The following is a 72,089-nucleotide window of genomic DNA, read 5'->3' as shown; positions in this document are numbered from 1 at the left end:
ATGCAGGTACATCAATTGTAAAAAATGTACCACTCTGGGGATGCATGGGTGGCTCAGTTGGTTAAGTGTTTGCCTTTAGCTCAGGTCATGATCTCAGGGTCCTGGGATATAGCCCTACATCAGGCTCGCTGCTCAGTGGGGAGCTTGCTTCCCCCTCCACCCCCTTCTGTGCTCTCTTTCTTTCTCTTGCTATCTCTCTCTCTCTCAAATAAATTTTAAAAATCTTAAAAAAAAAATGTACCACTCTGGAGCGGGTTGTTGATAATGGGGAAGGTTATGCACATATGGAGGCAGGAAGTATTTGGGAAACCTCTGTACCTTCCCCTCAATTTTGCTGTGTACTTTAAACTGCTCTAAAAAAACAAAGTCTTAATAATTTTTTTTTTGTAAAAACCCACGTTGCTTCATATTCTTGCTGCTGTCTGATTACAAAGATGATCACCACTCTTTGAATAGCACTAACAATATGATGGCCTAGTACAATATATGCAAGTCTTGGACTCCTGGGGTACTAAGGTGCAGACATGTGATTTAAGTTCTTCCAATCAGACCCACTTGATTTGGAAGTAAGAAAATGAGCAAGGATGCAATTTCTACTTGGCAGCCGAGGTTAGTGACAGAAGCATGTTTTTATGACAGGAAGTAGAAGCAGCAGCAGCAGAGGCCACTTTTGGATCGTGTCTGGGGCAGTGTGGTTCTGAGAGTGGCAACAGCCACAGCAGCTCCTTCAATAGGCCACTTCTGCAAGATATTTCTAGGAACTGCTCTGGAAATCAGCCTCGGTTTCCTCTACCCCTTCTAATGCCTTTGGGACTTAGAGAAAGCAGCCTGGGCTCCAGCCCCACCTCAACCACTGACTAATGGTGTGATCTCAGGCAAGTATCTAACTGTTTTATGCATCAGCTTCCTTGTCCAAAAAAATGGGGAAAAGAGGTCGCTATCCTACAGTGTTCCTGTGAGGTATAAAGGAATGAATATATGTAAAGCATGTAGAATACAGTCTGACACACGGCAAATACATTATTAGTCATTATATGATTGTAGTTTCTGCTGTTATGTATTGTCTTTCATTATAACTCTAACTACCTGGGGTGGATTCTTCTCCTCTACAACTAAGCACACTGACTAATACAGAGAGCATATGCTTTGTATGTACTTGATTTTTCAGGTAAAGAAGTAGTAGCATGTATATGGGTTTGTGCCAGAAAACCCAACAAACTCAGGATAAAAACGTGTAGGGAATTATCTATTTTGATAGGTCATACAGTTTCGAAAGAATAAAATTGAATGAAGGCAAATTTTAAAAAAATCATTAGGGGACCCAAGAGATCACAGGAAGAAATGAAGAATGTAAAACAAAACAAAACAAATCTAACTGTAATACAACTGCATTAATGAAGAAAGTGAGGGAAAGGTGAGGACTTGAGTAATTTTGGAAATAAGTAAAGATTATAAGACTAATGTCAGGGGAAACTGTATATGAAGAAGCACTTTATTGTGTTTGATAAGGTTCTTCCCACAAGAGTATGAGTTAACAATTCTGATACTATTCTACATGTGTACTGGAGTAAACATTCCTGTATGTTCCTACTGGAACAATTCAGTACACAAATGGCAGATGGTGGGAGCCATGTGCTTCACCATTGGAATGGGAGATGACAGATAAGAAGGGGAGAAGTCTAGAATGATCCATGTGGTAATGGGTTAGAGTTGGAGATATCAGTATGAAGTCCTGTTTACCTAATACAGATACAGAGAGTCAAATACGGAAATACTTAAAAATAAGTGTATGTATATTGCTTATTATATAAAAATATAATTCTCTGTTCTGTCAGCAGAGATGCACTAAAAGAAACACCACCACCCAATCAGTATACCTACTGCCCACATCTTGATTTCTGATATCATTCTGCAATAAATAGAATGAAGGTTCCTTGGGAAAATGTCTTATTCCAGGACTGGTGAGGGAAATATAGAAGATGAACCCGGAATATCTTGTAATGTCAGAGAGCAAGAGAGAGCTTTAAAAAACAAAACAAGGTGCACCCGGGTGACTCAGTCAGTTAACCATCTGCCTTCGCCTCAGGTCATGATCCCAGAGTCCTGGGATCGAGACCAGCATCAGGCTCCCTGCTCAGTGGAGAGCCTGCTTCTCCCTCTCTCTCTGCCTGCTGCTCTGCCCACTTGTACTCTCTATCTCTGTGTCAAATAAATTAAAATTTAAAAACCTTTAAAAAAAATAATAGGGGTTATGTCAATAGGACATAAGGGCCAACTTGAAGAGTTCCCAATGGCCAAAGCTGGAAAAATGTGAACCCCAGAATAAATAAAGTTGTGTTGATTTATAATCCAAAGTGTAAAATAAATATTCATGAGTTCATACTGACATAAATAAATGATTGAATAAATACATAATTGAGGGAGAAAGGACAAATCTGCCATATTGAAGAATTTCTAATCATTTCTGTACATACAAGTAACAAGTAACTCTCTATTCTTTAAGTGTGGATTGCATATAGTGACTTCCTTCCAAAGAGTAAAATATGGAAATAGGAAGGGGAAAAAGTAACTTTGTAGTGGAAACACCTGACAAATACCATCTCATCCAGGTGATCAAGGTCAACATCAATAGCAATAAATCAAATTGATAGTATGTACCCTGATGTGATGAGAATGTCTATTACCTCTGTGGTCTTCCTCCCCAAAACTCATAACTTCATTCTAATCATGAGAAAAACATCAAAGAAAACCAAATTGAGGGTATTCTACAAAATATCTGATCAGTACTCCTCAAAACTCTCATCAAAAATAAGGAAAGTCTGGGGGCGCCTGGGTGGCTCAGTGGGTTAAGCCTCTGCCTTTAGACCAGGTCATGATCTCGGGGTCCTGGGATCGAGCCCCGCGTCCGGCTTCCAGCTCGGCAGGGAGCCTGCTTCTCCCCTCTCTCTGCCTGCCTCTCTGCCTACTTGTGATCTCTCTCTCTATCAAATAAATAAATAAAATCTTTAAAAAAAAATAAGGAAAGTCTGAGAAACTAGTATAGTCTGTAGGAGCCCCAAGAGACATGACAACTAAATATAATATGGTATCTTGAATGGGGTTCTGGTTCAGAAAAAGAACACTGGCAAAAGACTAAAAGACAAAGAAATCTGAATAAAGTATGGACTTCAGTGAATTTTTCCAAAAAGTGAATAAAGAAATTTTGGAAGAGAGGATAGCCAATGACAAAAGCCTTACCAATAACAACATTTTAAAGACAAAGACTCAGCCACAGGAATGGACAACTCTTCCAGACAAAGAAGCTCTTTGGATTCTATACCAAATGTACAGAATTCTGTCTGGTGGTAGACTGTGTTCTAAGCACAGCTAAAAGTTGTGATTTGTAAAAAAAAAAAAAAAAAAAAAAAAAAAAAGTTGTGATTTGCAGTAAGACCTAAAAAAATTCTACATTAACCAAATCCTCCAGCACAAAAGTGGAGTTAAATCTGCTTTAAAGGAAACTTGGGATTTGGCAAGATACATTTCACAATGAAATAAGTAGATCTGTGGAAGGAGCCAAGATGTTCTTCAACAGATGAATGGATGAAGAAGATGTGGTTCATATATACAATGGAATATTATTCAGCCATCAGAAAGGATGGATGCCCACCATGAGAAAACAACAACATCATTGAGAAAACATTACATCAACATGGATGGACTGGAGGGTGTTATGCTAAGTGAAATAAGTCAATCAGGGAAAGACAATTATCATATAGTTTCACTCATATGTGGATTATAAGGAATAGTGCAGAGACAATAGGGAAAGGGAAGGAAAACTGAATGGGTAGAAATCAGAGAGGGAGACAGACCATGAGAGGACTCTTGGCTCTGGGAAACAAACTGAGGGTTGCAGATAGGGATGTGGGTGGGGGGGGGGGTTGGGGTAACTGGGTGATGGACATTAAAAAAGGCACATGATGGAGTGAGCACTGAGTGTTATATGCAACTGAAGAATCATTGAACTTCATATCAAAAACTAATGATGTACTATATGTTGGATAATTTAATTTAAATTAAAAAAAATCCTTTTAATGTACTGTTGAATCCTATTGGCTAATATTTTGGCGAGAATTTTTGCGTCTGTGTTCATCAAGGATATTGGTCTGTAGTTCTCTTTTTTGGTGGAATCCTTGTCTGGTTTTGGGATCAAGGTGATGCTGGCCTCATAAAATGAGTTTGGGATTTTTCCTTCCATTTCTATTTTTTGGAACAGTTTCAGGAGAATAGGAATTAGTTCTTCTTTAAATGTTTGGTAGAATTCCCATTAGTAGAACCCTGAAAAAGATGAGTAGCCCAGAAAATGTATCAACAATCACCTGGAGTACTTTGTTTAAGACTATTGTACTGCCCAATCCCAGCTGAGTAGGATAAGAAAAGTAAGAACAACTGAAAAACCAGAATGCTTTCTAAAATCACAGAAGGTGGGAGGGATGCCTGTGTGGCTCAGCTGGTTAAGCAACTACCTTCGGCTCAGCTCATGATCCTGGATTGAGTCTCTCACTGGGCTCCCTGCTCAACAGGGAGTCTGCTTCTCCCTTTGACCCACCCCTCTCTCATGCTCTGTCTCTGTCTCTCTCTCTCTCATTCTCTCTCTCCCAGATAAATAAATAAAATCTTTTTTAAAAGGTTTTAAAAATTACAGGAGGGTCAATTAGAAATGGATTAAAATATTAGCAGCATTTCTAATGGTATCATTTTTGTAAATACGAAACAGAGCTCAATTGAAACAACAATTTGGAAGGACATTAAAACTTCTGTGAGGCAGCTCCAGTCAAAATCTAAGACAAAGGATAATGTGACTAGGGGCATGCATATAACAATTATTCCAGAATATGCAATGGATGCTTTTAAAAATATATTATTATTTTTGCTTCTAAATCGTTGTTTTCTCATGCAAATTATAATTCATTTTGCTTAGTCTTCCAAAACAATTATACCTTGTAGAACTACCTCAAAGCATATAGAATATGTATTTATATAAATATGTGTGCATGCCTGTATATATACATACACTGTGTGAAGATTAATCAGATTTAAACTTCTGAGCATTAATCGGGTAATGTTTAATGATATTTTAAAACATAATAATATTTCATTTGATCTCCTAAGGAATTTTGTGATACAGTATTAGAATTCTCATTTTACAGCAGAACAGGCCCAGAGAGGTTAAGTGACTTGCTCAAGGTCACAGAGTTACTTCATTAGAAGAGCTTGCAGAAGTTAAGCTAATAAAACACATCCAAGCACATAAAACATCTTGAGAATAATTAGAAGCTTGTGATTCTCCGAATCAAATTCCCAAACTCAAAAGATGTCCTCCTAGGGCGCCTGGGTGGCTCAGTGGGTTAAGCTGCTGCCTTCGGCTCAGGTCATGATCTCAGGGTCCTGGGATCAAGTGCCGCATCGGGCTCTCTGCTCAGCAGGGAGCCTGCTTCCCTCTCTGTCTCTCTGCCCGCCTCTCCATCTGCTTGGGATCTCCCTCTGTCAAACAAATAAATAAAATCTTTAAAAAAAAAAAAAAAAAAGATGTCCTCCTCACTAAAAAGAGGTCCACGCAGACAAATCATCCTTGTCTGCCTAAGAAATACAGTTGGTTCTTTTCGAGGATGAAAAACAAACTTGCTTTCTTCAAGCTTGCAGATGAAGTAGAAATATTGGTGCAAGACTTTTACAGTTCATTAACTGTCATCCAGAGCAAGGAAGATTTGTGGCTTACTTAAGGGATCGTTAGGCAGGGGTATGACAAACATGCCAATAGGGTTAACTCTTGAGCAGCAGGGCCCTGTCAACAGACCGGAAGGCCACCAGTGCCCAAACAAAGGCAAAGAGGGTGTCAATCACCCTCAACTAGGAAATTTCTTTGAGTCTTCAAATTTCAAAAAAAAATTTTTTTCTAGAAAATTGTGTTTTTAGAATGGTTTTTATATGCTTTTTGGTGATTTCCACTTGAAAATCAATATTTATAAGCCACCTCTGGAAGACCTATGTTGTTAGTATTAGATGCAATAAATTGAGCCATCAGCTCCACGTTCCTAGTTCTTGAGATTTATAACCAGCGTTTCACATGGGCCAAAGTGAATGACAAAAGTTGAACTAAGACCTATGGCAGAAAACAATTACCATGTGTATTTGATGGCCAAGCAAGGTGTTCTTCAGGTTCAACAGAATTGCTTCGTATTCTGCCCATGACATGCTGTTTACTCCGAAATAAATTTCAAAAGCATTGATTAGGACCAAATTTGTGATCCTAAAGGGCATTTGGAAAAAAAGAAAGAAAGAAAGAAAAAAAGCCTGACATGTGATCTGAGGCTCAATCAGCCATCTCCAAAAGAAACCATGAGTCGGACTTCTCAAGTGAACTTATCTTCAAATGAGCTTGATCTTATTCATGGTCCTACTGGGTGAAGTTCTGGTTGACAGAACCAGTGGTTTAGATCTATCCTGTGTTCTTCTGTTGGTAACATTTGCTGCTTATTTGGGAGAAATAAAGTCTTCTGTGTCCATTTCAGTAATCGGTATTTGATGTTACGTGATACTGTGTTAGATTTATTCAAGAGTGAGTCAGGAGAGCTTGTATTTCATAGAAGGGATAAAGACAGTTAATATTTCTCCATGCTGAAAACTGCAACCAAGGCATAAGCTGTTACTTATGGTAAATAACTATCCATCACAATAGAACTAAAAACAGAAATCTGATTCATGAATATGCTCTCACATAGTCCTCCCTGCTGTGGACATAATTAGTCCTTTTCAGACCTGGGACATATTGAGAGAAAGAGTATTGTGTACGTGCACCTGAGTGAGTGGGTGTGTGTGTACACATGTGCATGTGTGTGTGTGTGAGTGCAGTCAATACAACGCAATTCCACTAGTGTTTTTAATAATAAATACCAAATAACAGCATCTAGTGTTTAGCAAATGAGGATGACAAATACTCTGAAAATTTTAATTGAGAGCAAAGATTATTAGTGATATATTCTTTTTAGATAAGATCACAAATATAATCTTTCAATGAAGGTTACACAAATTATTATGACAATCTTTTGAGACCCTAAGTACGTTGTCAATGATCAATTAGCAGGTAATTGCTCACTTTGATTCAAACTGGTATGCAGAATACTCGCGTTACTTTCTGTAATACAAGTATGTAGATTATACCATATGTCACTGATATTTACCCTGTATTTCAAAATTCTTTTAGATCTCTGATCTTACAACCAGTGGTAAAACCATCAACCAGGAGGCAATTGTAATGTAGCCGCCATTGAGTGCTCATTCATGGACTTAGTCATAAATGTTCTATTATTATTACTTCAATTAAATTGAATAATTTGTCAGGCCTGAAATGAAAAACATGGCATTAAAAGACCAAAAATGCCACACAGGACTTTTTAAAAACATTTTTATGTGGTCTAATTACCAAACTTTTTTTTGGTACTTCATGAGTATTGAATTATAATTAGAAAGATATTCCCCACACTAAGATTAAAAATGTTCTTACATTTTACTTTTTATTTTTATGGTTTTATTTCTTATTCTTAAATCTTTAATCTTTTTGGAGTTTATCTTAGTATTCTATCATTTCTCCCACTTACTATATCCTAAATTTGCTCATATTCATTTTAAGCCATTTTGGGACTTTCAACTAATTTCCTTTGGTCCATTCATCAATTCATGCACCGATATGCCACGATTTTAATCCCTCAGATTTAATAATAATATTTCATATGTGATAAAAATGTTTACACCTCATTTATCCTCTTTTTTCAGAGTTTTTCCAGCTACACTTATTTTTTAGTTTGGTATGAGGATTTTAAAACACTGTTTCAAAAAAAATTTGTAATATTGACTACCTTACATTTAAAAATTAATATGAGAGAATTGATATTTTAAAAGTGTTGAGTCTGCCTATACAAGGACTTGAGTGTTAAAGATGGTTAGCTGTTCACCAAAATAGTTCCAAAGCTGCTACTAAGAACTGGCAGCTTAGGGAGGGACTACATTTTCTGCCCGCCCTTACCTGCAGGTGGTCATGGGAAGGGGAGTAGAAAGAAGCTAAGAAAAAGCAGGTTTGTTATGTTACTTCTAGGTCAAGGTATTTATGAAGAGTATGTCTTTGCCATGCTCTCTTTCTCCCTGTACAAGCTGGAATCAGAAGACCAGGCAGTTCTAGCAGACAAGAAATCAACAAGGTGGAAGGAGCCTGGGTCTCTTAATCACTTGTGGATGGCCATTGCCTCAGACTGAGCAAGAAATCAGTTTCAAGTATACTTAACTTACTAGACATTTCAGGTTCAATTTTTTTATGACAGGTAACACAATAAAATTAATATACTATCATACCTCTTTCTGTTTGGTCATTTGTTCTTCTGTGTTTTCCAGGACTGTTTGAAGGTTTTTTTCCTATAGGTCAGTACATTTTTTATTAGCTTTACTCATGGACATTTTACCATTTTAGTTGTTCTTGTAAATGGGATTATTTCCTCCATTATGTTTTCTAACAGGCAATAGTTTATATATATATGAAAGCTGTAAAATTTCTGCACATGATTTCTTTTTACTCCACTACCTTAGTGAATTTTCATATTGTTTATTATAGATTTCTGTTAATTACATTAGATTACTCATCATATCAAATCCAAATTTTTATAGGCTTATTTTCCCTCACCTTTAGACTTCTAATATCTCATTTTATCCAATTTCATTGACTAACACCTGCCAGAGAATGTTAGAAAATACTCACAGTAAAAATCCAAGCCTAGTTTCTGATGTAAGTGGAAATATCTCATGTGTTTCCCTCATTAAGCCTACATCATGCTTAATGCTTAGCCCAAAGCTAAGCCACATATACATCATCAAGTTGGATACCATTGATTTATCATTTTGAGCAATAATAAATGTTAACTTTTATCAAATATTTTTGTGTCTATTTTTCCCTTTGGGTCAGTTATTACCAGAGGTTATGAGCATGTATTATAATACTGAAGACACTGCATTAATTGCATTACTAGAATTAAATCTATTTGCTCACATCTTTGAGTCTTTTAATGTGGTACCAAATCCTTAATAGTGATTTTTGGGGGGATATTTACATTAATCTTCATATGTGAGATTTATATAGAAAGTTATTTATAACTTTATTTTTTTACAATTTTGCTTATTTATTTGAGAGTATGTATGTGTGTGCACACAAAAGAGTGCACACATAAGTGGGGGAGGGGCAGAGGGATAAGTGGACGCCCCACTGAATGCAGAGCCTGACACAGGGCTTGATTCCAGAACCAGGAGATCATGACCTGAGCTTAAAGTCAGATGCTTAACTAACAAAGCCATCCAGGCACCCCTATAACTTTATTTTCTATACGATTGTTATCAGGCCTTGATGTCAATCACTTTCCTGTTTCATTAAAATTATGAGGATTTATTCCTTCTTATTCTTTATTCTTGAAGAGCTGAAATAGCATTCTTTAATAGTTTCATAGAACTCTTCTAAGTAAACAAAAAAAAACCTAGTAAGTTTATCTATTTCTTTTCAAATTAGCATGATAATACATGTTCTATTTCTTCTGGGTTCAGTTTTGATAAATTGTACTTTTCTAGAAAATGATGGATGTAAACCAAATTTTCAAAGTTTTCTCTATAAAGTTCGGTAAATAGTCAGATTTTGAACTTTCCTATCATTCTGTAGTAATTTCTTCTATCATTTTTTTATCTGTTTATCTGTTCTCCTAAAAAGATACTGTTCCCCTTTGAATTACGTACAATTTTATTTATTCAATATTTTGGTAATTTTATCCTATTTTTTGGTTATAGTTCTAGTCTGTTGCTTTTCAGTTTCCAACTCATTAATTTCTGATTTTATTTATAATAATTTATTTATTATGCTTTTCTTCAGTTTATAGCTCTTTTATTCACTTTTTGAATTGGATATCTAATTTTTTTTTTGCTTTTCTTCATTAATGGATAAAATTTTTATTTATTTATTTATTTATTTTCAGCATAACAGTATTCATTGTTTTTGCACCACACCCAGTGCTCCATACAATACTTGCCCTCCCTATTACCCACCACCTGGTTCCCCAGCCTCCCACCCCCTGCCCCTTCAAAACCCTCAGGTTGTTTTTCAGAGTCCATAGTCTCTCATGGTTCATTTCCCCTTCCAGTTTCCCTCAACTCCCTTCTCCTCTCCATCTCCCCATGTCCTCCATGTTCTTTGTTATGCTCCACAAGTAAGTGAAACCATATGATACTTGACTCTCTCTGCTTGACTTATTTCACTCAGCATAATCTCTTCCAGTCCCATCCATGTTGCTACAAAAGTTGGGTATTCATCCTTTCTGATGGAGGCATAATACTCCATCGTGTATATGGACCACATCCTCCTTATCCATTCATGTCCGTTGAAGGGCATCTTGGTTCTTTCCACAGTTTGGTGACTGTGGCCATTGCTGCTATAAACATTGGGGTACAGATGGCTCTTCTTTTCACTATAGAATTGGATATCTAATTTACTACATTATAATTTTTATTGATATATATATATATATATATATATATATATATATATTTAAAACTATGAGTTTTCCGGGGTGCTTGGGTGGCTCAGTGGGTTAAAGCCTCTGCCTTCGGCTCAGGTCATGATCCCAGGGTCCTGGGATTGAGCTCCACATCAGGCTCTCTGCTCAGCAGGGAGCCTGCTTCCTCCTCTCTCTGCCTGCCTCTCTGCCTACTTGTGATCTCTTTCTGTCTGTCAAACAAATAAATAAAAATAAATAAATAAATAAAATAAAACTATGAGTTTTCCTTTGGTCATTTCTCTATATTTTATATGTCAAGCAGTCTGAATCAGGGTGTTTTATTATTAAGAAATTATGCAATTTTGATTATATGTCATTATTTATCCTGAAGTTGTATGAGAGCTTTCATTTTTTTTTAAATTTTTCCAGTTGGAAGATACTTTGCCTTGTCTGACTTTCTTTTTCTTAAATTTTGTTCTTATTGCATTGTGAAAAATTAGTGTTTATAAATTTGGGAAAAAGAAATTTTCCTTCTGTGTGTCTCCTTTACTACTCATACTACCATCATGTTTATAGCAATTCTAACACTTCTCATTACCAAATATGTGGGGTTTGGGGCCCCACCAAACAATTCTCTGCAACACCAGTTGGGTGTCCTACAACTTAACTCCATTCTGACACTATCTACCTGGAAGTAGAGTCAGATCCCACAGGTTGAGGGTGCAGTTCTGTAAGACTATCCACCCCTCTTCAGACACCAATCAAATGTCCAGGTTGGCACCTATGGTTCTGACCAGTCAGCTATAAATCAGAGATTCCCACAACCCCTCCCTAGTTTTGATTAATTTGCTAGTGCAATTTGCAGAACTCAGGGAAACACTTCCGTATGCTTACTAGCTTCTTAAAGGATATAGATAAACATCCAGATGAAGAGATACATAGAACAAGGTATGGGAGGGTCCCAAGTGCAGGAGCTTCCGCCCCATGGAGAAGGAGTGCATCACCCTCCTGGTATATGAATGTGTTCCCCAGCTTGGAAGCTCTCTGAATGCTACTATTAGGATTTTTATGGAGGCTTTATCATGTAGGCAAGATGAATCATCAGCTCCATTTCCAACCCTTCTCCCTTCACAAGAGGATGGTGGGGGGGGAGCTGAAAATTCCAAGTTTCTAATCGAGTTTTGCTCTTTCTGGTGACCAGCTCCCACCCAAGAGTCCACCAAGACTCACCTCATTAGAACAAAAGACATGGCTATCATGCAGGAAATCACAAGGTTTCAGGAGTCCTCTGTGGATCAAAGACCAAACAAAAGAAGCTCCTTGTGTTCTTAATCATTTAAGAGGTTAAAATGACATATCAGATAAAGGGTTCCTATCCAAAATCTATAAAGAACTTATCAAACTCAATATCCAAAAAAACCAAAAAATCCAATCAAGAAATGGGCAGAAGACATGAACAGACATTGCTCCAAAGAAGACGTCCAAATGACCAACAAACACATGAAAAATTGCTCAATATCACTTGGCATCAGGGAAATGACAAATCAAAACCACAATGGGATGCCACCTCACACCAGTCAGAATGGCTAAAATAAACAACTCAGGAAACAACAGATGTTGGCAAGGATATAAAGAAAGAGGAAAGAGGCACATAAAAAAAGCTTATTCTTTCTTTTTAAGAAATAATGTTTGACATACATCCATCTCATCTACATGTGAATCAAATTATTTTGTTTTTCTCAATGTTTTTGATCCCTTGTACTATCAAAGATTGAAAGAGGTGAACTAAAGTTGCTTATTATTTATGTTTCTCCTTTTCTTTTTATTCCTTGTAATTTCTGCTTTATAAACTTGGATGCCATGTTATTGGATGTGTAGCTAAGCATAACTGTTAAATTGTTAACAACTCAGGAGTTGCACAGTATAGGATAAAATTGCCTTTATTTAACCCCTTGTTTTTGCCTGAATTCTACCATTTCTAATATTAAGAGCATGAGGCTTATTTAGTTCCGTTTTTGTTCCTTTATTTTGGGGGTCGCTCCTGTTTTAGAGTTGGGGAATTTTTTACCTATTTATTTATTTTTGGTTGGCTCTTTTTAGTTTGCGGCATTTTTTAAGGTGGGGAAGGGACAGAGGGAGAGGAAGTGAGAGAGAATCTTGAGCGGGCTCCATGCCCAGTGTGGAGCTGATGGAGGGCTCTATCTCACAACCTTGAGGTCATGACCTGAGCTGAAATCAAGAGTTGGACACTTATCCAACTGAGACACCCAGTGCCCCTGGCATTTCTTTAGTATACTTTTCTTCATCTCTTTTTTTCAACTTTACTGAATTATTTTGTTTTGGTATGATACCCATGCATCATATACCTTTGTTTGTTTTTCTTTTCCACTCTGAAATTCTTTTGGTAAGTAAAGTAAGCCTAGCCTATTTACATTAATATGAAAAGTATATTTATCTTAGATCTGCTATTTTAGATTCTCTCTCTCCTCTTTCTCTCTTTCATTTTAATTAGTGATATATTTTCTTTGCTTCAATTTTGGGGCATGTTTCTTCCGATATATAAAAATTTTATTTATAATTGTATAGGCCCCCCATTAGTACTTTGTTTCTTTAGACAGTATATATTAATTCCTTATTTGGAAGAACTACAAATCTGACACATTTCCTTTTCACTGATCACCTTTTTATAGTTAATATTATGTTTCTGTATGCTTACCTTTGTACACTTAATTATGTTGATTTTCTAATAGCTTGAAATAATAGTTATTGACTATTCTTCAGTGAGACAGTGAGCAAAGCTATTTCATTCCCCACTTTCTTTTAACCGTTTTCTAAACTTTTCTTATTATAGCATTTCTACATTGTCAGAACAAATAACACTTCTGTTATAGTTCATGCTCTCATCTCCAAATGTGGACTAGTGTTAATTTGGAGTGAAATATATTCAATGTTCCTTGCTTTTTGTTGTAATTTTCCTAGTCATCTGTTGGCTAACATAGGTTCATCCTCTAGAAGTTTCCTCAAAAAGGGTTCATGATAATTTTATATCCTTATTTTTTGCATGTTCATAACCTTTGTTGATAACCTTTATATTTGAAGGACAATTCTGACACATACAAAATTCTTGACTTACACTTTCTTCCCTTGAGGCTTTTTAAAGTACTACACCATGACTTGGTCATGGAATTTTGTCGTACTGAAGTTTGAAGCCTGCTTAATTTTTATTTCTTTAAGTAGGTTTGATCTTTTTGCTCCAATGCCTGGAGAATGTTTTAAAAATCTTTACCTCTAACAAATACACTTGACTCTGTCTCGACATTGATCATTCCAGGTCAATGTCTCTTATCTCATGGTATGAACTTTTGAAATAAGTAAAATTTCATTAAATTACATGTTTTAAATATTTTTTCTTTCCATTTTTTACTTTCATCTTAAGAGACTCCAGCTATGCAAATGTTGAGTCGCTTTTGCCATTTCTATCTAATTACAATAGTCTAGCTAAACCTGCACCTATTTCTCAGAGTTGCACTCATTTTTATGATATCTCTAATTTCTTCCTCTGTGTCTGTGATTGTTTTCCATGGGGTACATTCTCTATTGTGCTTCTTAAAAATTTGTCTTCATTTCTGTGATGGCTGTTTGTTTCATTTTCTACTTGTCTCCTGAGATCTGACTCCTTGTGTTTTGTCTTATTATCTGGTCATTTCTTTCCCAAGTTCTTATATTTTTCCATCGAATTCTTTATTTGTAGAGGTGATTGCTTTGTGTGGGTTTCTCTTTCTCTCTCTCTCTTTTTGATTTGTAGTGAAATATTGATCACATTTTTTTCTACTTTCTGGAAACATTTTTCTGGTAAATCTTCATGTGTTAGTAAGGTAGGTTTTTTTTTTTCCATTTTATTTTATTTTATTTCTTTTCAGTGTTTCAGCATTCATTGTTTATGCACCACACACACTGCTCCATGCAATATGTGCCCTCCTTAATACCCACCACCAGGCTCACCCAATCCCCCAATCCTCCTCACCTCCAAAACCCTCAGTTTGTTTCTCAGAGTCCACAGTTTCTCATGGTTTGTCTCCCCCTCTGATTTCCCCAACTCACTTCTCCTCTCCATCTCCCAGTGTCCTCATGTTATTCCTTATGCTCCACAAGTAAGTGAAACCATATGATAATTGACTCTCTCTGCTTGACTTATTTCATTCAGCATAATCTCCTCCAGTCCTGTACCTGTTGATACAAAAGTTGGGTATTCATCCTTTCTGATGAAGGCATAATACTCCATTGTATACGTGGGTCATATCTTCTTTTTTTGTTGTTAATTTATTTTTTTTAATTTTTTTATAAACATATAATGTATTTTTATCCCCAGGGGTACAGGTCTGTGAATCGCCAGGTTTACACACTTCACAGTACTCACCATAGCACATACCCTCCCCAGTGTCCATAACCCCAACCCCTCTCCCCATCCCCATCCCCCAACAACCCTCAGTTTGTTTTGTGAGATTAAGAGTCACTTATGTTTTGTCTCCCTCCCAATCCCATCTTGTTTCATTTATTCTTCTCTTACCCCTCTACATATCTTCTTTATCCATTCATCTGTTGAAGGGCATCTTGGTTCTTTCCACAGTTTGGCAACTGCAGCCATTGCTGCTATGAACATTGGGGGAAATGTGGCCCTTCTTTTCACTACATTTGTTATCTACCCAGTAGTGCAATTGCAGGGTCATAGGGAAGCTCTATTTTTAATTTCTTAAAGAATTTTAATTTCTTAAAGAATCTCCACACTGTTTTCCAAAGTGGCTGCACCAACTTACATTCCCACCAACAGTGTAAGAGGGTTCCCCTTTCTCCACATCTTCTCCAACACTTGTTGTTTCCTGCCTTGTTAATTTTGGCCATTCTAACTGGTGTAAGGTGGTATCTCAATGCGGTTTTGATTCGAATCTCCCTGATGACTAATGATGATGAACATTTTCTCATGTGTCTGTTAGCCATTTGTATTTCTTCTTTGGAAAAGTGTCTGTTCATGTCTTCTGCCCATTTTTTGATGTGATTATCTGTTTCGTGTGTGTTGAGTTTGAGGAGTTCTTTACAGATCCTGGATATCAGCCCTTTGTCTGTAGTGTCATTTGGGAATATCTTCTCCCATTCCGTGGGTTGCCTCTTTGTTTTGTTGACTGTTTCCTTTGATCTTGATGAAGTCCCAAAAGTTCATTTTGGCTTCTGTTTCCTTTGCCTTTGGAGACATATCTTGAACGAAGTTGCTGTGGCCAATGTCGAAGAGGTTACTGCCTATGTTCTCCTCTAGGATTTTGATAGATTTTTGCTTCACGTTGAGGTCTTTCATTCATTTCGGGTTTATCTTTGTGTACGGTATAAGAGAATGGTCCAGTTTCATTCTTCTACATGTAGCTGTCCAATCTTCCCAGCACCATTTATTGAGGAGACTGTCCTTTTTCCACTGTATATTTTTTCCTGCTTTATTGAAGATTATTTGACCATAGAGTTGAGGGTCCATATCTGGGCTCTCTACTCTGTTCCACTGGTCTATGTGTCTGTTTTTATGCGAGTACCATGCTGTCTTGGTGATCACAGCTTTGTAATAAAGCTTGAAATCAGGCAACATGATGCCCCCGGTTTTATTTTTGTTTTTCAACATTTCCTTAGCAATTCGGGTTAGTAAGTTTTGATGCCCTTTTGCTTCTTTTAAAGTACCTTTGCATTGAATTAGTACCTGCTCTTCTTTTTCTTGGTCCTCTTTGAATCCCTGGGCCAGCTTTTTGCAGAAATTCCCTTTATGTTAGGGGAAGGGGCAGGTTTGCATTGCAGACATTTGCAACATAAGCTATGCAAATGTGACATATTGGTACAGTTCTCTACGAAGCCCCCATCCTCTGATTCTCTCTGCCAAATCCATTTTTGTGACAGCTTCTGCTAACACCTCTGAATAACTCAGTTCCTACATCCACTATTGTAAACAAAAGATATAGTTTCTGCATTTGAGGGTGTATCCCTCCATTCAGAGATGCTGGTACATCTGAAATAGCTACCACCTACTCTTGTCCATGTCTTCTCTCTTCACTTCGTGCACCATTTCTCCTGGTTCTCAGCTACTTTTGGTGACCCTGGACACATATTTTAAGATCTGCGAATTTTACAGGTCTCCCAATTTCACCAAAGATCATTTCCAGGTCTTTGTTGCTCTAATTTTGCTTTTGGAATGTTGCTAGTTTCCAAAATGACAAGAATACATGCCAACTTACAAAGCCATATTCCTTCCAGAGCTGAAAGATAACCTTTTAACCAGAACTTCCCTCCATTCTCCTCCCTCTCCTGCCAGTCTGTCTTGTGTGTTGGTGCCAAGTGCTAATCTTTTTTTTTTTTTTAAAAGATCTATTTATCCATCTACTCAAAAGTATATAGCAGCTTCCTGCTGAACTAATACTCCTTAGCCTGCCATGCAAGGCTGAATACCATGTGGACCCAGCCTAAGCTTTGAACTTTCTTTCTCATTCAGGCTTTTCTCTTCAACCTCTTTGTTTTGTGTGTGCCATTTCTCCTTGCAAAAACCCCCCTCCCCCTTATCTTTATATGAACTTGTTCTACCATGAACGCCCAGCTAAAAATAATTGTTATCTTACTCTTAACTCCTATAATATTTTTCTGTACTTAACCTTTGAGACTTTGTCTGTCTCTCTGACATTATAATTTTTCACATTTCGTGCCTTCCCTCCTAGCATAAAGGCTCCAGAGAAAACAATCCTCTCTGATATATCTTGGTTTCCCACAAAACAGCCAGCATGATAAAAAATACCCCACAAATATGTGTTGAGTGAATGAGGTCACTCTCTGTACCTAATAAGAATAAAAATAAATATTACTTTAAAGATGAATAGTTTTTCTGAGCTTAAGAGATATCTTCTTTCCATGTGGTAGGAATGGGGAATTATCTGTGGTTTGGTACAATTACAATAAAATAGAATATGTCATAAAATAGAATTTTTAAAGGAACCATTTATCATTAAGGATGCCAACTAACTGAGCGCCGGCTATGTGTGGTTCACCAGCTCTCCACCTACGCCTCTCTCGTGAGATTCCTCACTTCCTTCCTGGGTCTGCCCTCTCTACCCAGAGTCCTATCAAGACCCACCTGAGGCCTCTCCTTCCCTGAAAGTTTGCCCAGCCCCCGTGACAGGCTTTCTTAAGAATTCTCAGAGCAAATATATTGAACATGAATCTCTTAGCAGAGATTATCTTAACCCAACAACTCTATCGTAGGAACTAAATTTCTTATCTTCCCAAATAGACTGTATTCTTCAAAGACAGGGACAATACTGTACATTTTTGTCTTGAATTCCAATAACTGGATCATGTCCAATAACCTTAGTTATGGGGCTTCCAAGAACCTGAGTCAGCTCAGCCCTACAGACAGCTTCTCCAGAGAGAATGGCCATGTAAAATCCAGTCACAGCATGTCAGACACAAACAGTTCTGATGTCCTCCATCAAAGCCAACTTTACCATCATCTTTTCCCCTCTGGCCCTTAAGACTCAGGGGTGGGCACTTCTTGAGGCTATAATTCAAGCCTTGGCCACTATGTGATGGACACGAATACTGAAAAGGTAATCCTGTGCTGGGTTCTAGTAAACCAAAGTGTGCCAGTTGGTCACACCATTCTAACCTTGGACAGGAAGGAACAGGGAAGAGGCAGGGAGGCAGGAGATAAGAAAAACTGGAGTAGAAAAAACATGACAGGATTTATCCCTAAAGTACCTGTGGAGTCTGTGTGTGTGTGTATCTGTAATGAAAAGGACCCTTTCTACTCAGGATGTAATGGCTCTTCACTTATAGTGTCCCTTACCAAGGTCCCCAAAGTAAAGAATGTGCTGTAATTGTACAGAAGACAATAGAACCCCAAACACGACAATACATGAAATCAGTACATGAATTAGAAAGTGTTAAGGCATGTGTTCCTTGACAGTGACAGTAGGGCAAAATTTTCTATCAAGAGAAATAGAAATAAAAAGCTTAACTGTGAGTGCCACCTGGTGGAGAGACCTGTCATTGCAGCAGTCTCCCCCAGTGTGACCCGCGGGGTAGAACCAGGGCTGGTCAAGGACCCCTGTGACCACCCCCATCTTCTCCAGAACATTATACCACCTCCCCAGCACCTGAGGACTAGGGGGTAGTTCCCTGAACCCCTGCCCTCTGAGGACTCTTGCTGTGAGGAACAGCTTACACAGAACAGTGACACAGGGCAGAGGGTCGGTGAGAGGGAAGGGGTGATGCCATGAGCTGGGACAGCAAAAACAACTTCTGATACTCTGGTATCTGTGCGCACGCGCACACACACACACACACACACACACACAGGCACACGCACAGACAATCCTAAGTGACCCTTCACCTTTTACCATCTCCTGCAGAGGGACTTTCCATTCTCCCCCCTTTCTGGCTCCATTTTCTGTCAGGATTTCCCTTTGTCCGTGAAGTCCATTATAAAGAACTCCGTAGACCCTGAGGTGGGGGACTGTCAAAACTATGGACGGGGAGTATCTGGGGGGATCAGGCCTGGACTGGCAACTCGGTAAGATTCTCCCTGGGTAAGTGGTGTTCCTCATTCATTTTAGTTTCCAGGCTAACCTGCGACAGAGACTTAAATTTGTAGCGCGAGTCTGAATTGCTCGGCAAGACAGTAGAGAGGCTGGAACTGGACTCCTGGGTTCAATCTTCAAAGCGTTTCAGTCTAGCAGCTGCCGTTTCGGACAAGCTCCTTGGTGAGGGATTCAATGAGGCAGCATTTATCTTCCTGACAGAACGGCCCCCAAAGAGGCTGCTTGTTGTTGAGCTGGCACTGCCGCTGAGGAAGACAGGACTTAGATCCCGGCCTCGCCTCTGTGACTTTGCAAAGGGACAGATTTTCCTCACCGTGTTGCCTAAACTGAGGCCACTCACAAGGCAGGAGCCCTGGGGTTATAGGTCCCGCGGCCAGACAGAGGTCCTCAGCAGAGGCCAGACTTGAGAGACACGCCTGCTGTTCAAGCCGGAGCCTTCATGGTGTGAGCTGCTGGCCTTGGCCGCCTTCCATCTGCCCTGCCAGAAGGAGCAGATGCCCGTGGCAAGGGCCCCGTCTGAGTCAGACAGGCCCGGTGGGATCCTGGCCCCGCCGCTTGCCAGCCCTGTAATCCTTGTTTGGTCTCTTAACCTCTCTGGGCCCCATAGTTTTTAATCTATAAAATGGGGGGTCATATTGTTTCCCTCAGGAGATTATTCGAAGAACTCATGAATGCAATAGAGTGTGGCACAAATAAATGAGGTAATCGTTATTTATGTTTGTGTAGATGTGTATCCCCAAACTTTGTGTCTGTGTGCGTGTGTACAGTGTAACAATGAAAATGTATGTCCTTGGCCATTAGAACATTTTTCAAACTACAATACAATAGTCGTTTTATTTTGGATTGTTTTAAAAAATTAGCATACAGTTGCAATATTTTCATGATTTTCTCTTTCATTATTTTAAAGACAAAATGTTGTCCCTATACAGTATAAATACAATTGGATAATTTGCAAACTGGGAAATATTTTTGCAACCAATCTTATGTTGTGCTTCGATAGTACTCCGTAAGTAAATTAATTTTTTGGCATTAATATATTCCTCATTTTCTACAAAGCAAGCTTTTCTTTTCTGTAGCAATAGAAATATTTATTAAACAGTTAAATGTGTTAGGCTGGTTCTGAGTTTTTCCCCCCAAATTACTTTTCAGCATACAAATGGTAGAATTCACTGTTTGGGGGGTACAGTTTCTATGACTTTTGTTGAATGCATGGAATCATGGGTTCACAGCCACTGCTGATACAGAGGAGATCCACACACCCCCAAATTCCTTCATGATGACCCTCTGAAGGGTCAACCCTTGACAAGCACTGGTCTATTCTCCATCCCTGTCATTTTGATTTTTCCAGAATATCATATAAATGGAACTATATTCCATGTATCCTTTTGGGTGGGTATGGCTTCTTTAACGTGAAGCATTCGAGCCGCATCAATGTTACTGTGTGTTTCCATAGTTCCTGCCTCCCCATTGCTAAGTAACCATCAGAACTACATGTCCGTCAGCCCTCCTGCACCGTTTCTCCTAGCCTCATATAGAGGCAAATGCAGACTGAATCCTAAAGTGTCTTATTAGCCGGTATGTGATACTCAGTGTTGTTAGCAGATGGAAACAAAAGAAATGGTCCTCGGCTTCAGGGAAGTTATCATCCCACTGCTGAGCTAGCACGAAACATGCTGCATCATTGAGCTAAGGGTCCCAGGCTGTTTCCCATGAGTGAGGAGTTGATCACAGTGGTCAAAAATAATAACAGGGTCTGAAAAAGAGGAAGATCGTGGGAGTGTCCTGGAGTCTTCATGAAGGAAGTGAGCCTGACTTGAGCTTGAAAGTAAGAGGGAAATTTGGCTCAGTAGAAAGGACCCAGGGGAGAGCAAAATGAGCCTTGATTGGAGCAAGGGACAGAGAACTCCTGCATTTGGAAACTATGGAAAAAAGGAAGCCAGTGTGGCTAGAACACAGTTAGTGAGGGGGAGACTGGTAGGGAATGTAATAAGCAAAAGAGCCAGAGACCAGATTAAGGGGCCACGAGGACTTTGGATTTACGGTGTGTGTGATGGGAACTGCTGGAGGGTTCTGAGCAGAGGATGGACACAAGACTGTCTTTCAGAGTAGTAGCATCACTGGCTGTTCTACTCAGAACATTCTGCAGGGGTCAGAGGTAACAGCACGGGACCCGGTAGCAACAGTTTTTTGTTTGTTTGTTTGTGTTTTGGTATTTGTTTGTTTGTTTGTTGTAACCCAGGTGACAAATCACTTGTGCTGGAGTGGTAGGGAACAGGTGAGCACAGGTAGCAGGAATCTGGACGTATGATGAAGGTAGAACCAACAGAAGTTGCTGAAATATCCCCCAGGAAGATGGAAGTGCTGTTACCTGAGTTGGGAAGACAGCGGGAAGGGCAAGTTTGGACTGTGAAATCAGCTGGGTTTGGCTGTCTTAGGGTGAAGATGTGTCACAGACAGCCCTTATGGAGATGTTGAGTAGAGTGGTGGGTGTATGAATCAGGGAGGAAGTCAGGGCCGGAAATATAAACGAGGGCATCCTCTGTGTATAGATGAGAGAGCAGGGGCACACAAAAGAGGTGTCAGAGAGGACAGGGCATGAAGGGGAGAAGGCCCATGAGGATGGCAATGGTCCAGGCACATGGGATGGGGGTGAAGGAGAAGGAAACGAAACAGATTGTTTAAAGGATGTCTCTCTGGCCTTGGGGGTGAAGACAACAGGTCTCCATTTAAATCGTGGAATGGCGACAGTACTGGGGTCACCTGACTAGGAATAATGATTCAAGGATCCTGTTTAAATTTTAGTCTAGAAACATGTTTCACAACTGACAAAAGCGCAAGCTTTATATTATCAAAAAGGAATTAGTCCATTTTTTTTTTTTAACCTCAGTAGAAAGAATGCAACACTTTGGGGATATTTTATCACTGAATGGTGATGTGTGCTCAACAGCAGTGTCTGAAAAGCTCCTACTCCTTCTATTTTCCTCAAAAACATCTTATCCTGAATAGTCCAAATCTGTAAACTGTCTCAAATTGTTTCCAAAGTGGGCAGCATGCAGAGTTGGAATAAATTCAAATTCAAATGCCAGAGTTCAGTTCTCTGCTTTAACGAAAATAATTGAATCTTTCAGCCTCGATAATGATTCACAAGGCCTCAAGGTCATCATCCTAAATATCAATGGCCTCTGTCCCCCATGGAGAGAGATGATGCCTAAAAAGCGCTGGTCCACGGAGCCTAGAACTTGCATTCACTGTTGGGAGCTGCTTGTTTATCTCTTTAAAGACTCTCTTTTCTTAATACAAGCTCATTCTGTTTTTTTTATATGGTTCCCTGAGATGATACATATTCTTCCAATATGAGTCTCTTTCTCCAAAAGGAGGAACCTCCTCTATTTTCTCATCTCAGGGAATGGTCCACTGACCATCCCATCACCAGAGCGAAGCCTGAGAACCATCTGGTCCCCACCATCATGTCAATCATTTGCAATGACTCTCCTCACTGATTCTCTGGTCCCTCTCCTTTCTAGCCCCCTCTGCCACCATCTTTGCTGAGCCTTCCCTACCTGGACTGCTGCCACAGGACCGTACTTGGCCCCCTGGTTCTCATCTCTCTTCTAATCCAGGCTCCACTACTATCACATGGTCAAAGCATAAGGGGTGGTTTGAGATCAGCAGCCATTTCCCATCACTTTAAGGATAAGGTCCCAACTCCTCAACATGACATGCCTCGAACCTTCCACTGGGGTCCAATTTTCTTCTCCAACCTTCTCTCCTGCCAACATCCTACATGCTTCAGACCTCCCAGCCAGAGAACTACGTTGTTTTCCTCAGCAGCCTCATCTCCTCTTGCTTTGGTGTCTTTTCCACAAAGCTTTTTCTGCTTTGACCACCTTATTTTTTCTCTCTCCCTACAAAGATCTTCATCATCCTTCCTGAACCAACTCAAGCCATCAGTCCCTCTGGCCTATCTCCCCAGTCATCCCGCCCAGCACTGAGCGAGCTGCTTTATTCATCTCACTCCCCAAACACTCCCAACTTCTTCACATCTTCACCCTCCTTCCACTGAATCCTAATGGTCATACTAATGCCCTGCAAACGTGTGTGTACACACATACACACAATAGGGACCCTACCTTTCACTTTTTTTATCCTGTGCACTTAGCCCAGTGTGGCCTAGAATAAACATTTACAAAATTTTTATTTAATTCATGAATTAACGAACTAAAAGTTTTAGGTTTACTGGGCTCTGAGAATTTGAGATGTTAGTGTGAGGAGTTAAATACACACAGAAATATATCTTCCCTTCGCATCTTTAAGGGAGTCATTCATTTTTTTCCCTCTACAAAAGCCCTTCATTAAAACTTTCCACATCAGAACTTCTGCAGGTGGAACAAAGCCAGACTCCATGGCAGAGGTGCGTGAACCCTGCCCATCAACCATCGATGGCATAAGCAGCTGTTTTTATTATGGCACTTTGGGCCCTTGGAATAAATCATCTTCCATAGTCTTCAGACTCCAACTCGCTCATAAATAAAAAAGTTTGTCTGTACACATCTGTACAGAAGCCTCAAAGAGTGAGTGTTTTCAAAACACCCTAATTTAGGGGCACCTGGGTGGCTCAGTGAGTTAAAGCTTCTGCCTTCAGCTCAGGTCATGGTCCCAGGGTCCTGGGATCGAGCCCCGAATCTGACTCTCTGCTCAGCAGGGAGCCTGCTTCCTCCTCTCTCTCTGCCTGCCTCTCTGCCTACTTGTGATCTCTGCCTGTCAAATAAATAAAATCTTTAAAAAAACAACAACCCTAATTTACCCCTGGAGACTTTTGGAACACATAGAATGCCAGTGCAGAGAACATGGAACCAGAGGTTCTAGTTGACTTTGGCACAGAGCCTGCCTTCCCCATCAGCTGGGAAGGGGTTTCCTTCTCAAAGCACAGAACGGACCTAAATCCTAAACATGCAATCTGATTTAGAGAGACTTTAGGAAAGCCATCTTGTCCTCCAAATGGCTCCTCACCCAAGAACCATAATCCTCCATCTCCATCCAAAGAAATAGCCAAATTGGGGTTCCACATTAATCTTTCTAACAGCATGTATTCCTAGGAGGGACCGTAGGGTGAACCTCTACAACAGTGCTTGAATCACTTTCTCCAAGACAAGAGGTCCTCAGAGCATGAAGGAACTTTGAACAGAGGACAGACTTGGAAAGGGAAGCAGGGCACCAAAGTGACACTTGCCAAACCTTCACAACCACATCTTTCCCTTCTGCCGCTCGTGGGTATCCTCAGATTGGGAAAGTTCTGTACAAGAGCCTTCCTTCCCCTGCTAAGCAAAGGGGACTGAGGACTTTTTTTTTTTTGAATACCCACAACTCTACCATGATTTTTACCCGGGTGCTGACCAAAATCTGGGTCTGAGTAAGGTTTCAAAATCACACTAATCGAACCCGGCCGAGGCATTCTTCTGGCTGGCGGAAGTATGTGCATCAAATGACAAATGAAACGACCGCATGATCTCTTTCAAAGGCATGATTGTTCTCGGCAGTTCCATGAAACTGTCATTTTCCCCCAGAAGGCAGAGCAGGCCCGCTTTTCAGGAAATGATACTATGCAATTTATAAGTACGCGGGACTCTGCGGCAGCCTCTGGGGTGCCCAATAAAGCTGATTTGCACACTGATCTCCAATAATGCCCATGAATAATACATGAATAATGCACATTTCAAACATGTCCCGAATAACGGCTTAAATAGAAATAGATGGTGTTATGTCATGTCTTCCAAGGGAAGGGTTCAAAGTGCACAGCAAGCAAATTAAACAGATGAAGAAAGGAGGGCAGGGGGGATCTCATCAGAGAAATGGGGCATTAATGAAGGTTGGTGCTCAGTGGGAACAGACTCAAGGTAGCTGAGGCAGTGGTTTTGTGAAAGGTTTTGACAAGAATAAGGTACTAAGTGCATCAGTGTGAGGTCTGATAAAGCCACCGTGGAAACAGGCGGTTCTTGACAGGGCAGGATCTGGGGAAGAAGGGGAGCACGAGAGGGAGAGTGGAAGGCATATGCTGTATCAGAAAGGATTAGAGATACCCCCAAGTGACTTCTGAATCCTAGGAAAAACCTGCCAGCAACCTAGCATGGTGGGATTTCTACTGACTGCTTGCAGAACCCGAGGAAGCCTGCTGGGTAGCTTGGATGATCAAAATTGGCCCATTTGCTCTCTCTAGATGCACAATCACTGCTGCTGGTGCTGGAGAAGTACATAGAGTCATCAGAGTCACTAAAGCAGTGTACTGCTCCTTAAGTGCATGCATTAGCCGCGTCAGTCACAGCCATGGCGTCCGGTGAGCCTACTGCCAGCCCCTGGGAGAGGCTGTGGCCACCTCTGGCCTCAGCACTGACTTGCTTGTGTGCCACTCGGATGCTGGGTTAAGAAGGGCATAAAGGATAGGCAAAGGAAAAAAAAAAATCCATAATTTAAAGGAATGGTAAAGCAGACAGCCAAAACAGCGTGGATCATTTCCCCTTGGGTTTTCAGGAATGGAGGGTCCAAGGCTGGATGGTCATGTGATCAGACAAAGGTGACAGGGCGGGGCTCCAGCAGACACTAAATATCTGCAGGTAAGCAAGCAGCCTCAGCTGGCACTGGGAGGGAGCGAGGACCTGGGGCTGGGGAGTGAGTGGTCCTCACAAGCTCTAGCCAGGTTCCCTGCCCACAGTTCCGCAAAGCCTGAAGGAGAGAAGTGAGGAAGGAGAGAGTGAGGCGATACAAGGGCCAGGTGACCATTTCAGGCAAGGAATGGTAGATGGTAGCAGATTCTAAGACAAGCCCCTCAGGAATGATGCTCTTCTCAAACCCCAAAGGAAGGAGTGAAACCTCCTAACATCTACCAGAGAGAAGGCCGATCACTCTCTTCCCTACTTGAGTTCCTACTGGGGTATTTGAGGTCCCTGGGGGAAGGCAGACCCCTCAGGGCTCAGAGCTGGAGAGGAGGGTCAGGCAGAGAAAACCTCCTCTGGAGAGGGCACAGTGGACCAAAGAAGCACACGTTCCTGCTCTGGGGCAGCTCTCTGCTGCGGCTGGAGACAAGCCACTGTCTCTTAAGGCTTAAAAGCCGGTGAAGGAGAAAACAACAAGATGACACCAAGGACTGGGCTACTGGTATAGGCACTTGGTCAGCCAGTCAAGATGGAAGATCTTCATTGCACAACGACCAGCAAGAACTTGAGTATTCACTGAAACCCCTTGATTATGGGTCCCAAGAAAGCATCACTGTAATAATGGGTATTTGGACATCTCCAATGAAGGTTGGCTCCCACATTGTACCAGCTCCCATTCTCAGATGGAGAGGAGCTGGCTTCCTACCTTCTGGTGGGGAAAGTCAGTGAGGAAGTGACAGATATGTGATCATTTAGTCTTTCCATGTTTATCTCCTTGTGGCAGCACAGAACAACTAAAAAAAATATTGTTTTCACTCCCTGCCGATGATGTGATGTCCCACTCTTGTACTTATAATTAAGAGAAGAATAAGAGAAATTTGGTATCAGCCTAACAACATATATTGAACGTAACTCTGCCAGGCACAAGGCCAGGCACAACCATGGGCAAGACTAACAGCTTGGAACTCACAGTCCGGAGGGGAGACAAGCATAAAGCAAGTAATAGGAATATAACTGTTCTAGAAGGAAAGCACAGAATGTATAGGGCACTATTTTGAAGGATATATAATGTTCATCTACCTTTTGTTGTCCCATTTTTGCTAAAAGGAAGACAGGAAAGAGGAAAGAAATGAAAAAAAGAAGGAAGGAAGAAGAAGGGATTTAAAAATAAGCCTCAGGGTAAGTGGCAACTGACACCTAGCCTCAGGGACAACCTGGTAATAGGGAATGGTGAGGACTGTGGTAAATTTAGAGCTCAGCCCAGATCTAAAGAAAACTCATCCAGCTAATTGCTTCCAAGTAATTGCGAGGCCATTGTTTCCAAACCTACTTTTTAAAGAAAAAAAAAACAAAACTTGATTTGTTTTATTTAAGCTCTCCTGATTTTTAAACATTCACTAATATAAAAAATTAATAAATTCCACACAGGCCAAACCTGGCAGGTGGGAGACGAGCCTTGAGGAGCCAATTTGCAGCTTCTGCTTTAAATGGTCTCATGAAAGGTTATAGATCTCCGAGTGCAGAGCCAGACAGAGCCCATTATTCCAGACCCTGGACTTTCTCCACAGCATGGCAAATGCCTCACACCAATTTCACATTCCTTGTATGTTTCTTCCTCAGCAGACTTAGCATTTTGCCTCCGCTTTCTGTAAGCTGAGGGCTGTCTTTCGAGTAGGGCATTGGACTATGTGCCCTCAAAGGTCACTCCTGAATCTAATTGACAACCCACATCTTGAAATTATGAGAATAATGACAGCATAACAATGATAAAGCCAATGATACATGAAGTACCTCATTTCCAGTGAGTTCATTTGTGCTCTCTGGCTTAAGTTACTCAGTATTCAATCATCTCATTTATGTAGGAAACATTATCACTGAATCAGGCACTGAGGACGAAATAAAAGTAGGCCCTGCTTATCTCTCTGTCCATCTTTTGATGCCTGTGCTAGAGATTATAGACGTGCCCAACACAAGTGGCCTTTTACTTTACTGCTCAAAAATGTTACACAGAGGGTGAGGTGTGCCCATCAGGACAGGCTGTGTGAAAGGATGCGTTTCCCCAGATTAAATCAAAACATCTTGGAAGTGGGCAACATTCTCCAGAAACTGACAATCTAGCCAGGGAGAGAAAGGGTCTTCCCGCCTTGGCAGAAAAACAAGTGCTAACGTAGGGACAAATTCAGGAGGAAGAGGGAGGAGAGGGGCCAAGGGAGTTAGAATATTTTTCGTAACAGAGGTAGATGGAGTCAGCCCTGGGGGAGGTGAATCATACTGGAAACTTCTGGGAGGAGGAGAGAGGGGGAAAGGCAAGTCAATCCCTTCTTTTGATTTCCAGGTTTTATCACCGTTTGGCAGCCTGGCACAGTTGGAATGTGTGGGGAATGGCAATGCAAGACATGGGGGTGAACCCAGGACAGCCCAAGGCTCTGTTTGCTATCCCTACATGGTCCCTGGCACCACTGTGCCCAGGGTGCAGACTGCACAATATTGGGGTAGCAAAGGGCAGTGCTGGGCACACAGCACCGGGGCCTCTGCTCTCTGTGTTAGTACCGTCTGATTTAGTTTCTCGGGGCCTCAGGCAGGAGCAGCAGTTCTAGTGCAGAGTTCCAAAGACTTCCCTCAGAGGTGTAGTGTGCAGTGGACTTGCTGGGTGCACTTGGACCTGGCCATGGGCAGGTCAGAGAGGAGGGGAAGTGGCCAGGGAGCCAGAGCAGGAAGCCTGAAGGTCTGCAGCTAGCTTTCCTGCAGCAGTTCATGCAAAGCAATTAAAGTTGTCTCCAGGCAGAGGAGGCACCGTGGGGTGCAGGAGAGTTAAGATGGGGAGGGGGAGTGGGGAAGGAAAGGGGAGCAGGTGGGAGGGAGATCCCATTTGGAAATAAGGAGAAGGCTTTGAACTTGTAGATTTCTCCAACTGAGGCAAAACCCACACTAAACCAGCCCCAGCTGGATGCCCAAGAGTCTGTGAATAAATGCCAGGGGGTGAGTGAGATGGCAGCTCCTGTCCTAATGCATTCACCCCACGGTGCTGCTGGGCATCTGTTCCGTAATTAACCAGGCTCTCCCCTCCGCCGCCCTTCTCCTCCCCCTTCACATCCCCCTGTGGCTGCTGAAACATTTGCCATAATTACTCCCCATGTCTCTAAAGAACCCTCTGGAAGGAGTCTGTGTTTGGCTTTTTTCCCTCCTCCATCTCTCCCGTTCTGAACTGGGTGACAACCCCTGGCCGATGGGGGTTTGGGAGTGTCCCGAGGGGGCAGCAAGGAGGAAGAGGCGTGACAGGGTATCTGAGAGGGACATCTTCCAACAACTGATATTATGATCCGATGTGCCCAGGAGTTGAAAATCACTGCAGTAATGAAAACTGACAGGACTACATAGCACAGAAAGTGTTGAGAACATCTGTCCAATAGTTACATTATTAATATTAATAATAGCAATAATAATATCATTTATTCTGGGTAGAAGAGCTAGTATGTTACCATGTGTCATATACTGGGCCTTCAATTTATACTTTTTGAAGGGATGGATCATGGCTTTGCCGCCTACTTTATAAAAATTGTCTCTGAGGGAAACAAGCCATAAGAGGCTCTCAACGACAGAGTACAAACTGAGGGTTGACGAAGGGAGGCAGGAGAGTGGGGAATGGGCTAGGTGGGCGGGTGTATTAAGGAGGGCACCTGTTACGATGGTGCTGTATGTAAGTGAAAAACCACTGAATTCTACTCCAGAAACACTCCCCTGCATGTCAACGGCCTAAAATTTAAATTCTAAATAAATAAGTAAATAAGTTAGCAAATATAAAAAATTAAAAGTTGTCTCTGAATATCACAGGACTTGTGAGATGTAGCTAATATCCTCTCTATTTTATTTATTTATTTTAAAGATTTTATTTATTTATTTGACCGAAAGAGAGAGATCACAAGTAGGCAGAGAGAGAGGGGGGGAAGCAGGCTCCCCGCTGAGCAGGGAGCCTGATGTGGGGCTTGATCCCAGGAACTTGAGATCATGACCTGAGTAGAAGGCAGAGGCTCAACCCACTGAGCCACCCAGGCGCCCCTCATTTCCACTTTAAAGTAATGAAAAATGAAGCACAGAATGATCGAACAAGCTCAAGGCCACACAGCCAGTAGGAGACAAAACCCCGATATGAACACAGAATTATAAGGCTGAGCCTCTGGGCTTCCGTGACAGGGTGCTGCCGGGTCCTTTCCCCGCATAAGACACGTTAGTCAGTCCCTGGAAGTGGGTTTGCTATTCCTTCTCTCTAGAATGTCCTTCTCTGACTAACTTCCTCTTTTTGTTCGAGCTTAAAGATTCAGTGAAGATAATCATTAATTTAAGCATCTTTCATTAGTATGAATCACGTTTTCTTTAATTGTGTACCATGATAGCATTTCACAAATACCTAGCCATGGCAGGAATTCAAGGACTATTGTCACATTTCTATTTTACAGATAATACTCCTGAGGTTCAGAGATGGAACGCACTTAAAGGCCCCAGGGCCATGAAATACGAGAACTACAGTATGATTTCCAGCTTCGACTGTGAGGTCAGGGACCCTCGTACTAACACGCCTACCACTGAGCTCCACGGTACATCACATCCTGTTGTGTAATAGCTGAAGTTCTATAATTGTGGTTATTTCCATTTTTTCTGACAGCTTAATATATACGATCAACTAATAATCATAAACTTGAGTTATTTCAGTCTTTATTATAATGAAAGTAATGCAAGCTTATTATAGAATATTAGAACAAAGAGGAAAGAAATGAAATCAATAATCCCAGAACATTTAAAATGAATATTTGCTTCCAATATGTTTATGCCTTTTTGCATAATTGAGATTCTAGTTTTTATATAACTTGGGATTCTGGTTGTTTTAAACTTAATATTCTAATGTAAACATTTCCCTACTTAGTCTAATAATTTCCCTTTTACTATTTAAATGACCTAAAATTGTCATTTTTGTGCTCAATAATCATTTTTTAATGACTAAAAAAGGTCCACTGTATAGACTATCAATTAAACATTCTCCCCAATCCTGGATAACTTTTCACTATTAAAAATAATAATAGAGTGAACTTTTTTTTTCTTTCTGAATTTCAGAATACTTTTTAAAAGAGTTGAACATTTTCAAGGCTCCTGACATAGATTGCTAAATTGCTTTCCAAATGAGATATGCTCATTTTTTCCCCCTACTAACAGCAATTTGGATTTTCCCATCATTTTAGATCTGATCATTTAACACATACACACACCACCATAATGTTTGGAACTGAGATATGAAAGAAATGTTGGAGATGATTTAGTTAGTCATCCCTCCTCCCTCTTTTATGCACTAGAAAACAGGTCTGGCGAGTTCTGTGGCCTGCCCCCCCCCCCCCCAGTCAGGGCAATCTGGGGGGATGAGCTGGGCTCGAGCCAGGTCTGTTGCCCCCACTGCCTCCCATGGTCTCCCAGGGATCCGAAAGCAATTCTACAATTTGTTTGTCTGTTCAGAGTTGGTGTTGTACAATTGTTGTCACTTGACATCTTAATTTTTATTCTACTTTCAAGGGAAGGAGCTTTTGAAATATCTGGGCCTGGCAAGTAACAAATTTCCCTCTACGGTGAGAAGAGGGTATTTCCTGATAACACTCTTCTACCTGCCAGGGTTCCACGGGGAACCTTGTATCTACTTATCGCTTCTCCTGGCTCAGGCTTCTGGAACTCTGTGAGTCCTGCCTGACATGCACCTTGGCAGCTTTCACTGCCTCCTTCCTGTGGGCCTCTGCTTTCCCATCCCTGCTCAGCTTGACGGCAGCCTACCTCATTTTCGACCTCAGGCTGAGCACGAGTGTTGCTCCTACCCATCTGCCATGTCGGCCGAATCCCCCTGATCGCTAAACAAGTCCGGGCTCTTCCCAGGAGCGCTGAGGGAGCTGCGAGTGAAATTTTCCCTCCGAGGCTCTGCCTTGTTCTCTGTCGCTCCTGGAGCTGGAGTGGAGTATGCAGATGTCCGTCTTTCCCATCTCCGGGCACATCCATCACTGCGTGTGTGACCTGTCCTGTGCTGTGGGAGGCAGAAAGCCCGTCCCCTACAAAGTCTCCTAGGTGACATCCCAAATCCAGCCGCTTCCCCCCAATACCAGGGCTCTTCTGCAAGGGCCATTCTTCTGATCATTCTGCAAGGCTGCTGACATTAACTTGCTTCTCTGCTCAGAAACCTGTCTATGACCAACAGTTAAAAATGCTTGGCCTTCAAGTCCTTCCCTCTGCTATAACACCTGTCTTCCACTAGTTACAGACTCGAGTTCATTGTACGCCAGCCTAGCTAGGAAAGGATTATGAAAGGAGAGTAGCAGACAGAGGCAAGCAGGTTACGGGTGAAGTGAAGACATGATTGGACCTGGGCTGGAGAAAACCACCTCTGGGTGAGTAAGGAGCTTGTCCTGTCTGCTCTACCTAGAATGTTCTTTCCCATTTTCTCCGTGATAGACCACTCATCCTTCACACTCCGGTTTTCCATAACCTGCCTTGCCTCCAAACTTCAATCCCTTTCCATAGCTCTGCTCTGCTATTTCTCACACTGAACTGACATCCGTTAAAAAGTGTCTGACCCTCCCCCCACCCACAGCTAAATGCAGATGGTGTTTTCTTAAAGGGCCTGCATCAGTACATCTTTTTTCTTATCCTCAATATCCAATACTTCCCTGTACTTGGTACATGATCAGAATATTAGTCGAAAGAATTAATACAATGTGTAAGACAGAAATAATGCTGGATGGGATGAATGAATGAATGAATCACGCAAATGTACCTGGGAAAGAATTGTCTGAGAAGGTCCCCCAAGGGATTGCAGTAATGGTAATACTTGAGATGGGCACACACACAAATTTGCAACACAAATTGGCACCTTTAAAATCAGGATGTGGGCAGGCAGCCATCTAATTGGGCCTTTTGCACAACACTGAACATGGGAAATTATCCACAAATATCGATCAATAAATGAGCTTGGTAGTTTTTCTCAGAATAGCCTCAAGACCAAAGCTACAAAGCCAAGCTCTGTAGTCAAGATAATCCATTTGCCCTGGACCAGCCAGAAGCAATTCTGTACTTTTTCCCATGACAAAACATCCATCATGGGCCATGGTGGTTGCTCTGGGCACCCATGGCATCCCCCTAGCAGTCCCATATCTATTAAAGAGAAATAGGCTTGAGCACAGAGCTAAGCATTTAGTAGCTAAGAGGAAATTCAAAGCGTAAGTTCCCACACATCTCTTGATCACCCAATAATATGCCAGCACTAAAAACCTTCATGGAAGGGGCACCTGGGTGGCTCAGTGGGTTAAAGCTTCTGCCTTCGGCTCCGGTCATGATCCCAGGGTCTTGGGATCGAGACCCACATCGGGCTGTCTGCTCAGCAGGGAACCTGTTTCCTCCTCTCTCTCTCTGCCTGCCTCTCTGCCTACTTGTGATCTCTGTCTGTCAAATAAATAAAATCTTTAAAAAAATTATAAACCTTAAAAAAAAAACTTCGTGGAAGAATTATGCCCGGTTGGGCATTTGAAGAAGGCTTTGCACATTCTACTTCCAGGATATTTGGGGGAAATGTGATGGCTCCAGTTACCCACAGTTCTTAAAGCGGATGCAACATTCTTGCCAAGTAACCTAAGAGCTGCTGGTAGAATATCAGTCACTTTCCCCTTCTCTTCTTCTCTATGCCTGTCTATGCTTTGTAATTGAATCTAAATATGGCATCAGGGTATTTTTAAAATCTAGAGATTGGAAATACTTATTGGAAGAGGCTGGTTTGCAGGTTGGGGGCTTGGCATTGGCAGCGGCTAAGGGGCTTGGAGAATATGGCCGGATTAAGGCTGGCCAGAAGCAGAGGGCGTGTGGGAGAGGCCAGGTTTGGCTTAAGAGACTTAGCATCAGCTGTTATAACCTGGCAAATGGATAAGTAATTTTTTCACAGCCAGCAGTAAAATGAAACTTATGGAAACAATAAAGTAAATGTTCTGTCCAGCCAGTGAGTCAAATTAGAGAAGAGTAGATTTTTCCAACCAAGCCTGAATATCAGTGTGCCTAGGTGGTCTAAGGATAGCCAGGAAGTTAATGGCATTTCAGATTCAGAGTTAATGATATAGATCACAGGTCGACAAAGCACCCCACTGCCTGTTTTTGTAGGCTCACCAAAGAAGGATGGTTTTTACATTTTTTAGTGGATGGAGAAAAAAAATCAAAAGAAGAATAATACTTCATGACACATGAAAATCATATAAAATTTGAATTTCAGTATCCACAGATAAAGTTTTATTTACCCAGCCTACTCTCATTTATATAGTGTCTCAGGCTGCTTTCCTTCTACAGCTGACTACAGCTGGGTCATAGCAAAAGAGAACACATCTTATTTGTGTCTCATCGTCTGCAAAGCCTAAAATATTTATTTCCTATGTGGCCCTTTTCAAAAGCTTGCTGACTTCTAATATGCATAGGTAGAGAAAATGATTCTGGGCCATTTGTAACAAGATAAAAACAACACACAGCACAGGACAAGGCACGAAGCTTGAAGTTGGAAGAGAACGTGGGAGACTCCTGGTCCAGCCTCCCCCTCCACTGAGTGTCCTACAGAAGCCTTCCAGATGTGAGCACCCACAGTGTCCAAGAAGCCCAGCCCTTTGCTGAACACCAGAACTCTACCTGTTATGTTTCTGACGGTAAAATAAAACAATCCCCATCCCCACCCCAACAGAGGCTTTCTTATCTATAAACGTTTTCTACATTGAAAGGACATTAGCCACAATCTTTCTTGATCAAAGAGTGGACTCCTACCTCCCTCCAGAGGTTAGGACTTTGTATGACTTCGGAGACTTTGACAGACACTGTCCCATTTTAACTTCCTAACATCTAGAGACAATGATTCATCTCTATACAGAAAGAGAGAGAGAGAGAGAGAGAGATCTAAGGATTAATGTCATGGACTGAATGGCATGTCCCCCAAAATGCATATATTGAAGATACAGTGTGACTGTATTTGGAGATACCATTAGGGAGGTAATTAAGTTAAAGAAAGTCATAAGGGTGGGATTCTAATCCAAACAGATCGGTGACCTTAATAAGAAGAGGAAGAGATGCCAGATCTCTCTCCCTCTCTCTCTCCCTCACCTCTCTCTTGCCATGTGCTCAGAGAAAAGACCATGTAGGGACACAGCAAGAAGATGGCTGTCTGCCAGCCAGGAAGAGAGCTCATACCAGAAACCAACTCTGAGAGCATCTTAATCCTACAGTCTCGGTCTCTACAACTGTGAGGAAATAAGTGTCTGTTATCTAAGCCACCCAGTCTGTGAAATGCTCAACCAGACTAAGATAGTTAATAAAATTAAATGACATGTTCAAAAGGAGGCAGCTCACCAGTGGCAGAGCAGAGACTTGTCACCCATTGCATAAATATTTATTAAGCACTCACAAAGTATAAGGAGTCTTATGGAGGAGACAGGTAGTAATCTAAGAATCACACCAATACAAATAAAATTACAACTATGAAAAGTGCTCCCACAGAGAGATGTATGTGCTATGAGACACAAATAAGATGAGCTGACCCAGGGTGGTCAAAGAAGGCTCGCCCGAGACACAGCTGAAATGAGATCCAAAAAGTGAAGAAGAGTTCATTCAGTGCAGGAGGAAGGGAGTGAACTTTCAGAGAGATGGCATGTGCAAAGACCCTGTGGTAGCAGGAAGCATATGGCGTTCAAAGAAATAAGAGAAGGCCAGTGTGGCTGGCTCAGATGTGTGGGGGATGACGGGAGATGAGGTTTAAGAGGCAAGAGCGGGTCAGACTTCTTACAGCGCTCTTGGCCATGTTAAGTAACCGAGGCTTTAGGGAACATTACAGTGCTTTCGACATGAGGATGGCTCTGTAAGGTCTCTCATTAGAAAGGAATGGTCTGGCTGCAGTAGAGATGTGGGTTGGAGAGAGTCTTGGGAGCAGGAAGACTAGTTTAGAGACTGTTGCAGTAGGGAAGGTGAGAGATGACTGGGACTTGGACAACAGAGTTTGCTTTGAAGATCTAGAGAAGGAAGGGGTTATGAGAGCTGTTAAAGTCATTGGGATCTGTGATCGACACAGTATGGGGTTGAAAGAAAGACAACAAGTACGACTTCATGGTCCTTGACCATCTAGGGGAATGGACGAGAGGAGGAGGATGATTACCGAGATGCAAAGCAATACAAGGGGATACCAATGCCCTTTGGCCAAACACTACCAGGGACACATCTGCAACGGAATCCAGTTCAGGGTACGGGGTTGTTGCCACAGGAGAACGCACACAATGGGGAGTAATAGAGGACCTCAGGAAGACGGTGTTAGAAGCGGCAGGTGGAATTTGGGCTTCTTGTTGGTGATTTGCTGATTATACAGGGAAATGCTGTTTGGTCTACTTTGGAAGCAGTCAGGACGTAGGGTAATTCTATGATGGGGTACCTGTTATGCTTACCCAGAAGGCCATAAGGATGCAGTGAGATTGAGGCTGAGATTGGTAACGAAAAACCAGGCTTCTATGATCCTGGAGGAGGTGAAGTTGGGTCATGTTGTGGTAGGGACAATGCGTCTGTTTTTGTCTGTGTTCTGACGTGATTACAGAATGATCTCGTTTGTGTCTTTTCTGAGTGCCCTTGCCTGGGGTTAGTGTCCTTTGAGATTGCCTGTGGTCAGAGCACACCGAAGCCAAGCTCTAAATGACAGGAAGCACCTTGCAACACCACTGCCCCACTGGCAAGGCCGGGCGAGTTCCTGGCTGTCAGGGCTCTTTCCTTCCTCGGTTACCCCTTTTGGCCAAGGACAGACGTAGTGTTGGGCTGCAGGACATTCATCTCAAATGTTCAGATGGTCACTATGGCTGGACTTTTGCTGATTAGCAGGTGGAAGAGGCTCCAGGAACTAGTCCACAGCGGGAATAGGGTTTGCGATACTGTTCCTTTTGCTGCAGAACAAGTAACTTCCCTTCTGACAAGACAAGGGCTACACGGTGGCATTTATAACTCTGGGCAGGATGCATCAGCCAACGGCAACACAGGCAATTACCAGAAACAGGAACAAAAATGGGTTTTAGTTCTTGTAATAGACCGTGAACACAGGGACCTAGATGATCAAATCCAGGCCATGAAAACATGTCCCAAATTCCAAATGGTCTCTTCTTGAGATCCAAATGGTGCTTTCTTTTCTACACTAATTATAGGGTTCTATTTAGGTACAAAAAAAAAAAAAAGTAAGTGTTTGCTATAGCAAAAATTTCCCATTGGCCAGCTAAGAAGAAATAAGGGTTATGTGATTCACCATGAGAATAATAACTAATGAATTTAAATTTAAACTGGCTTTTTGCATTTCCAAAGCAGCAGTTCTATCATTTATGACACCTGATAGGGTCCGAGGTAAGTCCCAGACCACCATTCCTGCCTCTGATATTCTTGCCCTGGAAATCACAGCTCGCATAGCAATGCTACAAGGGGGAGTCACTTCTTGCTCTTGGGAGTTCCTGACTAGACTATTTTTGCCCCTTTTCAAGGCTGCTGGGTATTTTTCTCAGGGATACCCTAAATCCATGGCCTGACACCTCATTTCCTCTGGCTAGAAAGGAGGATGGAGAGAATATAAAAAGGGAATTGTCAGTGCCAAGAAGAGCAGGCAGTGACCCTCTTGTTGGAGAAGGGCTGACCGAAGTGGCTTCAGTTGGGGTGAATTTTGCTAAAATTATCCTCTTCAGAATTATGTATTCGAGTTTAATGTTTCAAACCCCTGATTGATTGCTCCAGTTAGAGCTGTGATAACAGTGGTTGGCATTCTTCAAGAGGCTGAAAATGCCAGCTCTTGGGAAAATGACAGGCCTTGGAGATATAATCAGGTTCACTGCACATCTCTCTTCAACAGGATTATCACTGGGGTCACAAAATTGCCTAGGATGGTCTTCCCCTGGCACTGAAGTTCCCTTCCTAATACCTAGAGATCCTGTGAAAAAAGAGGAGGCGTTTCATTTCAATGCCCTGTCAATATCTGTTATCTTTTCTGTAGCCATCTTATTGCAGAGAATCTGTTGCTTGAAAATAAATTCTTTCCATATGATTTGAACATTTCTTTGGAAAAGCAGAGGACTGGGTTATAGGACCTCCGGAGGTCTCTTTGTGTCCTTGGGATTCTAGGATTCCTGACCTAGAAATGGTAAAAAATATACATATGAAATTTGTATTTCATTTGGCTACATATGAAATTAATCAATATCGATGATAATAACCATAGAGTGGGAAGGCCTCGGTGATCAGGGAGATGTTACTGAGAAAGGTGATAATGAGGAATTCTACTTTGGCAGAGAGACCAAACGATAAAAGAATTGTTTTAACTCAATTTCCAAAGAACTTGATGTGCTCTGGTTCCTCCTAATAGATGTTGGAAATGAAAAATCACAGATTTACAGAGGAGCAGAGATAGCTTAATGTAAGAGTGCTATGTGTCAATAGTTGTAAGATAGAGATTAGACTCAGGACCTCAGGGTCTAGGATAAGGATAAAGTATTTGAAATCAATTAAAGGATCAATAATTTTTGGCCCCTGGAAAGACTCACTGTATCCTAAAGAAAATGGTTGGTAGAAGCCTAAAAATCTCAGAAGGACAAGGTGAGCATTCGCTCCCTTCAAACACAAAGGCTACATCTGTGTAACTGAGTTGACAATTCCACATGGGACCATATGGCTATATTTATAATTGGTATAATGAACAGCTCCTTGTTTCAGATATTAAAAGCAAGATGATTTCAGCACATGATAAGTGAGCATGAGGATAGACCTATCTAGCCAAATGATGGAAATAAATTTAATAATAAAAACCCACCAGAAGAAGCAACAGCCCATCTGAATTTAAAGGGAATTTTCCTGCCATCTGCTGTTGTTAGCATTTGATATCACCATATTTGCCTGCTCTCTTCCGGAGCCCAGCGCTGCTAAGCTCTTCATACAGGATAAGCTACTAGGCAGCAGAACAGAGCGATCGGAAGCCATGCGAGTGAATACAAAAGACCCTACCATCTCCAGACCCAGAGTGACGTTTTTACCAGTCACATAGGAATCAGTGTTGGGCTTCTCCAGGGAAGCTTTTGTCATGAGAGTAAAGGACAAAAAGGGACCAAAGAGGTGATGGATTGGGCGGTTCAGAGATCAGGAGGGTTATCAGGTAGAGCATGAGTGTCCCACTGCCCTCCTCTGCCTCGTCCTCCCTCTCCAGTACCACGCAACATGAAATCCAGAGGTAATCAGCTCTAAAGTTTGGGAAAGAGAACACTCAGAGGAAGAACCCACACATGCATCATCAGCAAATAACCTGAGCTATTTATAGATGTCTCAAAGCCCCAGACAAGGTCAACGGCCTTTAGAGGGGAAACAGGACTCTCATAAAGGGTGAATCAGGCATTGGTGGCTGGCGGTGGTGGTAGTGAAGAGATGATGTTTGATGTTTCCCTAATAAGAGAAGCGCTCAGGAGACGAGGTACTTAAATGGATACTAGTCCAGACCGGTTGTGCCCCCACAAACTTAGGGTAGAGAAAATGGAATTAAAGGGACAATGGGTACCAGCAGAGAGCAAGCTCTCCACCATCCCCCAAAGAACTGATTTGTTCAGACTCTGTTCCCAGGTACAGAGAAAAGGCAATCTTACCTTGGGCTAGCTTCAATGCCCGAGGGAGCTTCAGCATGGCCAGCTTCCCCAGACAGAGAATAACCAGGTTGACACAGGGACTCAGACCTCCCGCAGTGTAGATAACTTGGACTCCCACGGAGACTCCACGAGCAACCTGTGAAAACCAGAACTCCTAACAGTGGACCTCGCAGACACTTTTCAACCCAGAGGAGGCCTGATGGACTGCCTTCCTTAGGCACCCAGTAGGGCCCACACTGGAGCCATCGCAGGGTTTCTCTAAGACTTGGGCTCCGTAGGGGTGTAAACCAATTGGAGAACTGTTGACGATGGACCAGGTAAGCCACATCTGTGTGCTCTGCTCCTCCCCATGGCGTGCAGCTGTGCCTGGCAAGGAAGAGCCACCTGTTGGCCATAGAAAGTGATGAGACTTCGGTGTGAGATCACTCCTGGGGGGGGGGGGGGGGTAGGCCAAGAGTTGGCGCAGCTCTGTCTCGTTGGCTATTTTGTGGGTAGATAGCTCCTGAGAGCTGGATGGGAAATGGCCTGTTGCATGGAGACAGAGCTCTGGAGTGTTTTGCTTTGGTTTGGTGAGAGGGATCTGTGGGGCAGAGGGTTTATGAAAGTATATAAGATGAAAGCTGAAGTTAAGCATCTCCCCAAACAAATGTATTTACACGTGACTTGCCTTTAATTTCAGGGAGCTCACAGGGTGCATAAAGTCTGTGTACACACCCCTGCTTGGAGGCTTTTTGATAACACCAATGGGGAGTGTATTTCTAGGACCTGGAAACCTCACTAGCAATTCCTTAAAGTGAGTTTCCTACAACAATTACATGGGAATTACCTGGTGCCATTATCCAGCACATGCTGAAAATGCTGATTCCTGAGCCCCTCCTGGCATTAAGGAATCAGGACCATCCAGGCTGGGGCCCTGGAATTTGCATTTTCACTAAGCACTCAGGTAGTGTTGGTCATTATACAACTTAAAAACCACTAAGAGTTGAAAAGGGCCATAAAAGAGGACCGAAAGACCAACCAAAATCTAAGATTGATACAAAAAGCTCTCAGAAACTGATCACACAATTGGGCCATCTGTTGATTAGGACATGAGGGGGTGGGTGAACTTAAGGTTGTCTGATGGACCAAGAGGAGGGGGTCTCCTGACACTGGTTAAGAACCAACATTTGTCCAGAACCCACTTGAGTCCTGGCACTTGAGCATGTGGTTTATGCCATCTAGCTCCACTCAATGGTTCTATTATAGATGATGAAATCAAGGTTCAGAGAGTTTAGAGAACTTGAATAATGTCTTAGAGCAAAATAAGGGGAATCAGACCTTAAATGAGAACAACCTGCCTGACTTTTTTTTTGATGATGATGATGTTTTGGGGGAGAGTGAGAAAGAATCTTAAGCCGGGTCCACACTCCACAGAGAGCCCGACATGGGGCTCGATCTCACGACCCTGAGATCACGACCTGAGCTGAAATCAAGAATCCAACACTGAACCAACTAAGACACCCAGGCGCCCCTTGATGATGATTTTAAAATAACACCACCCAGTCTGCCCTTCATCTACCAGACTTGGATTACAAAAGAGAAATAAATTCATTCATTCTATTTTTAAAATGCTGAGCATATACTGTCTTCAATCACCTGGGAATATATTTCGGGACAAAAGATTTATTCAGATGGAACAGGAGAAGGAAGCACAAAATGTGATGTCAGCCACTTCTCAGCCTATGAAGTTTGGGCCACATGTGCAACTGGCAACCGGGAGTGGGGCTCAGTATACAATTCAGAAGAGCTGGGGAGATTTCCTAGAGGAAATGGTAGCTTTGAGCCAACTCGGAGGAGTCAGTAGAATTTTGAATTAATTCAACCTTACATAGAGTGTGCATTTAAATAGACCAGAATCTCTCAAAAACCCACCGCGAATTTTACTTTCAATAAACAAGAATATTTATGGAAGGCAGAGAGACGAATTCCTGAACAAAGAAGAGTTTCTCATTTTTAACCACCAGTTCCTCAATAGCTTTCAAAGGATAAAGGAAAGGGGGTTGAAGGCTTACCATGTGCAGGCGCTGTATTAACTCACTTAATCCTTATAAATATATTTGGAGTTAGGTGTTATTATTATCATGCCCAGTTTTAAAATGACACTCACACTTGGCTGAGGTGTAACAGGTAAGAAATGGTGGAAACAAGATTCCGACGGATGGTGTACTCCCTTAAACCACAGGCCACACTAACAAGCTGGCACGGTTGGAGATTTGGGGAATCTGGCTCCATTCACCACACTGAAAGGGAAATATTAGAAAGATCATATGTGACAAGGGACTTGATATTCTCCAGGGTGCATAAACGATTCTGTTTTGAAAGGAAAGGACATCATGTTATCAGGTTATGAGTAAGCATGTGACTGCAAGATTGAAGGAGGGGGGATATATGTTTATCTGTCTCTTTCTGTCTGGCAAACAACCTCATTCCCCGAGGAGAGTCTCTCCCATTGGGAAACATGTTTATTTCAGCACTGAACACTGTTTAAATCTCAGTGGTAAATCTAAGAAATAGTCCTGAAGGGCACTGACCTTGCCTCAAGTGCTTTCTCCTTTTTGCAACTATCCCTGACTTTAATCCCACAATGTAGCCTCTGAGCACCCATCTTGTAAAAGCTGGATTGACTGACTGCCAAAAAATAGAGGGGAGGAGAAGCATTTATTAAGTTGTATAACTGCCTACCCCCGAGACCACTGACAATCCATCTTGGAGAATGTTGTACACCTCCAGGCCTCTAGAAGGTCAGGGGGCACCTGGATAGCCCACTCAGATGGGGGTGGTAGTGATTCAGCAGGATGTACCCCAACCTTGATGATGAATGTTCAGTTGCCCTCATGACCTGATCTGTTACAGCATCATGACTCTGAAACTGCGCTCTCCAGATGTGTCTAGATGTTTCCCAATGGAAGGACTTCTTCATCTAAGTGTTCTCCTGAACATTTGTCGGTGACTTCTTTTGTCCATTTCCTTAGCCCTGTTTATCTCGGAGAGTTTCTCAGTGTCATTTCAGATGCTCTAGTTGACATGGGAAAGCTGGAGTTTCCGCGTGCTCAGCTCTGTCTTCATGCCATGACATCCTCAGCGTGATAATAAGAAGGGTTGACATTATTAAGGCTATGTGCCAGGTGATATTCTGAGCCAGTACATGTATTTACTCAAATCTTTATAACAAATCAATGAGTTAGGATTGTTTTGTAGATAAGGAAATGGGAACGCAGCACATTCCATTCAACCCTCATGTTACCTATTACAGCTTTACTTTTTCACACCACCAACTCACACACACATTTTTTTTTAACAAGCTCTGGCCTGTTTTATTAAAGAAAAATTTTGCATGGTTTACTTTTCACCAGTCTGGTTCTGGCAGGCTCCTCATGATATCAGAGTCACCTGATGTCATGACAGCCAGTGGGCCTCCTCTCTAGCCATTTCCCACGTGCTGTGCCCAGTTTAGTATCATTGCCGCAGTAGTGATGGACGCTGGTTTGGGCCAACATGGTGCAGTATTTTGTCAGATTTCCTCAAGGCGGGGCGCTTGTTGACCAGGATGACCAATTTCCCTTTGTTATGCCTGACCACTTTCAGAGTCTGCTTATACCCTAGAGCATACTTTCCACTTTTCATAACAAGCTGGAGCCTAGAGTTGATTGACTCTGGAGACTTTTTTGTCTTCTTTGTGGCCCCCATCTTCCTGCCTTAGGTGTGGGAGAGCACCAACCAAGAACAGCCACCAAGATGGTGGGCGATGAGGAAGGAAGCATCCCTAAAGAGCAAAAACATTACACAGGCGGTAATAATAATGGATACTGTTTACTGAGCTAATTTTACATTCTTAACAATTTTAAAAGCATCCCTGCAAAGTTGTATGATTGACTTAATTTTTTAACCCTATGAGTCAGATAGGTCAAGTGGATGGTTTAAGATCATCAGCAGGTCTATGGAGATTTGAACCCAAATCTGCCCAATTCAGAGGCCCCCCTGATCTTTCAGCCACTACTTGAAGGCTTCTTACTAACCCTTAGGCACAACCAGCCTAGTGTAGTCAAATAAATAATCAGATAAAGTGACTATCATCATTGTGGAACTATTAACAGCCAAAGAATGAAGGAAGTGTTGGGGTCCAAGGGCAGGCCACCCCAAGACGGGCCACTGTAGCATGAAGATTATTTTGAGTTAAAAAGAAATAAAAACCCAGCAGATTGAGGGAAAGCTCTTTACCTCTCCCTCATTTGCCTCACAAGAATTTACAGGAAGAGATCTAGCACCGTAAATAACTATACTATGATATAAACTGGGTATGGTAGAGGGGAGGAACCTAACAGGACCTGTTTCATTAAAGTCCTCTATGTCCCATTGTTTCCAGGTGGCCCAGAAAATATTTGCTTACCAAACATTTATTCTTTCTTATCTTCGTGTGAATTGTATTCCTCCTTTCAAAAGAAGTCTCAGACCCTTTGTCCAGAATGATATATATACTTTATTTTGCCCACCTTTGGGATTTCCGCATCTGTGTGGATTCCCTGTATGAACACTACTAAATTTGATTATCTCCTGTTAATCTGTCTCATGACAATTTGATTCTCAATCTGGCTGGAAGGATCTTAAAAGTGATAGGACATTCTTGCTTCCCAACAGGAGAATTGGCCATAATTAGACATAAATTCTAGATTTTAGGGAAAAAAAATAGTTTGTCCAGAGAAAAGGTAGTTATGACTCCTTGGCAACATTCTAAAAATTAAAACGGCTGAAAGAAGAAAGACGTTTCCCAGGAAAGAATTCTACCTGAACAATCACAAATGTCTTCATCCATATGGACTACTGTCACAAAGTATCAGAACCTGGGTGGCTTATGAACAACAGAAACCTATTTCTCCCAGTTCTGAAGGCTGGAAGTCAGAGGTCAAGGTGCCAGCACAGTCAGGTCCTCGGGAAAACCCCCTTCTGAGTGGCAGACTGCAAACTTCTCCTTGTGTCCTCCCGTGGCACAGAGAGAGTGAGCCAGCCCCTCGGCCTCTTCTTATCAGGGTACTAATCCCCTTCATGAGGGCTCTGCCCTGGGACCACATCACCTCCCCCAGGCTCCATCTCCAAATACCACTGCTCTGGGGATTAGATTTCAGTATATGAGTTTTAGTGGGACACAAACATTCAGTCCATAACCACAAATGACATTGATCAAGAAGAAAGGGAAGTATCTAAAAAAAAAAAAAACCAAAGCAAAAGCAAACAACAACAACAAAAAGCATGCAGAGAGCTCTCTAATAATCCTAGATTTTAAAAAGAAATGCATGAAATCTGGAAAGAAGTACTTATAACCAAGGAATATTAGTCTTTCCTAAAGATCGTAGGAAAAACAGGTCCCCATTTCCCTGAGGCTTAAAAATCAGTGTAAAGGTTTTGCAAGGGGGTTTCAGACTGCAAGCTGAGCAGGAAGAGTGAGGAATGAAGGGCCTGTTGGGGGCAAATGATGTCATGTTGAAAGCTCACAGAGAAAAGCAGGGCAATTCAACTCCTATATTGCTTTCTCTATCGAGGAAAGTGATCTTCAAACTGGGAAGGCTAGAACAAATATGGTTAGTAGGAAATTGAAACCTGGGAGAAGCAAGGAGATAGGAAAACATCTGGCCGCTTAGATGCATTGAGGCAAATGACATCCCACCCCACAGAGGAAGAAGGTGTGGAGTGTAAGCAGCTGCATTTCGGAGAACAGGAACATGCTCCAGTTGAGAGGAAGAAAGAAAAAAAGAAAGGGAGAAAGAAAGAAAGAGGGAGAGAGGAAGAAATGAAGAAGGAAGGAAGGAAGGAAGGAAGGAAGGAAATGGGTGGATTATAGAAAGGTCAAAGTAAAAGTTTCCAGACCTGGTAATATTTCTTTACAGATATATAGACGTTTATTACAGCAATTTTTCTGTAACCATAAATATCTCCTTAAAACAAAGAGGTGTCCCAAGTATCTTTGTTAAGTAGTGATTTAAAATGAAGTTGAGATGCCTGGGTGGATCAGTCGGTTGAGCGTCTTGATTTCGGCTTAGGTCATGGTCTCAGGGTTGTGGGATCCAGCCCCCACACGGGCTCTGTGCTCAGTGGGGAGTCTGCTTGTGATTCTCTCCCCCCTCCCCTCCCCCATCCCCCCTCTCTAAAATATACAAACTTTTAAAAATAAATAGAAATAAAAATAAAATGAAGTAAAGTTAGTAAAATTAATTTTATTTTTTAAATTATTTTATTTTATTTTATTCATTATTATTACATTCAATTAGCCAGCATATAGTACATCATTAGTTTTGATGTAGTGTTCAGTAATTCATTAGCTGTGTATAACACTCAGTGCTCATCACATCACATGCTCTCCTTAATACCCATCACCTGGTTATCCCATCCACCACACCCCCTCCCTTCTGTGACCCTCAGTGTGGTTCCCAGAGTCCAGAGTCTGTCAAGGTTTGTCTCCCTTTCTGATTTCTTCCCATTGAGTTTTCCCTCCCCTCCCCTGTGGTCCTCTATGCTATTCTTTATATTCCACATACGAGTGAAATCATATGATAATTGTCTTTTTCTGCTTGACTTATTTCACTTAGCATAATTATCTCCAGTTCCATCCATGTCAATGCAAATGGTGGGTGTCCATCCTTTCTGATGGCTGAGTCATATTCTATTGTATATATGGACCGCATCTTTATCCATTCATCTGCCGAAGGACATCTCAGCTCCTTCCATATTCTGGCTATTGTGGCTATTGCTGCTACAAACACTGGGCTACATGTGCCCCTTCTTTTCACTACATCTGTATCTTTGGGGTGAATACCTAGTAGTGCAATTGCTGGGTCGTAAGGTAGCTCTATTTTCAACATCTTGAGGAACCTCAATAAAATTAATTTTAAATGAACATGCTTCAGCATATAAACTAACAATTCTTCTGAAGTTTTTTACTACTAAGACCTAATTACATTATTTTCCAAGTTAGAATGACTAATAATTAATGTGAAACCATAATTAACACAGATGATACTGTACTTTTCCAAAATAAAGAAATATATCTGACCTAAATTTTTATGACTCACATTTGATATCACAAAATAAACTTTATTGAGCAAAGACATTGTTTAAAATCACAGAAAAACAAACATGATGAAAAGATAGACATTGTGTACAAATAATGTTAAAATATTGTCACAGGTATGGAAATGTGACATCATCATTGGAATAAAATAAAATGTTATAAAGCAAAGAGTTGTCAAAATACAGAAGAAGAGATATTCTGAAACAAGTGAAAAATCAATATTATGAGTAGTAGTAACAATTTCTAACCCATAACATACTTAAATATCATGGGAGAAATCAAAAGAACTAGCTCCGGAAGCGGTGGTGACAAAAGACAGAGGGGGGCTTTCAAAAAGGCAAGGGACATAGGTAATTAACTTTCCACCTCCTTCAAATATAAGTGAGAATCTCTTGGGAGAATCTAAGTCCCTTAACAGACACACTTTAGAGCAGTTAATGAAAGGCTGTGTATTTCAGTAGCAAACTATTTCAACAGTGAAATGACATAGGAATCGGAAGCATATTCTGCTGTGACTCTTGGTGTTGACATTTTTCCAAACAGCCACCACAAGTCTGAGGTTCTCATGAGACCGTTGTCTTCCAGCTACGTGACTGTCCACACTCATTTCACCAAAGAACTCGAACTCTGGCGGTTGTTCCTCATTCTGGGTGGAGAACACCAGTTGGTTTTATGTAGCTTAAACCTACAGGGGCATCAACTGCCCTCTTAGATAGAGCACCCCCCCACACCAGAGCTGGCCCATCAAGTTTCATCTTGATGAAACTGGAAAACAACCAGTTCATGAACTCCTTTGGAGATTTTTCTATTTTGGACCATGGTACCGCATAAGTAATCTCAAACTCTTGTTCATCAATGACAGCCAAATTTGAAATGAGAAATTGTTCCTAGCCTTCTTTATTTTTGGTCAAGCCTTTCTGAACTTCAGTTCCATGAGCAAAACATCCAAAGATGAAACACTTGATTCCCTCTGTCTCCAAATTTTCCACTCCAGAATCCAACCCAAATCAGAGTCAGTTGTCCAAAGATGAACAGTTTTCATAATATTTTCTGGAAACTCATTTACTTTTAAAGGTTTAAAGCAGTAAGTATGAAACTCATAGAGCTTTTCCATCATATTGTCTGGGGCCTCCCATAGCAAAGGCAAACACATCTGAGGGCGAATGGCTGTGTGGTCAGACCCCTCAGGAGACAAGCACGGTGGCAGCCAGTTGGTGGTCTTTCAAGGGTCTCTCCTCTTATGGCTTCCTTACTAGAAGGAACTTGGCCTGGCCAATTTTTAAAAGAGTAAATATCTTTTAATATTTAAAAGATAATGATTGAACGTAATTACTTGTGCCATCATGGTTTTTATCAAACATGCTTTAACCAAACTAACCTTGTTTCTAGGCTGAGAAGTCATGAGGGAAGCCAATGTTTTCCTGGGTTGAGATTTCAAGAAGTCATTGTCAAACTATCTCTATGGACAGTGTGGATAAAAGTAGACTGAATGACAGTTACATGAAGAAGAGTTTCTTAGCTGGTTGAATAACTGAGTCTATATGCTATTGATAAACTCAGTTCTGCCCATCTGAAAAGTTGTGTGTGATGACAGATGGGGTCCTCTTCTTGGAAAAAAAACACATGTATTTGACACATTCTTTATGACTTATATGGATATATAGAAATCATATACATGCTATTTTGATGCAACTGCTTTGAAGGTATCTTGAGAGCCATATAAAGCAATTTAATTTTAAGAAATTTTTCTAAGTGCCAATTAATATAATTATATCCACACTGACTTCCTGATCTTCATCCCGATTCTGAGTGAATTTTAGAGGTGCAGTAAGGTCAAACCCAGGAATGGGACGACATTTTGAGATGTTCATCATTCACATTTCTAGAAAATGCAAAAGATATTTTATATTTTGATGCACCCATTTTGATATGAGCAAATCAAAGTCATCCCATAAAAATGTTTCTCCCAGACCTGATTCCCATACATTCATCTCCATCACAGATTTTGAAACTCCGTCGCAATAAGCACAGCTCCCTTCAGCACACCAAGAGGAGTTAACTCTCCAGGTTGGCAGTAATTCACTGAGCTTCTAATATTGCAAAGACAGAAAGATAGAGAGATAGCTGGTGTGCCGGCTTTCGAGTCAATATTTGATAGATCTCCACCGAGCCAGACGGTTTCTTTTTGCCTATAAGGAATAGAGATAAAGACTGCATATCGTTCCAGGTTCTTTGGTTGTAAGCAATTGAAATAGACCCCCAGGTAACCTGAGCAAGAAAGGACTTTATGGGAGGCATACTGGGAAGTGCTTGCAATAATGGTAAAAAGAGAGGCGAACAACAGGGTCTTGGAAAAAACCAGGGATGTCTGTAGAGAACCCAAACACCTGCTTCTGTGAGAAGCGCCCTCTCCTGGGTCAGTTCCACCGACCATGTCTCAGCATCTCCACCCAAGTTGCCCAAGTCCTAAAGATTGTCTCCTGTGCAGCCCCCTCCCCTCCCTTCCCCTTCCCTCCCCTCCCCTGCTCCCTGTTGGGTCATGTGACTGACAGCTCAGCCACAGGCATGCAGCAGGGCCATTTCCCAAGGAAAAAAGAAGGGCACAATCACCAGAGGAAAGAGGCAGTCTGCTGAGAAAGAAAGAAATAGATCCACTGGGGGCCTGAACTTCAGCCAAACACTCATTTTTTAAAAATACAGGTTTGGCCTCATCTGCTTCTTATAATGAGGGGCTTAGCTGACCGCAAGCCCCACAGGGGGGCCAACTCAGGGTTGGTGGTCCCAGCATCAGGGACACAGTGCCCCTCTGAGCAGTCCGATGTCCTGGCCCTGGCACCATCCCCGCTCTGCTGTGGGTGGCCCTCCCATGGTTCTGGGTGCTGCTGGGATGCTCCCCTCATTCGCCCCCCTCAGTTGGCGGTGGGGGGGGGGGCAGCCGCTTCCTGCAGCTACTAACACCTCCCTCATCTCCCATTTGGCAGTTCCCTATGTCCTTCCAGAGCTGTGAACAGCTCCTGTATGAGTTTGTGTGTCCTGGAAGCCTTGTGAGTGTTTCCTGGATCCTGACGGACGCACGTGCTGAGGCCCACGATGGGACGGTGAGGCAGTTTCCCCCCACGTCATACTTGGAATGTGTGTCTTGTATAAAGGAAGACTTAGGGAATGTGATAACCAGCCTCCCCTATTTGGAGAGCTCTCGTCTGAAAGGGGGATTATGTTTATCCCGTGTAGTTCCAGAGGGAAGAGCCACAGTGAGTGAGCAGGAGCTTCAGGGAAGCTGCTTCTAGTTCAAAGCAAGGAGTGGTCCTCTAAGCCCTTGAACTACTCACAGTGAAATGCACTGAGCAGCTTGTGGGGGGTGGTGGTGCAGGGGGGTTGTTAGTTAAGTGGAGGATTAGTTTCCATCCCTCCAAGTCACTGGAGATGTGCCCAGCAGAATGGCATGCAGGGCCAGATCAACTTTCTAGGCCCCCAAATGGCCCTGCTGAATCTATAGGCTTGAATTAAGGATTTGATCATTTTCTCTTGGCGCTCGAGAACAAAACTAGCACACTTTGTGGCCTGCAAAAAATAGTAACAATTATCCTCTAGGATTTACCGTGTCATTTACAGCAAGGACTCTTCCTCCAGCCCTGAAGAAATTTTATACCCAGCTGAAAGGTGACACCCTTCAGTAAGAATGCCCTTCTCCTTTGCTCACCTCTCTGGACACCTGGGTTTACACCCGAGGCCCTTTGGAAGGGCCAAAGCTGACCACAGTCTATATCTAATGGAATCAGAGGATTCCAGTGTTCTGAAGAGAGTTGCTCATGTTCCTGCATCTTGTTTGATGAATCCAATTTCAGGAACCTTCCATGGTGGACTGGGGCTTCCCACCTTGGCCCTGGATTCACAAGGGATGGGCAGGCAGTGGTGAGGGAAACAGACAAGACTTCAGAATCCTGAGATCATCTTCCTGCCACCTTGAAATTCCACCCACCTTTCCAATTCTTGCTTTGAGCACATCTGGACAGTCCCCCCCCCCCACCTTCTGAAGTCTGGGGCACATCACATGAGTCCGAAATGGCCGTTCTCTGTGCACGAGTATACCCTTTCTGGAGCAAAACCGCCTTCAATCACACTATCTGTTTGGGGAGAGGACAGAAGAAAGCCATTCTCTCTTGAGCACTTTTAAATCAAATACAGAAACAAAAAAATTTTTTTTTAATATTTTATTTATTTATTTGACAGAGAGATACAGCAAGAGAGGGAACACAAGCAGCGCAAGTGGGAGAGGGAGAAGCAGGCTCCCTACCGAGCAGGGAGTCTGATGCGGGCTCGATTCCTGGACCCTGGGATCATGACCTGAGCTGAAGGCAGACGCTTAATGACTGAACCACACAGACACTCCCAGAAACAAAAAATTTTAAATCCTAATATGCTTAGAAAACTTCCAGCATGCTAACAGAACATTCTCCTCCATTTCCAACGGGAATATTAGAGGAAACAAGAAATGCAATGATTGACCCATGATCACACAGCCCACATATAACAGGACCAGAAATTAAACTACAGTTCATTCTGACCTCGTCCAGGGATGCTCCCCTGACTTCCTGCCATATTCTTGCTTCAAACAATCCTACTTTACAAGAGAAGAAATCCGTGGAATTAAGTGTCTCAGTGGCTCAGCTCAGTTTTCTAGGAAGCCAGGGTTAAACCAACAGTGGGACAGTGGCCTGGAAGTTGCATCTTTTGCCAACACAACTCTTTGTGGGTGATTTTATTTTCCACTCTGCTTCCCCTTAATTCTTCCCAATATTCTTCCCATTTATCTCATGTCACAGGGTGATTGCCCAGAAGACAAAGGGAAAATGCCTGAGAAGCAGTGGGCAGAGCCCGGCTCACTTATTAGCAAAGGCACTGGCCACCTGCCATGGTTTAGGGACACTGGGGCATGAGACATCTTACAACACAGACAGGCCTGCAAGACGGAAAGTCCGACAAGAGGAAAGAATAATTTCGAGCTAAACACCACCCTCTTCTTAAAGCCTGCCCTCCAAATGACGGCTCTAAGGCCATGTTCTAAGGAAAAATGGTTGGTTAGTCCCTGGACTGAAGGAGTGAGGCCGGGCAGAGGACAGTGCTCTTAGGGAAGCAAAAGCAGGAATAGAGAATATTGTGATGTTGGGGGAGTTAGGAGGTGGGGAGGGCGAAGGACACAGCAGGGTCTCCCATGGAGGGACCCACCCATGGGATCTGCTCTCTCTCCCTGCGGGTCAGGACCCTCCTCATCTTCCAGCTCAGGAGCTTTGAATCATAACACTCACCCAACTCTGCTCTCTGTTTCTTTTCCCTATGACCCCTCTCTGCCCACCCCCCATAGTGTTCCCTTCCTTGTCCCTTTATGTCCCTCAGCCCTCTCCCTGCCCTCCCTCTTCCAGTCTGAGACAGCCACCTGGGGACCTTGCTATCCAATAATTAGCCCGAGCAGCTGCTCAACCAAACAAGCTCCAGAGATCCGCAGCTGGGAGAATGGAGTCCTGCCTGGAGGAGGGGGAAGCAGGGGGAAGGCCCATGGAGCCTTCTCAGGTGGCCAGATGACGCCTAATTAGGCCCCCTGCTCTGGAAGCCTCACCAGATGGGCAAAGGCCTGGAAGCCTTAGGGAGCCAGCAAGACTCAGTGGGAACTCCCAGTGTGTGGTTTCCTTTCCAGCTGCCTCTGGGGCGATGGGGGAGGGCAGTTAAAATAGTAATTGGCGCCTCTGGTCAAGGGGTCTCACTTTTCCCTGCCAGGAGGGGAGATGTTCTGCTTTCCAGTGGTGCAACCCCCCATATACGCCCCCCCCATCCCCGCCAGCCTGGAGTCTGAGTTGTTGACGTTGTTGATTGAAAATGGTTTTTTTAGATGCACGCCAGAGGAGTTGGCACTGGGAACATTTTTCTAAATCTAAACAATGCACACCATGAATTCACGAAAGGCAGAATTAAACAAAAAGGGAAACATGAAGAAAATGCGTGGGTTTCATTCTTTCCGTCTCCCCAGCCTGCAAAAGTGAGCTGTGAACGCCGTGGCAGAGGGAGAATGGAGCAGTAAATGATTTAATTTTGACAGATTTGCTGTTTCTGGGCAGAGGAGACTTCGGGGCCAGACAGAAACAGGAGGGGAACGGCTGCGGGAGGTGGGGGTTGCGTAATGCCAAAGGAGCCTACCCCAGGCCAGGGACAACTAACTACCCTGCCTTTCTCCTAAGTCACTGGGCTCTGGCCCCACCCCCTGCCCCTTGATATGGCCACCTCTACCAGAAAAGTCATAAGGGGAGCAGAAAATGTGGTACCTCCTCCCCCAAAGCTCTGTTTCTCAAAGAGGAGTTTGCCTCCCCTTACCCCAGCTGGGCATCAGTGGAAATACTGGTGATGAAGCTTGCAAACAATTATGGGGGGGAAATGCAAGAAGCAGAGATAAGTAGGGGCCAAATCACCTCTTTGCCCTTCCCTCTTCTGAACTTCCCTAACTGCTTACGTGACAAAGAACATCTTTGCCTTTTGACGAAGAGAATGATATCTGTAGTGCATCCTTGACTCAAATGGCCTTATTACAGACAAATGGAAAACAGGAAAGCCAAGAAACCTTTTCTACCTGCCACCACACCTTTGGGTCCCTGCTTGTTATACTCTACAAGTAACCATAAGAATTTGGAGCAGACACCCACGTGTCTCATCTGGTGGGTTTCCTTTTTTTAAGCTATGAGAGAAAGTGAACTCACATCAGACTTGGTTTTACCTTATAATCACTCTCCAGCCAGGCGGTGATTGTTTTCTGTTATACGCAGGGAAAACTTGCAAAATAAAATAATTAGCTGAAAAAATAAGTATCAGAGTCAATGATGTTGATATTTCTTATTTACTCTTGTTATTAATGTCCCTTATTTGTGGGACTTAATTGTGGATGGGATGAGCTGCGTGTATGATAACGTTTTTGGCCAGCAGAGGACCAGGCTGGCAGCAGTATGTCTTTGAGCAATCTCAGTTCTCTGTAGTTTCTGGAGTATAACATATTTTCTGCCAGTTCCAGCTGATACGGTGGACATTAATTGTTAATTCTCCTACAACAGCCATCTGCTGAGAGATAGACTCCCTGGAAATCTGGGGAAACAGCGCCATCTAGCAGTCCTTGCTGTAACTGCCTCAAAGCTGGGTTTATCAGTCCCTGAGGAGGCCTGGTTCTTTTAAGGTTGAAAAGGCCACAGTTCTTTTAAGGTTGACCAAGTTGGAAGGATGCTCTCCACAAACCCACCTCAGCTATCAATGCGCACAATTGGTTTTCAACAGCTTGGAGTCCATTTTGCTTTAGAAAAGTAGCTCAGGTTAATATTCTGGGTGGATAAGCCAGGTTTCAATAAAACTACGTTAGCATAGAGCATTTCAGAACATACGATGGGGAAAAGGCAGTTTCTTCAATAAATGGTGCTGGGGAGACTGGACAGCTACATGCAAAATCATGAAGCTGGACCACTTTCTTACACCATACACAACACGAAAATAAAGTCAAAGTAGACTACAAACCTAACTGTGAGACACAAAAGTATAGAGCATTTCATCCACAAGACACTTTGGAACTAAGCATTTAAAAGGTAAGGAAACAGAGAGGCCCGGGAAGAAAAAGATGTCTTCAAGGTTCCTCAGCTAGTTTATGGTTGAATCTGGCTCACAAAGCAGAACCAATACTCCTACTCATAGAATAGAGCAACCTTTTTCAAAGGCTAGCCAGAGATGAGGGTAAGAAGGAGACACAGAAATGAGAGCCTTCTCAGGAGGTGAAGGTGTGCGTCTCTTTCTGAATCTACATAACATAATACCAGTGGTATGGCAAGGCATGCATTAAACGCAAGGGCAGATGTGGGCCTGTGTCTAGGACACAGGCAGACACGGTAGACATATCTTTGATCAGCCCTCCAAAATGTCATTGAAATGGCTGGAACCAATAGTTGGCCTCTTCCCAACCCAACCTCTCTGTAGTCTGGCCAATCATATGTTCCCCCTTGAGGGAGAACTACTACAGATTCTAATTTGGGGGATAGGGGTTTTCAGGTTTTTCTCCTCAAAAGGCCTTTTGGAGCTTTGACTTCAAATGTGTCGGAGTCTCTTCCTGTCCCTTGGTAAGGTTGGCGTTGTGGAGGCTCAGCCAGTCAGAGCTGGAGGAATGAGCTCGTCCAGCAGGCACATTTGAATCGCCAGAGGAGATGTTAACAACAGTGGTGCCCCCCCCCCAAACCAGTTACAATACAATCTGTAGTGTCGAGCCTAAGTATTAGTGATGTTTCAGTTCCCTGGGTGATTCCAATATGCAGCCAAGGTTGAGAAGCCCAACATTTCTTCCTGAAGAGGAGAAAACCAAGGCTCAGAAAGACAAAGTAACTCGGTCAGCAATGCACAGGAAAGTCAGAGCAGAACCAGGACCCGTGTTCGCGGTCTGCTACAGCGCACTCCGTCATGCTCGGCTGTGCAATACACTAGGCCTCGTGAGCACCTGCTAGAGAGCCAGAGTGGTCACCCCCTTCAGACACGGCCCCAGGAGGCAGCCATCTGAGAGTGGCTGTCTATGCATCAGAAGTGTTCCGAGCACTGGGCAAACTCAGCTTTCAGGAAGCTGAAAGAAGAGATGCTTCTACCATCTCACCAAAGCTAACCGATATGGGGGTGCTGCCACTTGGGGAGATATATTTTCCAATGCTGGCTTCTGGAACTGCAGAAATTACAGCAGAATGGATTAGGGGACCCCCAGGATCCACTTTGAGATGGACCAGAACCCAACTCCGTCGATCATCTGATTGGTGGACGATCATGGCACTTTGGGTCTCCAGTTGTTCACTAGTTTCCCGAAGCCTGGCCCCATCTCTTTCCCCATGTACAATCACCCTGCTGGGCAGCCACAGGCTCTTCAGGGAAGGTTTGGAGGGAGACTGACAAGGTACACTGTTGGCTGTGCAGCAGGATTTCCTCAGTGGGACTTTCCCTCCCTATCATTCGAGGGCCTCTGGACCTCAGAACTAGCTCGAGCCTGGGAATCGGTTTAGGATCCATGACCTTCAACTGACCTTCGCTACATCTAGAGCTTTTCTATTCCTGCCAATCAAGTAACGCTTTAGCAGCCCATCCATCTGTTTCAGTTTTCAAGGAGTATCAGGATCTACTGGCCAACACCGTGTTCTGAAGGGCATACTATTCCGATTGCTACTTTGGCTCTGTTGACTCTTTCAGTAACCACACCCACTTGTCTTTGGCAATTAAAACTCTTGCTCCCAGGTCCCATCATCCCTACCTAAGTCAGGGAGCCCAGTCTGATGAGAGCAGTCCCCGCTGCCCCTCCTGACCCACAGAGAAGAGCCACCATGGAGCTTTTCCAAGATGTTGGGCCTCCCCCCTCAAAAACAGCTTGCCCAAGCTTGGGGAAGGGGGTACCCCTGGGTACTGGCCCTCTGGGAAGAACACAGTCAGGAGATGGGTGAACCAGTGTCATATGATAAATCCGCTCCAGCATCCCTATCTCCTGAAGGCTTCAGATCCCTTCTTCCTCTGTCTCACTGAGGACATCCAAAATAGGTCATCCTGCCTCACCCCACCTGTCAGAAAGGTCTGGCCAGGACTCATTAGCTTTTGGTCTTCATGACGAATCAAAACCCCAGTGATTCCAGCATCAACATTTTGCTTCCAAACATCTCCCAGGCTGCTTCTCAAACCTTAAAATAGTTTTTTTAAAAAAAATCCTATTAAATGAAGTGCCCCTGGTTTTACAAAAATAGCAGATCGTGAACCATGAAATGAACAATTGCATCCATACCAAAAGTTTAAGAGAGAAAAATGATTCAGGAGATCTTAGCTTAAGGTTCTCTAGATGAGGTTTGCTGTAACCAGGAATTTTCCAGCAGGATATTGGCATGAGTATACCAGGCTGAGCTTCCCTGTCCCACTTCCTAGGATCACCCTCTTTCTTCAATCAGGGATGCAAAAGTGGGGGATGAAGAATCTTGATCTTATGGAGCCAAAACTGTTCCAGGGCTCATAACTCTAGTGCTCCTGATTTGCGGCTTTAGCATTCCTGAGGCAGAACACAGAGGCTGTTAGCAGCATGCAGAGAAATTTGCATCAGGCTCCTCACTGTACCTAGGGGTCACTTTGTCTGCAAGCCCCCCCCCTTTTTTTTTGGATTTGGATGTTGTGACCAAAATAACATAGGCTGTCAAAGAATTCAGTTCAGGAATCCTTTTACACTGTGGGCACATCATGTCACTTCTCCGTGAAACCCTGGATTGGCTTCAGCTTTCACTCAGAATAAAGCACAAGGGTCCTCCTAGTGGGCACAGACCCTAAGAGATAGGAGGCCTCTTTCCTCTCTGCCTACCTCCTATTCCACCCGGTTGCTCACTGCGGTCCAGACACAGCAATTTCCTTGCTGTCCTCTCACTGGGCCTTCCCTCTGTTTAGCGTGTCCCTCCATCAGCGAGCCCTCTGACCTCCTTTAATCTCTGCTTAAATGTCACCTGAGAGCTACCCCAACAACCCCATCTTCCACTGCACCTCCATCTCCCTGTTCTGCCTATTTTCCATGGTACGTTTTGCTTTCTGACATAGTCTATATTTCATTCATTTTGATAGTGCCTTTCTCCCCCACTAGAAGGAAAGCTCCATGAAGGCAGACATGCTGGGCTTTTTTGTCACAGCTAAATCCCCTAGAAAAGCTTGGCACGTGGTAGGTGATCAGTAACTACTTGGGGAGCGAATGTATGAGACTGTGATGTGCTTGACTCTGCGGTTAAGCCAATCACAGCTTAATAAATAGGGTCCATGAAAGAGCTGGAAATGGGGCCAGTTTGCCTGCTTTTTCTCTCCACCAAAGTGAAACAATCTCCCCGTGATCAATTCAATTAGTTAGAAATTGCCCAAGCCTGATAAGATATGCACATACAATAATTAACATTTCTATAGCATTTCTTTTTTAAATTCTTTAATTAAAAATACATGTGGATGGTTAAAGCAAAACGTTTCCACTCTACCTAAGCTTGCCATGTGTCTGTAGTTTAAAAAGTGAATCTTGGTTTATAGCAGCAATGGCCACGGTCACCAAACTGTGGAAAGAACCAAGATGCCCTTCAATGGACGAACACATAAGGAAGATGTGGTCCATATACACAATGGAGTATTATGCCTCCATCAGAAAGGATGAATACCCAACTTTTGTAGCAACATGGGCGGGACTGGAAGAGATTATGCTGAGTGAAATAAGTCAAGCAGAGAGAGTCAAGAATCATATGGTTTCACTTATTTGTGGAGCATAACAAAGAACATGGAGGATATGGGGAGATGAAGAGGAGAAGGGAGTTGAGGGAAACTGGAAGGGGAGATGAACCATGAGAGACTATGGACTCTGAAAAACAACCTGAGGGTGTTGGATGGGAGGGTGGGTATTAGGGAGGGCACGTATTGCATGGAGCACTGGGTGTGGTGCAAAAACAATGAATTCTGTTATGCTGAAAAGAAATTTAAAAAAAAGTGAATCTAGTCCTGCTAGTAATGGTCTTCGTCATTTTGTTTTGTTTGGAAAAGGAGGTTTCCAGTAGAAGGGAAATCATAACTGTGATTCCTCTTACAGTAGATTAATAATGACTTTACAAGAAGAGCAGCCTGTGTTTAATTCTACAGATATGCAAGATGTGAGAGGAAATCTTCAAACACCTGAAAATAAGTAACATCAGTTCACAACAAGAGGAGGCCACACTTGTCAGGCCTCATCTGGATATTATCCCTTTTGGCCAAATGAAAGCTTCAGGCAGTGAATTGCTTGGTTATTACAGTTTATTCTTTTTTTTTTTTTTTAACAGAAAGAAAGGTGGGGGATTGGGAGAAGGAGAAAGAGAATCTCAAGCAGACTCCACACCCACTGCAGAGCCTGACGTGGGGCTCGATCTCACAACCCCGAGATCATGACCTGAGCTGAAATCAAGTCAGATGCTCAATGGACTGAGCCACTCAGGCATCCCCATTATGGTTTATTCTGAATTCAGACAGCCATCTTATATCCTGGAAATTGATCACCAGCAAGATACATCCAGCAGTTGGGGGAACTCCTGGTAAAATAATCATTCTTTTATTTGTCAAATATTAACTTAGAACCTCATAGGCATGTTGAATATGCCACGTAGAACACTTGGAGATAATATTTCAACATACTGAGAGAAAGGGGGGCTTTAGGAAAGCCTCTCAGATAATGTGTCCTTTGGACAAGCACTGAAGGAAGTGAGGAAGAGGCCATGCAGATTTAGGAGGGAAAGAGAACATTCCAAGGAGAGAACTTGCAAAGTGTCTTAGGCAGAAATGAATTTGACATGTAAGGACACAGATGACTCTCTTTTTGGCCTTTCTCCTTTCTTGCCTCTGGTAGAATCCCAACCCCTCATCCTGGCCCAGAGGCCAGCCTCCCCTTCTCTGGTAGACCCAGGGCCCTCCCAGCCCTTAGCTTGAATTAGACATCTCAGAGTAACTCTGCCCCAAAACTCCTGTTGCCAGGGCTCTAAAACTAGTTCTCCCAGGTAAACAAAACCCCTTTGTCCACCCACAGACAGGAAGCTGCAGATTCTTGGCCTTTCCACACAGGTTTTCTGTTGCTGACAAACTCCATAATCAAATAGAGGGATTGGCAAGACTCCAGCTGTCCCTGGGCAATCCCCCCCTCCCACCCCACCCCACATTCCCACAATGGAGCTCAAAACATACAAGGTAAGGCAAAGCTGAGCTGCGTGAAGGGCAGGCGGACAGTGTGCTCAATCTGCCCCATTTCTCACAGGCCCGAGACCTGTCATCATCAGGAGTGGGCTGGATTCCCCACCTCCACCCAGACCGTCCAGGGAGGGAGGGAGTCAGCATTGAGGAGGAGGAGGAGACCACCATGTAGACTGAGCCAGGATTAGATTATAGTTAGGGATAAGCAGTCCAGATCAGACCCTGTTCCTGGAGGGAAATCACAATGGGGAAGGGAAGAAAGACACCTGGCCGTGAGTTCAAAGCTCCTCTAGCCTGAGAATATGAGTGCTGCCCACAAGCCTGCAGTCCCTGCTGAAATGGGCCCAGGTTCATGGATGTATTAATGTTTTCCCTCTTGTTTTCCATTTGTCTCAGTCTCATTTCTAGCAATTCCCAGTCCCAAGCTTAGAGGGAAGATGGGCCATTCATTTAAACAGAAATATAGAGAGAGTGGATTTCAAGGATGCTAGAAAGACAAAGTGAGCCAAGGTATCACTGAGTTGTCCAGGGACGGCTTGCTGCCGTATTTTTCTACTGTGATGTCATTGTTCTAGGTGCCTTCTGCACATCACCTCATGTAACTGCTGTCTCAAAAACGTGAGGTGGGTCTACTGTCCCCATGTTGCAGATGTCCCCTTTCTGAGGCTCAGAAAGGCAGAGACATCTGCCCAGGCTCACTCAGCTAGAAAAGAGCCAGGGCTGAACAGAAATGTACATAGTTCTAGAGTCTAAGGACACTGTTCCTCTTACAACTCTGTGCAAAGACACTTGGAAGAGGAATAACTATATGATGAATACTTGTAGATACATTAAATTTTCTAACACACCTTCTTAGAATGAAAAAAAACAGAGCATTGGAATTCCATTAAGTTCCTAGTAGGAGGAGAAGCAACAGGGGGGTAAGGTATAGAAAAGAAAAAAACAAAAATAAACAAACAAAAAAAACCCAGAAGAGAACATCGCTAACTTCATGTTTGTTTGCCCATGCAGCCTGAGCTGGCTTTTCTTCTCATGGGGCAAGGGGAGAGACTCCTGCATTAGTCATCACCTTCCTGTAGTCCAGTTTCCTATCCTGCCTGGCAACAGGCTCCTCTGATACATAAACAAAGTAGCAAACTACTCAAGCAGGGTGGAAGGAAGGGAGCCAAGAGGCCTTCCTTTGAAAATCTCCCCATTCCCCAGCCTATTTTCCCTCATTTCACAAATTTGTATTTCACAAATACAAACATAGAGTGGACAAAACTGGCCAAGAAGGCATCACCAATCAGGCAGAATCAGGATGAGAATGACATGAGCAGCTCACCCAAGTTTGTGTGTTCCTTCCTTCATTCATTCAGGGTCATTACAACATCAAAGTCCTTGTCCTCATGGAATTGATGTTACAGTGAAGAAGGTAGACCAGATGTCCACAGACAGATGCATGGATGAAAAAGAGGTGGTACACACACACACACACACACACACACACACACACACACACACGAATATTACTCAGCCATCAAAAAGAATGAAATCTTGCCAGTTGCAATGACATGGATGGAACTAGAGGGTATTATGCTAACCGAAACAAAGTCAGTCAGAGAAAAACTCATATGATTTCACTCATATGTGGAATTTAAGAAACAAGAAGATGAACACAGGGGAAGGGAAGGAAAGATAAAATAAGATAAAAACAGAAGGAGGCAAACCAAAACTTAACTCTAGGAAATAAACTGAGGGTTGCTAGAGGGGAGTGGATGTGGGGAACAGAGTAACTGGGCAATGGGCATTAAGGAGGGCATTTGATGTAATGAGCACTGGGTGTCATATGCAACTAATGAATCACTAAATTCTAACCCTGAAACTAATAATACACTATATGTTAACAAACTGAATGTAAACAAAAAACATTTACAAAAAAGGTAGATCATAAATGAATAAATATTCAATACAGTGTAAAGAGATAGAGAATACAAAGGAGTTGGGAACAGGCTTCCCCGGGAATCCTTTGAACAGAAACCTGAATGAAGCGAGAGGTCCGTACGAGGGTACTAGAGGGGAAAGGGACATACTCAGTGTGTGCAACAAAGAGCAATGGGGACCAGAATATCTGGATGCGAATGGATGAGGGATGGCAGGACACAACACCTCACTCTTGCTACTGCGTCGAGAAGAACCTGCAACCTGGAGAGCAGGGCCGGTGGGAGGTACGGATGGCATGAGCGAGGGGGGCAGGAATGAGAAGTGTGGGGAGGTGTGGGGTCCAGGAAGTGTTGCCAGCATGGAAGGAAAGTGATCTGCTGATGCATTGCATAGGGAGCGTATGAAAAAGATGCGATTCAAGGATGAATGCCAGTTTTCACCCTGAATTTTCATCTCAAATCACGATACTACTGACCAAATCTCATATATGTCAGAATCTGTGTCAAATTTAACCTTGTATCTCTAGCCCCCAGAACAGTGGATCCCATATGAAAGGGGCTTAATAAATTTAAATGACCTGTTGAATGTGGTGATTCACACATGCCCAGATGCACGAATGCCAACATTCAACTACCCTACTTCCCTTTGGCTTTGGCTGTAGTTTTTCAATTATTTTAGCTTTTTTCAGATAAAATCTTGATTGGAATACCAATCTCTAAAACAGATAAATTGCACAGTTTTCTTAATGGACATTTACGATTTAAGTTCAGTTATGACATTTACTTATGAAAAAATTCAATTGAGGAGGCCAAATTGTTCTGTTAAATACAGACATTTGAAACCAGAGATTACAGATGACAACTGCAAGTCTTTATATGCTCTAACTTCTGATTTATTTTTGTTTCATTTGGTTGGACCTTATGAAGAAGTGCTTACAACCGACAGAAGTTTCGATGTGTTGTGTGCCAGTTAGTAATGCCTTTGGCTGTGTGTAAGGAAAGAGTTAAATGCCAGAGGCTTACCCATAAGAATATTTATTGTTGATGAACAAAAGCTAGGATTATAGAGAAGTGTACCAGTTAGATATAGTGGCTTACAAGATATGAAAAAATACCCTAAGGTAGGCAATACAGAATGAGTTCTACGGTTCAACAGTGTCATAAGGACCCAGATCTTTCCATCCTTTCATTCTGCCATCCCTGGGTTGACCTTTCACCCTTAGAAGGCTACTTCATTGTCATGAGCCATCAAAAAGTCACCAAAAAACTGGAGCAAAGGGTGGTCAGGACAGAAGGAGACCTTCTCCTTGTGACCCTCTCCCTATGTCAGGGAACCTCCCTGGTGGTCTAGTGGTTAGGATTCAGCGCTCTCCCTATGAGGGCAACATCTTTTCTAGATGTCACCAGCAGAGTTCACTCGTGTCCAGTTGGCCAAATCTGGGCCATGAGCTCAGTCTGAGATTGTCACTAAGCTATGGGACTTCCTGCCTAATCGCTGAACAAGATCAGGGAATAATTTTAAGAGACCTTTCAATAATCAATGTGGAAACTTGAAAGACAAGTGGCAGAAATATTTTGCATAAAGTGAAATAAATAATCATACATATGTAAAACTGAACCATCGCAGGCTGTTCCCAGTGGCAAAAGGCAATTTTTATCAGTTCCGTTCTGAAGATTTCAGAAAGTGGAAGTAAATTGACAAAGAAAAACATGTGAAATATTACATTTTCCTATTTCTTAGGTTCTATTCACTGTGGCCTCTGCTCCCCAGAATCTCTCTTCTCTCCCATTAACCCTCTTGAAGAACTTCTGACTTCTCTCCGCCATTTTTCCTCATCCTACTCCCTGTGCCCACCAGTTCAACCTTTTGACTTCTCCATTTGCTCCTCCTCCCACCACGGTGATGAGCACAGTCATGCAGACAAACTTACTTCCCTGAAAATGAGGAAGGGAAAAAGGCTACCTTTTACCTACGCTTCAATATTTTCACCTCCATCATATAATAATATTGAACAACAATTTATCATTTATGATAGAATATGATATGATATGATATGATATGATAGAATCAGAAGTGCCTCAAATTTATAATAAGGGCAAAAAAGTTACTTATCATTCCACATTACAAATATGCAGTGCAAGTTAACTTGTTATTTCACTAATCATTCCAACATGACTTGAACATGTCCTGAGCAACTATTCAGAATGATCCAAATATATTTTAGGGCAGAACTCTTTTGTATAATTTTCCATCATTAGTTAGAGGAAGGCCGGAATTTTTTGTAAAACCAATAGCATTTTTTTCAAGTTAAAACATATGCTCAAAGACGGTAGGAAAAGCTTTATTCTGAGGGCAAACTCCCTATACACGCACAAACACACACACAAAATAAAACTAACAACACAAAAATCTCTAGTGTTAGCTGGAAAATGGGAAGAAGTATTTGGTGTGGGTCTTTTTCCTTAGCTTGTGATTTTTAAATGAGCCAATAATACATTACTTTATTAAAAAAAAAACCACCTCAATCCATCCCATGGTAAGGTAAACACAAGTTGTGAGAAAACAGTTCTTCACGTTACTTTTCCAGACACCCCTACAAACACATAAACGGATTAATGAAGAGAGAAGTGTCACGTTAACCTGTTAGCAAGAAAGACATGTCTCCCAATAAATTCCTAACCCTGCCTGCGTACAATCGTTAGAAAGAACCCAAGCAATTCGATCTATGAACTCCATGCCGCCATTCCCTCTATGATAGGCATAGTGACCCCCTCCCACTGGAAGAATTTTTAAAATGTAGAAATTCAGCAAAAAGGACACTTTGCTTGGAATGGAAAGGACCATGACTCAAGCCAGTGGAAGGCCCCATTCCCTACCATGCACAGGCTATTTCAAAAAAGGTATTTTCTGGTATTATGATCGTACACCTCAAAGGCAAGGACTGAGTCTCTCCTCCTCCTTCAATATGGACGAGACAACCTGCTAATAATGATCATGCCAACAAGGTGGCAGTGATTGAATAACATAAGAATCTCAATATCAGTTCAATTTTCAGCATCAGAAGTTCAAATTATGGAGCATCATGTCTGATGACATTGAAACCCAAAGACTGCCTGTGATTTCCAACCAACAAGAATTGGAATTCTCTGCTTTTGAGATTCTTTAGAAATTCTTTATGTACTTTTGACTTGAAATATGACTTCATTTAAAAATAAAGGAGCTACAGAGCTTGAGGTTGGCTTGCTTCTAATGCCTTTGGGATTTCTCACCCAAGTCAGGAAAACTAGTCTGGCCTTAATCGTTGTACCAAAGAAGTTAACCAACACCACAGCCACTGTCCCACCCCACTCTTTGATATAGACAACTGAAAGGAGACGTTCTTTGCAATGGCAGCTTTACATCCCAAACTGTCTGCAGCCCTTAAGCTGCTCCCTGCCCCCTCACCCCATGCAAGAGCTCTACTGTCTGGTCCTGCCTTGCTTTCAACCTTCTTCTTTGAGTTATTCAACCTCTCTTAAAAGCTTAGGGCTTACTCAAGTCTGTAAAGGCTAGTGGTTCTTTGAGCCAGGGAAATGTATGATTATGGACTTTCTCCCAAAATCTACAGTTGATTTTGCTTCTCCTGCTCTCAATACCTTCATCAGTTACTGTATCCTCAAAGCCACTATTTATATGGTCAGATTTACCACTCAGAGCCACCTTCATGGTAAGGGCAGAAATGTCAACAGAGCTGTAAGAAACTCATATACTACTGTTTATAAGACAGTGGTAAAATTTTTATTGTGTAGCATAAACACTTCTGTAATTAAGCATACACAACAAAAGATTTCTGAAATCTGAGTGATTTTTTTTCTCATGTAACACATGAGAAACATGTTCAACATGTTTAACAGTATCAAGTTACCATCTAGGACACTAGATGTTTATCTCCATAGTACAGAGGTCCAAAATGTATTGGTATTATCTAAAGATAACAACAAATAAATAAATGCTCACTATATAATTTCAATACTTACTTATTTCGCAGTTACAGTAACTAAAACAATAATTTGTGAACATAAGTGTAAGTAAAGAGATCAATTGAACTAAATAAAAATTCCTTAAATAGATGTACACCATACATATGCCTGGTTGATTTTCAACAGATGATGGCAAAGTAATCAAATAGAGAAAGAAAAGTTTTGTTTTCTTTTGTTTTGTTTTTCAACAAATTGAGCTGGAACTGATAAACCATAGGGGAAAAAGAAGAACCTTGATCCCCAACTTGTACTATACATAAAAATTAATTTGATGTAGATCAAACACACAAACATAAAAGAAAAAACAAAGCTTTTAAAAGGAAACTATCTTTATGACTCAGGGATAAGCAAACATTTCTTAGTATACATATTTCAAGAAAATTTTGTGCAAAAATGTTCACTATAATTTTACTCTAAATAACTCCAAACTAGAAAAAAAAAAAACTACTACTAAAAACAGGGAAATGGAAAAACAAACAGTGGTATATTAATAAAATAAAAAATTAACTACTGGCACATTCAACGATTTGGACAAATATCAAAAACATATATTAAATGACTTTAATGTATTCATGTATCTGAATTTATTGAATTGTATGCTTAATATCTATGTATTTTAGTTTATAAATCATTCCTCAATAAAAACAATATGTAAATGCTTGAATACATGAGTAGTGAATTGTAAATTGCATTTTTATTTTTCCTATATTTAGGATTTCTGAAATTGTGATGGGTCATTTAAGTATGGACTATAAACTTTTTCCAGCCATCTGGCATTGAATTCTTTAAATTGACTTTGATATTGGGGCACTTAGGTGGCTCAGTTGGTTAAGTGTCAACTCTTGATTTTGGCTCAGGTCATGATCTCAGGGTCTCAGGTATTTATAAAATAAATATCTCCATATAACTACTTTTAAGATCAAGATGTAAAACATCGCCAACACCAGGGAAGTTTCCTACTGCCCCCTTATTGTTGTATAGTACTCCCCTGTATGAATACACCACAGTTGATTCTGTTACCAATTTCTGGGTATCATAAATAAGGCTGCCAAGAACATCCTTGTTTATTTTTGGTGCAAATGTGCATCTGTGTATGGGCCATGAGGTAGGCACATGGGCAGCTTTCCTAGGTATTGCCAAGATGGCTATGCAAATTTCCATTCCCACCAGCAGTGTATAAGAATTCCAGTTGTCCTCTGTACTTGCCAGAACTTGGCATTGGCAGATTCATTTTTGGTTTTGTTTGGTTGGTTGGTTGGTTTTCAATGTGTGTGTGTGTGTGTGTGTGTGTGGTTGGGGGTGTTTCTTGGTTTTCTTCTTTCTGTTTTTTTGTTTGTTTTACATTTTGTTGGTATCTCATTATGGTTTTAACCAGTCATAAATTTTAACTTAAGCTTGGATTATTAATTATTGCTTAAACTGTCTTCAAAAAGATTATATGATGAAGTAATTACGTGTTAGAAAGCGAAGACATGGATCAGCAGGGAATGTGGACTTGTCACACTTCAACATGTTTTTTATAAAGCAACAACCCAACAACTAAGTCCCACAAATGACCTATGAAAGAGTTGGCAGAGCTGCACCTGCCGCTGAAACACACAAGGAGAGAAAAGAAATTCGGAAAAGATACCTTATCACAATGCGAGATCATACAATTACAAGCAGTAGAATTAGTCAAGTCTTTAAGATAACCCCATGAAAAAGATCACTATCTCTATTTTATAGATGAGGAAGCTGAGTAATTAGCAAAACTAGAGTTTAAATTCAGGTGCGCCCAATTCTAATAGCTGTGTTCTTCCCACATAAGTCAAGCAGAATATAAAAGAAACAAAGAAAAAATCATGCCCCTTGCTCATATTAATCATCAGACTCTATAATTTTCAAACTCATTATCTCAGAAAAATACCCTCCAATACTCTGTGTATCCAAGCAAGGAAGAGATAAATCCCCCACTTTGCTGTGAGAAAATTGAAAGGTTGACTGATCCACATGATCACAGTCTTGGTTTGAGAAACAGAGCCTGGGCTGGAATTGGAATCCCCTGCTCCCCTAAGAACAGGTCATTATGCTTCACTGTCATGGGAGAAATCAGCCGAACGTACCCATCTTTCATCATCTGTGTCTCCTGTCAATCCTGAGCTACAGAGTGGGCACTGATGGGATGCGTCGATGCCTTGGTCTCCTCCTCACCCTGTACTACATATAGCTAGCATAAGATACTCTGGAAAAGAATATTCACTGTCAGGAGTTTGTATTTTAATTGGCTACTTCCCTCCTGAATTTACAGATTTAGAAAGGGGCATTGTTTACCCATCCACCATCCAAAAAAGAATCATCAAGGATATGAAATTCTACCTAATGAGGGATTGAAGAAATATTTTAGAGTAAGTCTTCTAGGGGAATATACCAGGCTGTCGATTAGGTCTAGAGGTTAAAATATCCAGCAACCCTGTAGAAATTACCTTGCAGGGACACCTGAGTGGCAGGGTTGGTCAGGCATCAGAAAAAAAAAAATAATAATAATTGGTTTTGGCTCAGGTCATGATCTCCTGGTCATGGGATGGAGCCCCATGTTGGGCTCCCGGCTTAGCAAGGAATCTGTTTCAGATTTTCTCCCCCCCCCCCCCACCCTGCTTCCCACCCTCTCTCTCTCTCTCAAATACATAAAAAAGAAAGAAAGAAAGAAAGAAAGAAAGAAAGCAAGCAAGCAAGGGAAAGAGAGAGAGAGGGGATGGAAATGAAGAGAAGAGAGAAAAATAAAGAAACTATCTTTCCCTGAAAAGAACATCTCCATTTAGAGCTGAGACTTTCTTTCAACTGCATCACTCATGATAAGGATAAAGACTTCCCAGTCCATTGACTAACAAAGATAAGCATTTAAGTGGCCTAATTATGCCTGAACTGGCAAATCACCCTTACAAGAAAGCTAATGCTTTTTGCCAACACAGCAACAATCCAACTGTTCCTTTGTCTTCATAATGATTGGATTAACAAGGCAAGAAACACCTTTAAAATCAAGTTTGTGTACATCTTGATTCATTGTAACTGTCTGAAATAGAAACCTTTTTTCCCAACCCAGGGAGGAAAAGTCTCAGCCATTTGAACAACTGACAGAATAGAATATATGTTTCAGATGCATGATTAAAAAAATGATATCTAAAGATTAATTTTTTATGAAGGATGATAATCTCCAAAAGTAAATAAGTAAGTCTCCAAGCTACAAGCAAAACTAGAAAAATGGACAATGAGATTTTAACTGGGAACTTGTCTATCATTAACCAGCGATGGCCTGCTGGTAAATCCTCTCTGACCAGCAGGGTGTCTCAGTAGGGGGCCACTAGCAGAGTGAAAGAGGAGGTGTGCCATTTCTAAGGTTGTAGATGCCAGATCAGCCCACTGGTGTCCAGTGGGGTTAGGGAAGGAAATCAAGATCTCAATCTTAATTGAAGTGTAAACAGAGGCATCAAAAAAGTACTTTTAAATGTTAAGGTTACAAAAAAACTAATAAATATTATAGAACTTAGAGAGAAGTATGAGATTGTTGAATTTCCTTCAGGGTCTGCAACTTTCTTTCTCTTTAAAATAAACTCTGGGAAGGACCATTTTTTTAAAATGAAGAGTATTCCATTCTATGAATATCTTTTCTTTAATTTTTATTTTTTCACATGTTCAGATTTTCATGTACTGACTTTAACATTAGGTAGTAGTTCAGAAAATGGAGGGAAAAATCATCAATAAAATTCAAGGAAAAATCAAGGAAACTTGCATCAAATTATTTGGAAGCACTTTGATAATTCTCTTTTTAGTGGGTCATAGACAATATTCTCTCCATTGAGAGGAGTAGAAGTTTCCTGTAGGAAAACAGTGAAATGCAGAATACCTTCCCCCCAAAATGTAGATCTTCATTGAGGCCTTAAGGGTATTGGGTTTCATGGGCGTTCCTACCCTTCTTCTAAAATAATTAGGTCACTCCTTCATGATGACATTCATAAAGCTGAAAGAACTTTGGTGAACATTAATGTCATAAGATGCTTCTCAAAAAAACAAAAAAAAAGTCATTTTCAAGTAAATTTGAGGAAAGCTTCATTTTAATTCCCTTATTAGAGTATCAAAACCACATCTTCATAGTAGAGACTAGCAGTAAACCGGGGTGGGGGGGGAGCTTTGTTAACATTGTTTCATACACCATTTCCCACAACGCTTCTTCCAGTGTAACACTCTTAGGAAAATGTTGAAATTCTCTTAACTTACTCATATATTTGATGGGGAAACAAACACACCACCTTGGGCTCAGGCATAAGAAGGGAGTTTTTCAAGTTGACCCATCAATTAGGACAATGGATCTGATCTAACTTCTAACCAAGGTCTCTCTCCTCTAATGGATCCCGAGGACCCCCCCTCCCCACCTCTTAATCCTTTTCACCTATTTTTTGTGCCTCTTTTTTCCATTCAAACCCCTCTGCCCCGCCCCCTATCCCTAGTCTGTTCACTTTTTTCTTGGAACTAAACTTTCAGAAGTTCAAAATTAGTGAATATTTTTGAGAGAATCCCTGAGTTTGAAAACAAAAACTTCTGGAGACTCACCTAATTGTTACAAATGATGTTTAAAAACAGAACGCTGTGTTTGCCAAGAGGTTAAACAAAAAATGGCATACAAGCAGTTTTTCTCTTTATATTCACATTATTGTAGAACATAAGTATTAACTGAGGCACTGGTGGTTTCTCCTCGGGAACCGGAAGAGAGAAGCTTCCTGGAGCAGGCCGAGAAAGGTGCAAATATCCCTCCCATTATCACCTTCTTTTCTCTAGTCTGCCTTTAGACCTCATGCATTCATCACAGACATCAGCCAACAGGAAGGATAGCTCTGTTCCCTGCTCATGCGCAGTCCCACCCACCCAGCCTATAATCTATGGAATCTCCCCTAATGGATTGAGTCCTGGTTGTGGTGGACCAGGAAATGAATGGGACCGGATCCTGACTGCAAATTCAGAACAATTTATCATCTGGGGTCTCTGCAGAAATGTCTTACCCCATCAGTGTTTTTCAAGACAGAATTCTCATCTTATTTCCTGATGACAGAGGTCTTCCCTTCTGTCCCACCAGGAATTGAATAGACAATGATGAAATTTTGCCAATAGGATTTAGGGTTCCTGATACTTTTATGGGCTGGGCATCTTGGGGCCTGTGCTCTGGTGTGTCTGGGACTCTCACTATTGGTGTTTTTCCCTGCATGTCCCCCTGGGAGGCCAAGCTGTGGGTCTCCCAGAGCAGACCTAGCCTCAAGTAGTTACAGGAAATTCTCAACATAAAAATCATGTTCTACTGAAATCTATGAGACCTGAAAAATATTTTGATCTGCTGGGATCTATATAAAAACAACACATTGCTAGAAATCCTATTCCCAGGTTGAGATGCTGGGAAGAAATCAGAATTCACGTCTTCATCACCCTCTGTCATGAATTCAAAAGGGAAAAAGCTTCTTTCTTAACCTACTAAGAGAAAGGGAGAAGTCTTTAAACTACATCAATAATATTTCGAGGGGCTCATGAAATTTTATTTTTGGAATGTGATTGTAGATGAAAGGCATCATGATAACTAGTGATGACAACATCAAGAAGGCGATAGGTTAATGGTCTTCAGTCACTGTCCTTTCTTCTTTCAAACCCACCATAAAGAAAGGATAAAATACATTAATTCACACCGGGGAGTAAGTGATTGGTAAGACTTACTAACCCTCTCCGAAATATCTGGGATAGTTGTTAATTATTACTGCTAGTATGGGTCTCTGCAGGTAACATTTTAACTAAACGCCAAACTTGGAACCAAGCAGAGCTGAGATCCGGTCCAGTTTTGTAACTGACTTTTTGTGCAAAACTAAGGAATGAGAAGGATAAATTATATTTTCATGATTATATTCAAAAAGAGCATTTGCCCACCAAAATATCTGTCAGATTGAACAACTGTGGAATCATAGAGAGATCAATCACAGCCTGGGGGACTAGACTATAAAATGAATCATGAGTTATGACAATTTAAAACAGAGAAAATAATTTCTAATTCTTTTAGAATAATTTTATTACTCAGAGATTATAATGTTTGGATCTCCAGATAAAGTCTTTCCCACAGTAGCTCTGGGTGTTTGATTTTTATTTTAGCATAAAACTGTTCACCCTCCCTTAGGTTCTAAGGGATTCCCTGTATACAGGGAGTGTGGCATTAGAATGTTGAGGTCATTCATTGTTTCAATCTCAACAGATTTCCCATAGACAGAGAAAGAGGACTTCTCCTTAGAAATACAACTTCCCAGGGGGCCACATAGCCCTAGACAAATGACAGCAGGGTGGGAGACTCTGCTCCCTTGACTCTAAGGCATCTAGGGGCCCAGGGAGCAGAACCCACACTATTAGACCAGCAGGCCATTTGATGGATCCATGAATATGGAGGCAAGATGGCGCTATGGAGAAAGGCAGCCTTGGAGTTTAGATGGTGGTGGACTCTACTCTGTTTCTTAGGTGAGGACTGAAGAGGTAAAAGAGCCCGGGAGCCTGAAAGTGAGCAGCAAGAGGCAATTCCAGAAACCTGCATTTTGCAAACCTGTCATGTAGTTTCGAATATTTCCCCTGTATGTCTCTGTTTGTTTGAATGAATGAATGGTCCATCTGAAAATTGACTTGCCTCTGTTGTGATAAACGGAACAAAAAGGATGACACTCATCTCTGACTACAGTTCTAAGTCATGTTGACCACTTCGAGGAGGCCAGCCAGAGAAGGGACACAGTAGCAGATCTAAGAGCC

The 72,089-nt window shown here is 42.0% G+C and overlaps 2 pseudogenes; both read right to left on the bottom strand.

The window, feature by feature from the left end:
- Positions 1–42,885: 42,885 nt before the first annotated feature.
- On the bottom strand, positions 42,886–43,226 carry LOC123953918 (annotated as a pseudogene).
- A 3,827-nt stretch (positions 43,227–47,053) lies between these two features.
- On the bottom strand, positions 47,054–47,716 carry LOC123953917 (annotated as a pseudogene).
- Between the last annotated feature and the right edge of the window lie 24,373 nt (positions 47,717–72,089).

Source organism: Meles meles, chromosome 12 (assembly GCF_922984935.1).
Source record: "Meles meles chromosome 12, mMelMel3.1 paternal haplotype, whole genome shotgun sequence".
Taxonomy (NCBI): domain Eukaryota; kingdom Metazoa; phylum Chordata; class Mammalia; order Carnivora; family Mustelidae; genus Meles; species Meles meles.
The sequence above is the reverse complement of the archived record's forward strand: the minus strand, read 5'-3'. Positions and strand labels throughout refer to the sequence as shown.